Source organism: Humulus lupulus, chromosome 2, assembly GCF_963169125.1.
Source record: "Humulus lupulus chromosome 2, drHumLupu1.1, whole genome shotgun sequence".
NCBI lineage: Eukaryota > Viridiplantae > Streptophyta > Magnoliopsida > Rosales > Cannabaceae > Humulus > Humulus lupulus.
The window spans coordinates 43,331,046-43,403,134 of record NC_084794.1 but is presented as its reverse complement, the minus strand read 5'-3'; the positions used below and the strand labels follow the sequence as shown (position 1 = coordinate 43,403,134).

Below are 72,089 nucleotides of genomic sequence, written 5' to 3'. Positions count from 1 at the left end.
GAAATTGATGGTTTCGTGGTCAAGTCTTGACCTTGTTATAGCAAGTCGCGACTTGGATGAAGCCAGAAGCCAAGAGGAGGAAACCTGGGGGCGCGCCATGACCCAAGGTAAGGGGCTCTCTGACTTGGGGTAAGTCGCAACTCACTAGGTCAAGTCGCGACCGGCTTGTGCATTTTTGCCTAGATTTGGTTTTTAATTGTGGGAATTTATTTCTAATGGCCTGGGATTGATCCTACTACCCAGTTGAGTAGGATTCGATGTCCTGGAGGCTTGGATTGGGTCTGGAAGTATTTATTTACCCACTTTTTATGAGGTTTTATATTATGGTTGTGACTAGGTTATCTCTAGGGGCTTGGAATCAGGATCGTTTATTGGTAACCTGTGCTTGGACCAAAGGTAAGAAAACTGCACCCAGTATGTGATGCATATGATGCATAAGATACATGTGATTAGGGCATGGCATGAATGTTGAATATGAGATTGATAAGAGGTGGAGTCTTTGTAAATGTGCATGATCATAATTACGCTAGTGAATGTTGAGTAGTATGTTAAATGCCTTATATTTGGATATTTGACATATGATATGTGCCTGGGTGCATTGCTTATTTGTGAGTGGTACTGACTTATTAGTTGGAAATGGCACGAGTCGTATGGAATTGACCTATGAGTCAAGAGCAACATAAGCATATTGAACGCAAAGCCGAAATGATTAGATCTAATCAACATAAGCATTAAATGCTTGACCGGCTCCAAGTTTGATGAAAACTAAAAGCGCTTGTCTAGTCTAAAGGCTAGTTACTTAGAGACAGGGTCAAAAGGCCCAGGTGACTGTAACGTCACATGGCTTAGGGTGCAAAGCCCAAGTGTGTGACTCATTTGTCACTTATATGATTCGGGTGCGGACCCCAAGTGCGTGACTCATTTGTCACTTATCTGATTAGGGTGCAGAGCCCAAGTGCGTGACTTAATTGTCACTTATCTTATTAGGGTGTAGAGCCCAAGTGTGTGACTCATTATTCACCTATTCAAAGATGTACACATTAGCCATCTATTCCCCGATTAACTTGATTGTCATCTATACAGGGGCAGGGCCCATAATCATTTATTTAGACTTGTCTGCATGCATGAATAGGGCTATTATTGCTAGGCATGCTATTATGATTTGGTGACATGTTATTACCTGTTCATGAGCACATTGAGTTTTCTTGTTGAGCCTTGACTCACGAGTGTTATATGGTGCAGGTAAAGGCCAAATAAAGTTGGACCACCCTTGAGTTGGAGAGCTTAGGTGACGACGTGTACATATGCGTCTGCTCAACCACCACGACCAAGGGTTTAAAGAGGAACTAGGGTTAAACCCTATTTTGTCACTTAGGTCGACTGGTTGTAAATATTTTATTGTAATTAACCTTTAAAATATATTTTGGGATCCCAATGTATACAATAAATGTTTTAGTGAAACATTGTATCTTAAACCAAAATTTTTAACCCTAAACCGTTAATCACATTTAGTTACACGATTATGGCCAAATGTCTCGGTTAGTGAATCAGCACTGTTTAAAATACACAACGTAACGGTCCCTGGGTAGTAGGGTGTTACAATGAAGATGTGAAATTTGAGCTTCAATTGTAGGCACTTTTAAAATGTGTTTTTGGGTCCAAAGTGATGCATGAAGGTGTCTAAGGGTTCCCAAAAAGCTTGGTAGCATTTAGAGCATTTTTAGGACCTTTGGAAGTATCCAAAAATAGAGATGGTGATGATATGTCACCACCCAATAGACGTAGCATCGCCTAAAGCTTAGGGTTTCAAAAAATCCTAACAATCGATGCATTGCCTACATGTAGGCGACGTATCGCCTAGCAGGTGACGCATCACCTACTGTAGTACGTACAAGTTACGTGAAATGCTCTTAATGACGTGTTTTACAAGTCTAATCCTATTGGTTAGACCTAATGACAATGCCTGCTCTATATAAGGGACAAAATAGTTTTATGGAAGACTTGACCACTCTCTCCAATCTCTCTCTACCCTCTCCCCCTCTCTCTAGCTTCAAGATTCTCTAGTTTTCTCCAAGAACTCTCAAAGAAAGTGCTTAACTTTGAGAGTTTATGGCTTGTTCAATCCCAATCCTCATTTCCTCTTATAAAAGGCCTCAAGCATCCATGGTGGCTAGGAAATAGAGTAATAGGACAGGGTTTTGCAACGTGTATAAGCCTTGGATTTGTGATTTTGCTTTGTTCAAAAGGATTGCTCAAAGTGGTGGTTTTTTCCTAGGGTTTTGAAGCTTCATCGAGGTTGAAGAAGACCATTCATCTACTTAGGTTAGCAAGTTCTTTCTTAATTCTTTTTTAGTATCTGACAATTCAAATTTTGAGGTGGTGTTATCTCACTCTCCCCCAACACAATATAGCATAGGTTTAGTTTCTCCTTAAACCAAAACTTACCATTAATTTTCTATAAACCTTACTAGGCGCCACTTAAACCTTAAACATGTCCAATTATGTCCTAGGAACCTTAGCTTAAGATCCCCTAACGATACCCATCGAAAACAATCAAAATTGAACCTGAAATCCCCGAAATAGCTCTGGTCGGTTGACTGATTTCCCTATGTTGGTCGACTGACTTTAAAAATATGTCACTCTACCAAAAAGGAGCTCAATCGACCGTTCCACATAGGTCAGTCGACCGACCCAAGTCAAAGCCCAAAATCTACGTTTTTGCAGATTTCTCAACTTCTCCAATCCTACCCCAAACCTATTTCAATCAGTTCTAGGTACAATATTGACTCCCAAACAAGTATACATCCTCAAATAAATCATTTAATCATCATAGAAACATGAATTTCATGTTCTAATCAAGAATTGAAATTCTAGGGTTCTAAGATCCATTTTTCCCTAAATCTGAAATTCGACCATTTCAATGGTTTTCAATTGAATTATAAACCTAAAATACATTCCTAAACATGTTTTTATCATCAATATGCATAACCCAACAACCTAGAATCATCAATTTAAGAAAATTAAGCAAAATCCCAAAATTTTCATTAAGAACACATGAAGAACAAAAGTATAAATTATCTTACCTTTCTCTGAGATTCGGATCCTAGATGATGGTGAAGTGATTGGTAGCAATCTAACCCTTTAAGAATCTCAAATTTCCCTTGGTATCTTAGAGGAAATCAAATAATAATTCATTCCCGACCCAAGTTGAACTTTTTCATTTGTGACATTCCGCTATTATCGCTTGAAAGAATCCACTATTGTCGAAAATCAATAAAATGTAATAATCATGTACATCAAATAAATGCATGTTCTCACAATGACAGGTGTTAAACACATACAAGTCATATAAACATTCACATATGAAATCACATAATTCTCAAAATGACCAATATACCCTTGGTCCGACCAAATTACCAAAATGACATTTCTTTAAGAAAATGGATATTACAACTATCCCTCCCAAGAATTTCGTTCCCAAAATTTACTTCAACAATTCCAAATATTTCTCTCTCATGTCCTACTTCAATTCCCAAGTCGCTTCTTCCATCGTATAGCTCTTCCACGGATCCTTAACCAATGGAATTGTCTTGTTTTTCAACACCTTTTCCTTCCTATCCAATATATGTACTGGCTTTTCCTCATATGAAAGATCTTCCTGTAAGCACAAGGTCTCATAGCTAAGCACATGAGACGAATCTGACACGTATTTTCTCAACATAGATTAGTGAAATTCATTTTGCACTCCTGAGAGTGCCGGTTGCAATACTAATCGATAAGCCACTTGCCCAATTATTTCCATAATCTAATACGGGCCTACAAATCTGGGACTTAACTTCCCTTTCTTTCTGAATCTTTCAACTCCATTCATTGGTAATACTCCAAGGAAGACGTAATCACCAACCGAAAACTCTATATCCCTTCTTTTGAGATCTGCATAACTCTTCTGTCGATCTTGAGATGCAATCATCCATGCTCTAATCCGAGCAATAGCTTCATTCGCTTCTCGAACTGATTCCGATCCAAGAAACCTACTTTCTCTCATCTCATCCACTGTATTCAGGATCTACACTTACGACCATATAACATTTCATATGGTGCTACTCCAATAGTCGTCCGATAACTGTTGTTGTAGGAGAACTCGATCAATGGGAGATACATACTCCATGATCCACTAAAATCCAAGACACATGCTCTTAGCATATCTTCTAGAATTTGAATCGTTCTTTCATTCTGTCTGTTTTTCTGTGGATGAAAACCAGTACTAAACTTCAATTTAGTACACATAGCTCTCTGTAGACTTCCCCAAAACTTCAACGTAAAGGTTGGGTCTCTGTCCGACACTATAGACTTCGGTGGCCCATGAAGTCTAACTATCTCATATACATACAATTGGTTATACTGGTTAGTTGTATACAATATTCTAACAGGTAGAAAGTGCACTGACTTTGTGTATCTATCCACAATCACCCAAATCGAATCATGTTGTTTCATGGTTGTCGACAATCACACCACGAAATCCATTGCTATATGTTCCCATTTCCAATCCGGAATGGACAATGGTTGTAACAACCCGTCTGGTTATTGATGTTCTGTCTTCACTTGCTGACAAGTAAGACATCTAGCCACATAATCCACCACATCCCTTCTCGTACCAGACCACCAATACAATGTCTTGAAATCCTTATACATTTTGGTCGTACCTGGTGCAATGAGTAAGGTGTGGTGTGAGCTTCCTCAAGAATCTCTTTCTTCAGCTATTCATTACCAGGCACATAGATCCTATTCAAGTATCTCAGTATATCGTTCTCAGAAATCGAAATCTGAGCATTGTTCCAATTTTGAACCTCTTGTTTGTTTTCAAAAATTGTGGATCATCATCATGTTGTTCTTTAATCCTTTCCTAAAGTGTGGACTATAAAGTTATATTGGCCAATCCACCAGTTATCAACTCTATACTAGCCTGCTTTATTTCCTTCATCAACGTGGGTGTGACTTGTCTCAATTCAAACATTTTTCTAGGACCTTAGCGACTCAAGGCATCTGCCACTACATTCGCTCTTCCCAGCTGATACAAGATATCGCAGTCGTAGTCTTTTATCAACTCTAACCAGCGTCTTTGTCTCATAATCAAATCCTTTTGCGTAAAGAAGTACTTGAGACTCTTATGATCTGTATAGATCTCACATTTCTCACCATAAAAGTATTGCCTCCAAATCTTCAAGGCAAACACCACTGCCGCCAACTCTAAGTCATGAAGGGGATAGCGTTTTTCATAATCCTTTAACTGTTGAAATGCATACACTATTACATGCCCAGCTTGCATTAGGACGCATCCTATTCCTTTTTTTGATGTGTCACAATATACCTCAAATCTTTCCTTATCAGAAGGAAGGCTTAACACTGGTGTTGAGATAAATTTCTCTTTCAACTCCTAGAAGTTAGTCTCACACTTGCCTGCCCAGCAAAACTTCATGTTTTTCTTTGTCAATTCAACCAATGGTGTCGCAATTTTAGAAAAACCTTCCACAAATCGTTGATAGTCACCAGCCAACCCAAGAAAGCTTCTCACTTCATATGCGTTCTTTGGTCTAGGCCAGTTCTTTACTGCTTCTATCTTGATTGGGATTACCATAACTCCATGCTTGCTCACTATATGACCCAAGAATGTCACATGGGGCAGCCAAAATTCACATTTCTTGTATTTGGCATATAACTTGTGTTCTCTTACTGTTGAAGAGTTAAGTATAAATGTTCCTCATGTTCTTCCTTCGAACTCGAGTATATAAGAATATCGTCAATGAATACCACGATGAACTTATCTAGAAAATCATTGAACACTCGTTTCATTATGTCCATAAATGTGGCAGGAGAATTAGTCAACCCAAACGACATCACCAAGAATTCATAGTGCCCGTATCTAGAACGGAAAGCCATCTTTGGTATGTCCTCCTCTCTAATTCTCAACTGGTGATACCCCGAACATAGATCTATCTTCGAGAATACCATTTTTCTTTAATTTGATCAAATAAGTGATCAATCCACGGTAGAGGATACTTGTTCTTGATCGTCATCTTGTTAAGTTCTCTGTAATCTATACACATTCTCATTAATCCATCCTTCTTTTTCACAAATAAAACTGGTGCTCCCCATGGAGAATAGCTCATTCTTATGAATCTCATGCCCAACAATTCCTGCAGTTGAATCTTCAATTCATTCGGTGCCATTCTGTATGGTGCTTGTGAGATCGACATTGTTTCTAATGCAAATTCAATGATAAATTTGATCTCCCGATGAGGTGGTAACCCTGGTAATACTTCAAGAAATGCATCCAAGAACTCTCTAACCATTATTGTTTATGTAGGATTTTGCATTACTACCTTGTTGGAGTCAATCACATTAGCCAGGAACCTAATGCATCTATTTTGTAACATTTTTCTTGCTTTGAGTGGTGTCACAATCGGTATTCTTTTTCCACTAGCAGCTCATATGAACAAAAATGGCTCTTGTCCCTCTGGTGTAAATCTTACCACTTTACTTTTGCAATCAATTGTAGCACCATACATTGCAAGCCAATCCATCCCAAGGATGATGTCAAAGTCTATCGCCTTAAGTTCTATAAAATCCATAAATAACTCCCTGCCATCTATCCACAAAGGCAAATCTTTGAGCCACCTCCTAGATAATACCACCTCCCTGGTTGGTAACATGGTCTTGAATCCTACCGCATATAATTCACATTTCCTATCAAACTTGTCCACTATTCTATCATTAACATAAGAATAAGTGGCACCAGAATCTATTAAGACATTGCAATTAATTCTAGTGATAGAGATCTGACATGTAACCACTGAAGTGCTCACATTGCATGTGCCTGTGTCAGGGTAAATATGTGTGCATGGGTTATTAAGATATCATTCTTCTTTGGTTCATTATCGGTTGCAGCTTGCTTTAGTTGTGGACAGTTCCTCTTGATGTGTCCTACTTCACCACACTAGTAGCAAGACTTGGCTTGGCATTCCCCAAAATGTCTCTTTTACAAGTAGGGCATTCAAGGTAACTCTTTCCAGATCTACTTCCACCCTTGTTGTCTTTGGCCTTTTTATCTGGTACAACTTACCCTATACTCTCGTTGTTCTTCCTTTTCTGATCTTGATTAATTTTGGAAGAATCCTTCTTAGCATCCCTTCTGGCAGCATTATCCTCCCAGATTCTATCTTCCATTCTCTCAATAGTAAGTGCTTGATCAAAAGCTTGAGCATAAGTAATAGTTCCCCCAACAGAAACTATTTCCACATCCCTTGCTATCAATGATTCCAACCCTCGAATAAACCAATTCTTCCTGACCCTATCGATCAAGACTAAATCTGCAACAAATTAGGCTAGCCTGTCAAACTTCTGAGCATACTCTACAACTATCATGTTTCCTTGCGCCAATACCATAAAATCGTCCACCTTAGTTGCTCGTACTGATTCTGTAATGCCCCAATTTCTTAAAGCGTTAACTAACTATTATAATAATTAATTTTGAAATAACAACACCCTTTTAATAGAAAATCCATTGCGAATAACAAACCAAATGTTTAAAAGAATGAAACTCCAAAGTTTTGTAGTTATCGTAAGTAAAGTAAAATGAAACAAACGTTAATCCCAACAATAAAACTAAAACATCATTCCAAAATACTTGATAAATTTCCTTGGTAGGCCCAATCCCTTATGGTCGTTATATCCTTGACATGTATGCCCTCCCCTAAAGTTCTCCAACTTATTGCGCTGTAACCACATCTTTGCCTTTACCTGCAGCATAGAGTACCAAGGAGCCAAACCCCAACAAGAAGAGTTGTGTAGGACACACCCCACAACCTTAACTAGGAATTTAAATCAATAACAATAAAAGACAAACATAACATAAAATGAAATATCGTAGCCCAAGTTGAGTTGGACAAGTGCAGTGAGTACATTATAACGTAAGCATGCAATTTCAACATATCATAAGTTTGCAGTTTCATAACGTAGACATGTATTTTCAAACATAAGAATACCACGCAGTTATCACATACACATTCAAAACACATAAAGGATAATTACATGTAAGCTATTAAAGAAAATCATACTCTAGCATATTCATTCATTAACATAATCATATCATATAAGACAATTCTACCATAAAAGTACATCAAGCATACTCCCTGTGTATAGGTGTCCACCCTTCTTACTCTTCTTACCTCAAAAGCAGCAGCGATCTACACACCGTAACATGTAACGCCCTGGATAGCCAAGACCTTTACACTGTGTGTTTATAAAGCTACAAGACTTGCTAATCAAGTCATTTAGTTAGAAACGTGTTACTGAAACTACAGTTGAACTAGGGTTAAAAGATTTTGGTCTCAAAAGTTACATTTCTTATAATCAAACATTTTCTATACATGGGATCCCAGAAGTAGTAAAGTTAAAATATAGTTTACAAAATTTCAGGATTAAAATACAGTTACTAGCCACTCTAAGGCAAAACGGACAATTAGGCTTTTCTCTTCCTATACAACTCCTCGGCCGTGGCGGCCGATCGACTGACTATGTACATTCAGCCCCAAAGCTCTCCTTCTCAAGACTGATCCACTTTTCCTTTGTCTTTACCTACCCCACGTAGCACCCGTGAGCCAAGGCCCAGCAAGAAAACACAATAGCAGACCATAATTATCTAACAAAATACCAGATAACTCATACAACATATTCATATACTCAATGATCCAAGTATTCAGCATACCAAGCACATCATTTCATACTAATAACCAATTCACATATGATAACCAGGGTTAACACCCTTAGGCCGCACCCTCTATTTATCCCACTGACTCCAGCCCGCTTAAACCGAGCTCAGTGAATATTAAGCTGTCCTCAGCTATCAGTGGCCGAGTCGCGCCCTGTGCAGAAGTATTATTTATGGCACCCTTAGGCCATTTATCACATGTCCCATGGAATAATACCATCTATGAAATCATACAAATATAGGGAGCTCTTAGTCCCATCTCAAACAAATAACCGGGTGCAATTTTCTTACCTTCAGATTTTTATAGCTTTGTTCAATTCGATCCTCAAGCATGATCCCGTCCGAGCCCTAGCGTACACCTAGTCACGGTCACAAGTTAGAACCAAATCCAAACCTTAATTCCAAAACCTAGCCTCGGGACCAATCTCGAGCCCTCGGGAAGCCCTAATTCCACCAAACGGGATGGTGGATTCAAACCCCGAGCCCCCGGGCAAAAACCCTAAGATATAACCCAAAAACCCCTTTCTGGGAACAGGGTAGCGCTACAGCGCCCTAAGGAGAGTGCTATAGCGCTACAACCAGAGCTAAAAAGCTCTGGAACTTCAGGGCCTAGCGCTGTAGCGCCCAATGACTAGCGCTACAGCGCTAGTCACAGCACAGCCTAACACAGATTTCCCTCCTTCGAATTTTCCCGAGCCAAACCTTTCCAAAACTCAACCAAACTTCAAAACAAGCCTCTCAACATCTTCAACTCATACCAAACAACCTATCCACCAATAATTCAATCGCATGCACCCCAAAACACAAAATTCACCATGGCTGAACCTAGAGCTCAAAACTCAACAAAAAAAACAACTGACACAACAAAATCCAAGTGACCAAATTCAGAACTTCTTACCTTCAATAGAGAAGTACACTGTCCTCCACTCTCCCTTAGATTTCACTCCTCAAAACTTCATCCTCAATTCCCTAGAATTACCACCAAAACTCAGCTCAAAATCCATATTAACACTATGAACCAGAAACTGAGTAACAACCTCAAAACCTTACCTTAATTGGATGCCTAGCCCTTGCTGAATTCTCAAACTTGATCAAGGTCTCAAGTGCAAAGCCTAAGCCAAGAGCTCCTCTGAATTTTTAGCTCCAAAAGACCCCAAGAATTGAAGAGTGAACCCCAAACCGTGAAAGAGAAAGCTTATATCTCATTCTTCCTTCTTTCCTTTTCTTTTCTTTCTTTTAGGCTTCAACAATTTTCTACATAATCCACTATGGCAATAAAGCCAAAACAGCACTTATCTGATTCCAAATACCAAAAGACCATATTGCCCTCCCACTTATAACTAAGCTTTTACACATCTTAAGGGCATTTTAGTCATTACACCCGATTCCTGCTAATTCCTCGAGTGTCTCTAATATTTACTGCTTACTTCCCAACACCTAACTAATCACCAGTTATATTCCTCAATATCAAAATAGGCTCCAATATATTTCCTAAATTCCCATAAATACCCCCAGGCTCGCCCCGAGCAGGGTATAAATCCCCGCCGTGACTTTTTCGCTAAACCGCTCACTAGGACTGCCTCGAGTCACAAGTTACAAATATATCACATAATAATGTGGTCTAAACAATTTATCACAGATATATACAGTTATGCCCTCAACGGGCCAAAATTACGAATATGCCCTTCTAACCTAATCAGGGCCTACATGCCTACTTATTCACATAGTCATGCATCACAAATATTCAAATAATCACATAACATGCTTTTAATCATTTAATTCACATATAATCTTGTTATGCCCTCCTGGCACACTAATCAAGGCCATTAAGCTTTATTAGTAAATTTGGGTTGTTACATAACCGGTCTCTTCAAGTATCCTTAGCGAGCCTAAACATGACACATAGCATCAACGTTTAAAACCTTAAACCAAAACAAACCATATTAAGATACACTGATATTATTTTTAAGGCTAATTCATCCCCACAATACCCTTAAGAAAGTCTTAAAACTCTATTGCATAAAGCTCCAAAAATGTACAAACTTATATCTAAAGGGTGCATTAAAATCCTCAAAATTCGTGTTTCTGGGCAACTAGCATGATCGCGCTCACAGAGCGCTAGGGCTAACCAGCCAAATAGCGCAGTCACGCTAGGTCCTTATTTTGGAAATCGCAAATACGATTTTTAAACCTAACCATCGACATAAATCACAAAATCTAACTTTGGACCACTACCAAATCAATAATAACATGTTTCTAGCCTTAATAACTCATAAAGATTCAACTCTAAACATGCAAACAACCTATAATTCCCATCTAACACCATTGATAACCCATTTTAATTCAAACCTAAATATGAGAAAAACTTAAACACTAAGGTTTGAACACTTATAGATAAAAATCTAGCCACAAGGCTTAGATCCTTGCTCCTTATGAGATCTCCTAGCCCTTCAAAACTCAGATTATTGTTCTCCTCCAAAATTTTAGCCTTCAAGACTCAGGTCAAGAATGAGAGGATTGTTCTTGGTCTGTTATCCTTTCGTATATCATAAAAAATACAGAAGTCTGAAAAATTCATACGACATCTAAACCTATTTTATTTAATCTGATTTTAATCGTATAAAAACCAAATTACATCACTATCCCCTACCATTACATTTTCTAACGTGACCTCCAAAGCCCTTACTTGTCTTTTACTTAAACTAATAGTTTTACTTTTTCTTAATTACATTTTCTACCACAAATACTTATATTTCTACTTTGAACCCCCATAACTCAACTTCTATCACACTTTGGCCTATAATACTTGAAAAAACATATGTGTGGATTGTCTAATGGAATACATAGAATAACATACACCATAATTCATGTATATTATAGTTCATATAATTAAACACATAAGAACATACAATTTACCATAATACCCTGACCCAAGCTTGATTACCATAATACCCTTACAAGTAGAAGCAGATATTACAGCCTCACTGTAAAACTTGTTGTTGAAGACCTCACAAATGTCTTCCCAAGTCATCAAGTTAACTTCTCTAGTCTGTTCAACTACCTCCCACCATACTCTGGCATCTTTTCTAAACATATGGGCAGCACATGCCACCCTGTCATTCCCTGTTACTCTCATGAAATCCAGAATGGACCACATTCTTCTCATCCAATCCTCAACAACTATGGGGTCTGTGCTTCCATCAAATTCAGAAGGAAGTTGTTTCTAAAACCTTTCATACAGTGGTTCTAGTCGATCTACCACCTCAGGATAGACTGGCAATGGTTCGAGTTGTAGCTGAACATTCTGTATGATTGCACTGGTACAGCTTGCTGTTGTCTGAATTGCCTCAATTCTTCTTCTTGTCATCTTATAGTTGCTTCCATTTCAACAAATCTAGTCTCATATTCATGGGGAACAGGTGGAGGGGCATTTCCTGCGCAACCACCTCTTCCTGCATGACCACCCTGCCTGACATTTCTCTCGGTAGCGGGAGGTTGCACATCTTCATTGGGAGCATTATCCCCACCAGTAATCCTCACTGATCTCCTAGGAAGCATGTTTCCTTGCTACTCTTGAGACCAAAAAGCATCATCTTAGTACCATCCTTTCAATCCAATTGATAGTTCCAATCAAAATCAAAATCGAACCAAAACTCAATCCATCATCTATATCAAAACATTATGCACTTGATACAAATCCAAACATTGTCATACATCATAATTCATCCAAAATCATAATTGTGTTTCATACCCAACAAAACTTTAAAGATAGCTTCCATAACTGAAACTCGTTCAAAAACCACATAGGAATTCACAATAGACCAAACAAACTCACTCACAACTCATACAAGCATGTATATTCCAAATTATATAATAGGGCATATAGGTATAAAAAAAATAACTACTTACAGCGCAATGAGTTAAGCTTGTTTTCGGTGGTGAGTGTACATGTTAAGATGATTCACAGGAAGTTTATAACAACCTTAAATCTCTGATACCAAATGTTACGCCCCAACATACCGAGGGTTACTTATGTGACATTAAAACACTTACTTTAAACCAAAAGACCATAAGTTTACTTTATTTGATTTAAAAGAAAGTAAAATACCATTCAACGATGTTATTCAATAGAAAATGGAGACTCTGGAATCTCATGGTTATTTCACAACAAAATACATGTTAAAGCATAACATAAGATATCCAGTGGCTTGACCCAAAGTTACATTGTCCCGAACATGTACCCATGCCACCGCAGCTCTCTAACTCACTGCATGCACTTATCTTTACCTGCATATAGAGTACCCGTGAGCCAAGGCCCAGTAAGAAGAGCATTGAAGGACACAACTCTCAAGCCCAATACATAACTAATTGACAAGTACATATATGCAAAAGCAATCATCAATACATATCATCATAATCATAATGCATATTTCAATGTAATACAATACAACATATGCAATTCATCATAATCTAACAATACCGCTCTTGCAATAGCACACTGCCCTTGCGACAACCCCTTGAGTCTGTTCACTCAAGTAACACCAACATGCATATCAATCACGTCTATATAGTTCATACATTCATAAATCATCATAATATAAAGACATATTCATGCTCATGCTTGTAATAGTCCATACATGCATATATCCAAACATGTACCATGACCAAAACCAAAGCATATCATTAACCATACTATCATAGTATGAATCACATCAAACATAGTTCAATAGGCAAGAACGAATACCAAACATACTCTCTACATATAGGTGTCCACTTTTCTTACCTTAATTCCATCAATTTATTGATAACAACCCAAATGAGATCTCCTTCGAGCGTCCTTAAACAGCCCTATGTCACAAACAATATAGCATAGGTTTAGTTTCTCCTTAAACCAAAACCTACCATTACTTTTCTATAAACCGTACTAGGCTCTAATTAATCCTTAAACATGTTCAATTAAGTCCTAGGAACCTTAGCTTAAGATCCCCTAAGGTTACCCATCAAAATTGGACCTAAAATCCCCAAAAAAGCTCAGGTCAGTCAACTAACTTTACAAATATGTCCCCTGCCAAAAAGGAGGTCGGTTAGCCGACCCAAGTCAAAGCCTGCCAAAATCTACGTTTTTGCATATTTCTCAACTTGTCCAATCCAACCCCAAACATGTTTCCAATCATTACTAGGTACAAAATTGACTCCCAAACAAGTATACAACCTCAAATACATCATTTAATCATCATAGAATCAATGAATTTCAAGTTCTAATCAAGAATTTAAATCTAGGGTCCTAAGACCCATTGAAACAAAAGTATAAATTCTCTTACCTTTCTCTGAGATTCGAATTCTAGATGATGGTGAAGTGATTGGCAGCAATCTAACCCTTTAAGAATTTCAAATTTCCCTTAGTATCTTAGAGGAAATCAAGAGCTTGCTAGAGAGAATATGAGGAGAAGAAGAACAACAACAAATGTTAAAAATGAAAGGGGGTTATTTTTTGAATAAACACGAGATTCATATAGAACTTCCTCAGCCATACTATTTCCTTAGCCGCCATAGATGCAGCTATGTACTCAGCCTCCAAGGTGGATTCTAAAATGGAAGATAGCCTAACGCTTCTCCAAATTATAGCTATTGAGATGGCAGACAACCTATCACTTCTCCAAATCATAGTTCCACCCTCAAGAGTAAACACATTTTTCAAAAGTAGACTTCCTATCATCAACATTAGTCTAAAATCTGAATAAGTGTAGCCTAACTGGTTCCAAGATCCACCTGAAAAGACTAACATATAGTCTTTAGTCCATCAAAGATACCGACCTCCATCTATTGTTCATTTCCAAGGCTTTACTGGCATTTGCTCACCACTCGCACTGCATAGCGGATCTCCAATTACAGTACACAACATATCATGCATTAGACTTCTCATTGCAAATGCATAAGGAATTCGTTACATGCTTTCTTTCTCTTGAGGAGTCTGTGGAGACTGCTGCTTAGAAAAATAAATTCCATGTCAAGACACTAAACATCCTTTCTCGGAATTTTTTATAGAGTAACACCCAAAGCACCTCACTTAAGTAGGTCGCTTGAGTTAGAGCCAAAATTCAGTTATTTCTATCTCTGATGATCTGGATACCAAGAACACGACTTGCTAAAATGAAATCTAGAATTTTTCATTTCCAGACAATTTTTTATGTCTGATAATTTCTTAACATTGAATCCAATTAGTAAGATATCATCTACATAAAGGATTAAGAACACCTCAATGTCTTTTTCCCTAAGCTGTTAAACACAAGGGTCAACTAAATTTTTTTGAAAACCATAGGTATTAATGTTTCCATTTAACCTTAAGTTTTAGGACCGCGAAGCTTGTTTAAGTCCATAGATTGACTTACTCATCTTGCCGACTTTCTTGTCCAACTACTTCAAATCCTTATGATTAATCCATTTTATGGTCTCATCAAGATAGCCATTAAAAATGCTTCTTTGATGTCAATTTTCCTTTTCTCTTAATTAAGAGTTGTGGCTGTGGATAAGAGTATACTAAATAAATTTTAACATGGCTACTGGAGAAAAAGTTTTCTCTAAGTCAACTTTCTCTCTCTGCCACGAGTCGAGCCTTAAATGTGTCAACCTTTCCATCAGCTCCCATCTTCTTCTTATAGATCCACTTGCACCCCATGGGCCTAAAGTCCAATGGCGCATCTACAAGATCTCAGACAAATTTAGAGTTCTTAGACTCAATTTCTTGGTACTTGGCTTCGAGTCAAATATCCCTTTCAGACCTACCCATTGCCTGTTTAAAGGCCAACGGATCCTTGTTACTTGTGTTCCCAACCAGCTTGTGTGTTCCCACTATGACAAGGCATCGTAACTTTATGACTTGGATTAATGGTTTTTAAATTTACATTGTTTTCATCAACTTGCATTGGTGAAGATGGAACAATAATTTATCATTTTTTCCAAATAACATTATTTCGCTATGAGGCTTGAAATTCATTATGTAGTCGTTATTCAGAAAAGTAGCGTTTGTAGAGCCAAACACTTTCTTGTCTACTAGACTATAAACCAAACCACCCTGAGTACCTTTAAGATAACCAACAAACAAGCAAACCTCAGTTTGTTGTTCTAGCTTTCCTACCTTTTTTCTCAGAACATAAGCAGGACATCCCCAAATTCCATAATGATGTAAACCAGGTTCATGGCCATTTCATAATTCTAGTGGTGTCTTGGAGACATCTTTGAGACAGTACAACATTTAAAAAATGTCACATTCGGTCTAAGTAGTATGTCTCCAGAAAATATCTAGGTAAGAAGTCGGTATAGTTGAATATCTTATCATAGAACACACATTTGCATTAACGCACGATTCACATCGCTCAGCAACATCGTTCTGTTGTGGAGTCCTTGGGGCAGTTGCTTTAGAGAATTCTCCAAGTTCAATCTAATGATCTTGATTCTGATTATCCAAATATTCTTCACCGCAATCAGATCACAAGATCTTTAACATTTTACCTAATTTGGTTTTAAAGCCATAGCAATGAATTCTTTGAACTTCTTAACAAGCTCTCAGAATTCATATGCTTTATGTACTTACATTAATCTCTAGAGAAATTGTCAATGAATGTGACCAAACACTCATAACCACCCCTCGCTTGAACATTCATTTGTCCCCGGACATCTGAATATACTAGCCCTAATGGTTCTTTGGACGTTTCTCTTATCACAAAGAATGGACGCTTCGTCATTTTGCCCTTTAGACTAGATTCATAAATAGGGAGGTCACCCTAGGTGAGATCCTTCAAAGGCCCGGCATTTGTTATTCTTTGAATCCTATCATAACAAAAATGACCAAAGCGAAGATGTCAAAGGTACGTCATTTCTAATGCTATTGACATTTTTTGTTTAATGGTCCTAGATTTAATTATCTTAAACAACTTATTATTTAGTACATAGGGTTCTTTTGGTTGCAATAGGTATATCCCATTTTCCATACATCCACCCCCATAATTCACATCCATTCAAAAAAACAGGAATTTATTACTTGTGAAAGTAATTACAAATTGTTGTTGATGTAATAAGGAAAATGAAATTAAAATTTCCACTGAAAATCAAAATAAAATAAACATTGTCTTAAAACAATATATTTATTTCCAAAATTCATTCAAGCTTTTTCTCTTGCCTTGTCTGATACGAACAACCCTTGTCGGATTCCAAGCTTTAGCTTTTCATCCTTCAAGGCTTTCATAATGCTAAAAAAATATATTAAAAGTACATGCAAGTTTAGTAGATCCTGATTCAACGATCTAAAGCTAAAGAATCATCCTCTAAAATCACATGCATCCAAGAAAAATTTCATTATCTTGGGTTCCATATGCCTTGAGTACCGAGCAATCTTGTGCCAATTCGCAGTCTCCTTGCAGTTGGAAACAGTCCCCTTTAGTGTACTTATAATCAGGTCTTGCTCCAAGATGCTTTGTAGCATTTGGTGCCTTGCCAATGGACTTCTTATTCTTTTTGTTTGAATTTCTTCCTCATTTTCTCTTCGAAGAAGAAGGTTAAGGCAACTTCTCCTTAAGCATGTTTGGTAGTATTAGCCTTCTTTCCTTTGCTCAGTCCACCCCCAACAATTCTCTTTGAAGGATTTGGTGATCATTACATAGGAAAAATAGGAATATCTTTGATTATCAGGAATTCAATGTTGTCCATAATCAACATCATATTGATGTTGGACAAACATTTCGTGAGGTTCTCACCATAGAGAAACTTTTTAGAGATTAGAGAGAATATGGGGTGGGAAGCCTAGAGTCACGAATATCGACTAAGTAGAAATTAATGCATTGCTTGTCAAACATTTATTCATCAAAATTTTAGAAATAGCATAACATACAAAATGTTTTGAGATAAATAAAATACTAAAACACTTATCTTCTATTTCTTAGGTACTTTAACTAGCCATGAACCCATGTGTCCCGGTAGGCGAGAGTCGCAAATATTCACTTAGTTAAATAGAGAAACATCTCAATTAATAAAATGTCCTAGACTTTTATTAACTACTTATCCATCCGATCAAAGTAACGAAAACCCATGTGTCCCGGTAGGCGAGAGTCACAAATATTTCTTGCTTTATGAGTTTGACCCACGGTTTTGATTATTACATACTTACTTCTTATAGTCATTGTAGGGATAAGTCTATAGAAGGTCCATCTATAACCATCTATCCTGATAAATTTAACAATGTCAAGAAGTCCAATGAACACATTTCGTAGGGAGACAAAATCAAAGCGCCATGAGGCCCCAATGAACTCTAACCTTATTAAATCAACGATGAAGATCGAATTCTAATTTAAAAAAAATTCATTATTAAATCTTTTAATATTGTATTCTTTTTTAAAAATATCAACATAGGTTTGCCAAATTATTAAAATAATTAATAAACCAACTTATGTTTGCCAAATTATAAAAATAATCAATAAACCAACTTAGGTTTGCCAAATTATTAAAATATTCAATAAACCAACTTAGGTTTTCCAAATTATTAAAATAATTAATAAAGCAACTCAGGTTTGCCAAATCATTAAAATAATCAATAAACCATATTTTATAATTTTCCCATTAATTCTAAAATTACCATTGAAAATTAAAAATAGAATTAATTTATTTCTAATCAACTATTAAGTCCAACTAAAAAGAATAACCTAATACAGTTAAGTCCAACTTAGGTAAATGGACCTTAAAAATTCAAGCATGCATGGAGGAGAGTTGAGTTCAGTATGTCGGACCCATTACTAAGGCTCCCTAACTTCCACACAAAGTCCAAAAAGACAGGAAATTGAACTTTCGTTTTATTGATTGTTATTCAACTGATTAAGCCCAATCTAGTAATGCAAAACAAATAAGCATTCACAAGTGGAACCACCCACAATAAAGGAATTTAAACTTTACATGTTCAATTGGAACCAAATAAAACCTAACATTTTACGAAAGTTTTATTTGAGTTTTCTCACATTTTTCAAAACAAAAATTGGGTCATCATTATACTTATATTTAAAGCCCAAATGCAAAAAATAACTTAATAATGGTGTTTGGTATGTTAATAATTGGATGGACCTAGCATCTTACTATATGAGCATGTATTATTAAATTGTGCAAATATACTACAATAATATACTATTGCGTAAAAAATTTATAATTAATTAACATACAATTCATCCGACAAAATTCAATATAATTAATTAAACAAGTTGCAAAATATAAAATTAATTAAAATAGAACTTATCAAAAAAAATTCAATTTTAAATAATCAATTTAAACTAAGTTGGTAAGTTGTTATGAATAACAAGAGAAAATATTTTAACTAATTTTAAAATATCAAAAAAAAAAATTTAACCAAATTTAAAATATTTAAAATATCCAGAATTATCAAATAATCAATTTTAAATATTTTAAACAATAAAAATATCTTGAATAATCAGGCAACCAATGTTAATATTTCAATGATAAAAAAATAAAAATAATATCTTGAAATAGCATGATTATTAGATAACCAATTCAAGATATTTAAAAATCCTAAAATAATCATACACTCAATTTTATGTTCAAAACATTAATATTCAAGTTTCAATCAACAAATCGATCTTTCAATCTAGATCATTATAATGGAAAAATCATTTCAATAACATTTACTTCATCAAAGGTTGAAGTATAAACTAGTTTAGTCTACATTGCAGATAATAGATCATGTCAAAGACCTCATAATCTCAGTCTACAACATAGACTGGGAATAATCAAGTGGTACAAAATTTTATAATCCAGTGTTGACAAGGAATAATCAAGTTGCCCAAAGGCCTCGTAGTCTCAATCTAATGATCAAGAGGACGGTGGTTTCATAATTTCTTAGTCCACAACATGTAGATTGAGAATAAACTAGTGGTTCAAGGCCTTATAATCTCCCAGTCTACAACATAAATTGAAAACTATTAAGATGCTCAAGGCCTCATAGTATCTCAATCTAAATTGTAGATGGGGAGTTTTTTTTCTTCATTTTTATGGGTTTTGCACTTATAGTTTGCAAATATATGGGAATTATAATTTTCCCAAGTTTCATGAGAATTTTTTTAAAAAAACTTAAGCTTTTATGGGAAAGAAACAAAAAGAAAAGAAATACATTATTAAGAAAATGATAAAACAACAAAGGTATAATCGGTAACATGATTCCTCTCCTATTGTGAAAAACATCTCCGATTATGAAAAACATCGGGTCCTCCTTATTCACTCTCAGATCTTGATCAAATCCAAAGTCGTCCGGCAACATGATTCCAATTATATTCTCCTCTGTTGTTGTTGCAGCTCCTTCCCATTAATCTCCAATTCCGATCATAGTCTCCTCCATCGTTACTGCAGCTCTTCCTCGGGAGTGGCTGAAGAACGCTCATCAACTCTGTGATTTCGACCTACAACAACGATCTTCGATCTTCACCAGCAATTTCAATCACCTACACCATTCATCACTAATCAAGAATCCAAGAAAAACAAAGGTATACACTAAATTGGCTCCAATCCTAAATTTCATCCAAATAAGGATAATCAACAACAATTCTCTTTGAATTTCATCAATTCTACTTTAGAGACTATATAATCAACTCTCTTTGAATTTCATCCAAATTAGGATGACTAGTAAGAATTCTTCATTTATATAATTAATTTGAATTTATGGAATTGAGATTAAATGAAATAAACAGCAATAAATGAAGCACATGTTCTTATAGAAGCAATTAGTAATGACAAGGTAACTAGTTACCCTGACACAGTAAACCAAAAACTTGAAAAGACATTGAAAAAGTAGCCTCTTACCTCTACTAATTTCTTTGTTATTGTCAAAATTTGCAGATATGGATAACACAACTACATCAATTTAATTTTTCGGCAAATGGAATGAAATCAATGAGTATCAAGGGTACACAATAGTTGGAATATTAATTCCACCAAATTGTTCACTTGACAACTTGGTACAATTCATAAAAAAAAAAAAAGATAAAGGAAACAATGCCCTAGAAGCTTGGTTAAAAAATGGGTTGGATCAAATCAAATAATGCAAACGGAACATTCACAAAAAGTCTCTAAATGAACAGAATATGAGTTGAGGAATGATATTGTTTAAAAAATGAAGTATCGATATGCAACTTAAGTTTTTCTTGTTGTTAGGTATTTTGTCAGCCAATGGCAACTAGGAACCTTTCATATCAACAACACAAAAAACATTTAGTTACATAGAACATAAATAGTTACCTTCAAGATTAAATTAAGTTAAAATATGTATTGTTTGATTTTATTCCATGACAATAAAGCAATTATGGAAATCATATTTTCACTTCTCATGCAGAAGTTATAAATTTCATATCTATGAATAATACTCCCACTCAATTACACTACTAAATCTTCAAGATGTAAGTATGGGCTAGACCGTAGGGTAAGCTGGTAACGAACAAGTCAAAAGATTTAAATAGTATTATTAGCAGAATATTAACACTCAAACTTAAGATCGACTTGGCCTATAGTCAACGTTTTGACATTGATTAGATTAGATAACAGAAATACTTATTTATCTATCAATAATCAATATCGGTCCTAGTCCGATGTAACCAAATACATATGATCCTATCTACTTGGTCAATGCATTGGGCAAGACATCACACCCCGAATGTGTAAGTAGATCATATCGTAGATTGCCTAATCAGTGAAAATTCAATGCATTGATCTAATCATAGGACACATTCATTTGAACATATAATTACAACTATAATCCACTGTGACCTAGTCACTATAATTGTAACTATCCATATGTTTAGGATTTTATAAATGTTTATATTATTCCAATAATCATGTAATAAAACAAACAAGCAACACGGTTGTCAAACTAAATGATTTCTACTACTTTTATAAACAATATAAAATTGTGTTACATGCCCGACATGGTTTGATAAGGGCATAAAACCAACCAGTAACCACTTACCAAAATTGAAAAGGAAACCTTTATGCCTGCCTAAGTGCACTTGACGGTTGCCGATAGTCCAAACCCCACGCCTAGGCACTACATTTCAGTAACCCAGTGCTCATGTGCACAGAATAACACCAATAAAAATTGGTTACTTTGCTTTTAAATAACTCACAATAAAAAAAATTATCATAGAAGAAAGTAACCAATTACCCTTGTATATCAAGAAAAAAATCATCTTGGGTAACTAGTTACCTTTTTACTTTTTTTTTTTTTAAAAAAAAAAACTATTTGGTGTAATTGGTGGCCTATCTTTAAGAAAACTCACCAAAAAAATATCAAAGAATAAAGTAACTAGCTACCCTGATATATGAAAAAAAAAATTGCAGTAGCTAGTTACCATGCTATTTAAAAAAAAAAATCTTAACTTGAATCAACAAAACATTATCTGAGGTATCTAGTTACCTTGTTTGAAAAACTCACAATATATATATATATTTATTAACACCCAAAACGTGCATCCACTAAGTGGTGGTTGTAGTATAGATCAGGTGGTCGATTCCACAAGGAGACAAAGAAATAAAGTTAAGAGATAAATATTATGAGAGAAAAAGAACAAGTCATATTTTTTTTTCGAGATTTAAATATTAGAAATAAACATAGAATAAAGTGTGATGTAACAAGTAGGAAGGACCAAGAGTCAACAATATGCATACTTATTTATTTGGATCTTTGATTCACAAAAATTACATAAATGAATAGTTCACATCCCAACTATTCATTTGGAAGATTTAACGTTGAAGAACAAATATATTTCACAAAAATGCATTCAAGTGATTAATATTCATTATCATCACTACACCAAATACCTCTTTCTATAATACATAATTATAAGCTAATTGGAAAAGTATTATAATAGGTAACCTAAAAAGTTAGAAAGCAAGTTAAAATGGAGGGAAGCAAAAAAAATGGTAGATCTTTTATATATTTAAAAAAGAAAAAGAAAACCCTATATTCCCTATCTCAACCCTCAATCTCTTCCGTTCTTTTTCTCTCTCTTTCTCCAGTCGCTGCCTTCCCTCTCTCTCTTTCTACCTCCCTTTCTGTCTTGCAGTGGCTAAAGGATGCTATGGGGCTTGCAGTGCGAGGTGGGACGGGGAGGCTAGCAACGCAAGATGGGATGGAGGGTTGGTTTCATGTTCGGCGAAGCTGGGTTCAACGATTATAATCAACTTTTTTTTTTATATCTCTTCCCTTAGAACACTAGGCAATATATATAATAATCACTTAGTATGCCTAGTACACTTCTTATAATCCTATTGGACATATATTCAGCCAATAATAATAGGCCTAATTAGTAACTAGTTCTTTTTATTTTTTCTGGAATAATTAAACCTCAAAGAAGGCCTAATATTCTTATCATCTGTCTTGTTTTGCTTTGACTCCATTGTGTCTCTTGTACTTGGGTTTTGTCATATCTCTTTGCTTATGGACAAAAAATGAGGATTTTCCCATGGCCATATTATATTTGTAATTTTGTACATATTATATGCTACAAGCTACAAGCTTGATAAGGTTATGTAATTATGTAAATAAATACATATATACATGTGATTGATATTAAAATTATGGATCTAGAAAGATTAATATTACTGAATTTTTTATTTTCTTGGTTATAAGAAAAGTGTGTTTAGTTCAATATTTTACTATCACCAAATATTATGCTTGGATTTCGCTGCAACTTTTCGTCATTGCTTGCGATCGTCACGATAAAACTTTGTTATTGCACTAGTTCTTTATCACTCACTGAATTAGCTTAAATAAGTAACTCTTGAACTCTCTTTAAACATTCTTCACAGTTGCTACTTTATCATGCCATTAATAGAAGATTTATTTAATTCTTCCTGCTAAAAATTACAATGTCCAATAATGCTTGAACTTTGAGAGAGTTAGAGATTTTCAACAAAAATCTCTGCTGTATGAACTTACTTATGTCAATATGATCTTCTGCTAATGTATCACAATTAGATATAGTTGGATTTAACAAGTTTGTTTGGCTTATGACAAAGGGGGATGTGGTTCTTAACCAAGTAGATCACACATATATGATTGTCTGAGAGGTTCATAATACACCTTTACCAAAGAGCCTCTTCCACAGCTTTAGTGGCAACTATGATTATGGTAGTGAAAACATTTGATGACTACTGAATTTAAATTAGATTTTTTTTTTGTCGATAATAGATACTTGTGACAGACTTTGAATTCTTTAGTTTGGACTATTAGGAACTGGTGTAGTGCTATGAATTTATAGAAATATACTCAATCAAGAAGACATGATTAAATGCATGCAGCCCTTATATATATGTCTGTGTGTTTATGGAAAAGGAAACAGGCTAGGACAGAATAAGATTCTCATAGTTATATTTTGTGATTATTGTTTTTGTTTAGCCATTTTTTAAACAACAAACTGCAGATTCTCATAGTTATGTGTGTGTGTTGCTTTAACTGATAGGATGTAAACTCATGATGAATTGGTGCATTGTAAATACATATACCTCAAATTTGCAATTCAATAAGTTGAAGTACCAAAAAGGAAAATTTATAAAATGCTAAAGCCATATAAGAATCTAACGATAACTATCCATAGTTTGGGATCTTGATTGACACTATATTCTTCACTATTGAGCATTGGACATTAGTCACACACTGACATTTTAGATTGCCAATTTCCTTAGGAGACACCATTTAATAAACAAGTTTTTCACTAGACTCTCAAATATTCATTTCATTATGATACACAGAACTTTAGCATTGTTAAACACAAAAACCTAATTTAGATCAGACTCTCACAATAGTAGCTAAATTTTGCAAAATAAAATGATTGAAACTTTATTTTTAGCTACCAAAAAATTAGTAGGTAAATGTTTTTTCTTTGCTACCAAAATAAAATGGTAATGCCCAAAATAATACATAAAGTTTTTAATTATATATTTAGGCAGAAATAGATTTGGATACCAAAACAAAATTGAGATGTGAGATGTGCTTCAGAACTAAAAAGTCAGTTTTTATTTTTTATAATACAGTATCAGAATTTCATATTTTTTTCTAGGCAAGTTATCGTATTATATGTACTTCATTGTTTTGATTTCTTTTTTATTGGAGTAGTTGGCTATATTTGGAAATGTGGTCAGATGCATATCAATGTTTGCTTTGCTTGGGAGATGACATACTTTTACTTTTCCTTGCATGCAGTAGTTTTTTTTTTTTTTTTTGATATGTTTTATCTAGATTATATGAGATGTGACAAGCGGTAGAATATTTTGATATTCCAAGAGGTACATTTTCATACTCAAAAAAGAACCAATGTCTTATAATTTAGTGTTTGGTTTCTTTGTTTGCTTTGGTGTAGTTGTGAACTCATTATTTTGTATGTGGTGTCCTCTCTTGGAAATAATTTCCATAGCATTTTTCTTGAAGTAATTTGTGATGCTAGATAATAACAATAAAATATTTCTTTGTTTATTTTGCAGATGTGACAAGCGAAATAGAAAAGGATACTTAATTTTGAAGGCTTTGTGTTGGGAAACTGTAGAATATTTTGTGCTGAAAGTAGTAACTTTTAAATATGTTGAATATTTAAGACTACTTGAATACTTAAAGAACATTTTATTTTTTATGACAGTGTTGAATGTTTTAAACTAATTTGTGGATTGTTAATACAATGTTGAATGTTTTTACTTTTTGTTATTTGAAAATCAAGTTCATTTATTGATGCTGGTATATATTAGAAAGTTAATTTTAATTATATAAATAAAAAATAAAAATATAATAGAATAAATTAGTGTTATATAAATGAATATATAATGCGAATTTAAACCTATCTAAATATTAAAATAATACGAAAAATGTGTTATAATATCTATTACAATAACACTTTTTATAAGTAAAGAATTTTCTTATGCAAACTTCATTATATAACACAAAAAATTGTGTTATACTAAAGTGTAGTATAACACAAATTTATAAGTATTGAAATGTGTTATATAATCGACTATAAATAATATAATTAAACACTTATCTAATTATTAAAATAACACATAAAGAGTGTTATTGTTGACAGTATAATAACACATCTGTATAACAATGATAAAGTGTTATGTAAAGTACCCTGACCTACGATAACATAGTCGGTCTTAACATGTCAAAAAGTGTTATGGTATGTTTTGTGTTTATCCAAAAAAAATAGTTGTTGATGACGTGGCAAGAATTTTTGACACGTGGCAGAGATGTTGCTCGCCTATCGACCAGAGATATTTCCATATGTGGAGTTCAAGTTTTATATACGACCAGCTTGGTCGTATACTCCGTATTTTTATGTAAATATCTGTACAGTTGTAATGATATCCGAGAATATCTCCTCGTTATAACCTGAAGATCCGTTTAATAAGAAAAGATATGACTAATTGACTCATGTAACCCTCCTTGAGCTTATAAATATACAAGAAATAGCTCAAGGGGGGATCTTTGGATCTTTTTCTAAGTTACATTACTATTATCCATCGTTTGTATTGTTTTCTCCTTCTAAGGTCTGTGAAACTTAGGAACCCTAGTTCTTTGATCACACCTTTGAAGCTCAATATTAATAATGATATCAAGTGGACGTAGGTCATTACCAATCACTGGGGCCGAACCACTATAATTCATTGTGTTCTTTACTTTCCATTAGATTGTTTGCTCAAACATCGTACTTTTTTCCTGTCGTTTACTTGACTCTGTGTCGTTGACCAAAACGAGGGTCAACATTCTGGTGCTTTCATTGAGATCTTGACAATAAATCTAATGGCGAAAACTACCAAGAAGACTGGACAGGCTGCCGCTGCACCACCCCAGCCTCCTCCCCCAAATGTAGCTAAACCTCATTTGGAGTTTGATGAGGAGGAGTTGGATTCTGAGACCCTGAAGACAACACTGGGGGTGTTGCAAGATGAGTTGGCCAATCTGAAAGCCAATCAAGAGAATGCTGCTGAGATAATGGCGTCGCAGCAAAGGGAGATAGAGCGCCAGCTCTAGGAGCTGAGCGAGCGGCAGGCGGAGATGGACCGTCGGTAGAGGGATGCCATGGAAACCCTTGAAGCAGCCATCCATCTGGCTAGGAATCAGGCTGCACCAGCCTCCCAACCAAATTAGCCACCAAACGGGCCACCTCAAAGGGGCCTCAATCCTAGTCCTCCACTCCAGCCAATAAGCCCTCAGAGGCTGGAGCAGCCACCTATGCCTCAGGATGATGTCCCACCTAGGGATCCTGTCGCAACCTCCATCTCAGGCTAGTCGAAGCAATCCCCCGCGCCCGAGGCAGAATAGGGCCGGGCAACAGCCCAACAGCCCTAGACGCCCAGGGGGTGAAGAGTCACATCCACCGAGCAAGGGGCAGCATCCTTCTGCCAACAGGAGGACCTCAAAGACAGGCTCTGCAGTCAGGGGCCCCCCACGGCATGACAATGCACGGAGACCCATCGACCAGTGCAGGCCTCCGCCTAACGCTCGAGAAATGCCAGCCCAAGGAGGCAACATAGGGAATACTCGGTCACACCATAGCCAGCCACAGTTCAGAGATGGCCACGGCTACAATGAAGCCGACTCAGGTAGAGGAAATGCTGGTCGGAGAAACGAAGAGAGTGGTGGAGGAGGGGCCCCCCACCTAGAGAAGACCGACCAGCAGGTCATAATGCTAGGGGGCAGCCCAGGCAAAATAACATCTTTACTTGGCTTGGAGCCAGCGAGCAGCGATGAAGAGATGATGATTTGAGGGATGTACTCAATGACCACAGAGAAAGGCCTGATGAGTACATTCCCCCGGCACCAGAGGCCCCAGCAATCCCAGAAGCTGTTCAGGCCCAAATCGATGCCCTGAACCAGGCTATGCAGCAGCTGGTCGGGGGCAAACATCACACATTGAGTACGATCAGAGGAGAGGCACCCCTTTTGTACAGAGGATTGTTGTGGCAGAAACCCCCAGTAAGTTCAAGATGCCGACATGTAGAGTCCAAGAACTTTACTTAGCTAAGTTAGATAGTAGTATAATGGTAATAATAGTATTATCTTTATGACTGTGGATTTTTGGTTCAGACCGGGATTTATTTGGACACTCGTAATAGTACTTGTAGATTTTCTAAGTTTAACCTATAGTTTAAGAATATTAATTTTAACCTAAGGTTTGATTAATATGACTGATACTGAGGGTAATATTTATTATATTATAAGGTTTAGATAAGAACCAATTAGATAATAGCACATGTTATGTATGGGTTATTAATGATTAAGTATTTTGAGGATTAAATTTATTAAGGGTAAAATTTGAATGCTCTAAGGTCAGTCAGCAGCTTTGAAAACGTAAAAGGGCTTATTCAAGGTTGTTTACTCAATTCAAATTAAGCTAAAAATGTGTAATTTCGTGTTTAAATAATCAGCGTATGCCGATATATCGTACCTATAGGGGCGATATATCGTAGCACGAAGATACGAAAAACACGAAACGATGCACGATTGCCTCGGGCATACTGGCCCAGGTGATATATCGCCTACAGGGGGTGATATATTGCCCCTCTCAGCATAATTTGAATGTTTTTGAAATCGTTTTCCATTCAAACTTTCAACCTCTTGATAAGTCCATCACCTTTCTGAACGAGTCTTCAGCCTCTGCTGAACGATAATTCAAATTATTTTCACTTAAAAAGCCATTATTTTTATTCAAGTTAAATGAGATCTTTTCATTCCTAAACTCTATAAATAGGACCTAGTACCCAGCCATTTATTCATCTATCACTCTAAGTTCAGAGGCTGCAAGTTGCTAGGTGAGTGTGAGAGTGTATTCACTTGGGTTGGGAATCATAAGCTTGATCATCATAAGCTTATCAAACACTTGGGAAGTAAGGTTTTATAGCATTTCGGTTCAAGGTTTAGATTGGTCTTACAAGTCTTCAAGGTATTCCCACACTCTAGTTCATTGGTATTATTTTATTTAAGTTCTCATAGTCTTCTACTCAGTCTTCTAACCTTATTCTTTATTTTGGTTAGGAAATCTAAGAACTTGCACATAAGTTTTTGGTAAGTATATTCTCAATGGTATAGTCCTTCCATTCTTTTCATCCCTTTTCTTCAATTTACTCACCCTGTTATAAATGGTTTTTAGGAGTGTTCCAAAGCCCAGCTCTGTCCTCATATCCCGGTATTTTGGTAAGGAAAATAGGATAGAATTTATATGTTATATGTTTTTTTTTTATATGTTATCTTACGATTTTTATGTTATGAAATATGTTATGTTAAGTATGCTTGTAGACTTGGGCATATGACCTATACAACTAACAAGCCCCAAATAGATTATGGGCATATGACTTGCTTAGCTAGCAAGACCCCACTAATCTAATGGGTATATGACTTGTTTAGTTTATGGGACCCCAAGTAATAATGGCCATTATAGTATGTATGTGATATAAGTGTTATGTTATGTTTTTATGTTTTTTATGAAATTTATGTATATGGACTATGTGTTAGATTTTCCTTGCTGGGCATTAGGCTCACTCCTTTTTGTTTATATGTGCAGGAAAATAGTCTTAGTGGCGGGAGAGGTTCTTGGAAGCTTGGAGAATGTGTATTGAGGCAGAATGGATTCAAGGAGTTGAGAGTTTCGGTTTCGAGGATGTAGTTTTTGTTTTCTTATGGTTTTTATATGTATCTTTCCGCATTTTGTTATGTAATCTCTTTTTAATTATCATTATGTCTTGTTTTGATTTTAAAACAATGGGATCCCATATCCTAACTTCAATTTTATATAAGTTTGACTTTTGTTATTTTTAAGTTTTAATAAAGTTATGATCTTGTCACTTTTAAGTGTTATTAAGAATTAGTGTTTATGTATAGTTTTCGTTAATGGTCCAAAAGTCTAGAGTAGTTGGGTCATTACATGACACTGCCAAATTTCGACGGGTATGGAGATCTAGTATCTCATGTCAACAAGTTTGAGATACAAATGGACATCCAGAAAGTCTCTGAACATGCTCACTGCAGGATCTTCCCAGCAACACTTTCTGATGCCGCCTAAGAGTGGTTCTTTAAGTTCCCTCTTGCGAGTATTGTCTCCTGGGAGATGTTCGTGAAGGAGTTTTACGGACAGTGTTATGCAGGTCATGTACACCCCACTGAGGCGAACCAACTGGTCGAGATACGCCAGAAAGAGGGGGAGCCCCTGAAGGAATACGTCCAACGCTTCATGCAAGCTACAGCTGGAGCCAAGACTGTAGGGGATGAAGGCAAGATGATGGCTCTCACTGCTGGGGTTAGGTGCCATTCTCCCCTCTGGAGTAGCCTCAGAAAGCATGGGGTTAAAAGTACCCAGGATTTTTTAGATCGAGCTGATCGGTACAACAAGCTTGAGGACGCGATTGCCAATGAAGGGAAATCTCCTGCAAAAGACAAGGGGCCCAAGGAAGAACCCGCCAAAGCCACTAACGGGTCGAAGCCTAATGGCAATGACAAAGGCGACGGGAATGGCAATGGTAAGAATGGTGGAAAGCGGGTGAACAACGAACCCTCGACCTCCGAGAGTAAGCGCCCCGAAGGTAATCGGTATGAACCGAGATTCACCAATTACACTTCCCTTGTTGAAAGCCGAGCCGAGGTTTACCAGGCGACCAGCTCGAGCGTGCCCTACAAACCACCCGCACCAATAAGGTAAGATATCTCCAAGAGAGATTCAACAAAATTCTGTCATTTTCATAACGACTACGGGCACGACACTAATGAGTGAAACCAGCTGAAGGATGAAATTGAGTTCCTGATAAGACAAGGACATTTAAGACGATATGTACGAGCCGCAGGAGTTTCTCAGCGAGAGGCTCAAGGTGGCAACGAGTCGACACCTGCACACCAACGTTCACCACCTTTACAGCCAGCTCTCGTGGCAAGTACCCTGCTCACCATCTGCGGAGGCCCACATCTTGCAGGAGACAGTGGGAAAGTGAGGGAACGGTATGCTCGAACCCTGCGCCACGACCAGGACATTGAGATGATGAGTGTCGAGGATCGAGCACCAAAAAAGGCTCGAACAGAGGAGGAACTGATCACCTTCTCTGACTACGAAGCCCAGCACATGCGATTCCCACACTCTGATCCGCTGGTCGTGGACGTACAAATCGCGAACATGATGGTGAAAAGGGTGTTGGTCGATACAGGAAGTTCGGTCAACATCCTATATAAGTCCTCACTGGAAAGGATGAAGTTGTCCGTGAAAGAACTGGAGCCATGCAACCAAACCATTTATGGATTTTTTGGAGAAGGGCTCACCCCAGTAGGGTCTATTAGACTCCCAGTCACAGCAGGCACTGCACTTGCTAATAGGACATTACTCACTACTTTTATAGTAGTTGATTGTCCTTCAGCGTACAACGCTGTGATAGGGAGACCAATTCTAGTCAACCTGCGAGCCGTCACTTCTATATGGCACCTCACAATGAAATTCCCAATGGACGCAAGGTAGGATGCGTGTTGGGAAACCAGAGGGAAGCGAGGGAGTGCTACAACGCCTCGATCACCAAGGCAATGAAGGGTGTATCAAGAGATGCCACCGGAAAGGAGTTGCAAATGGCAACTGATGTTCAAGCCCACTCAGGTAATAATCTCACCAAATAGGGCGTTGCCCAAAGTGAGGATAGAGACTTAGATCCTTGCTTTGGGGATTTTGAAGAAGAAGTGGGACCCATCGAGGACCTTGAAGAGGTCCAACTCGATGAGGAAAATCCGACCAGAGTTGTGAAAGTCGGCAAAAACTTAGAGACAACAACAAAACAAGCACTGGTGGAGTTCTTAAGAAGGAACCAGGATGTCTTTGCCTGGTCATATAAAGACATGGTCAGGATAGATCCTGCAGTCATCAGCCATGTCCTGAACATCGACAAAAGCTTTCCACCAGTGCAACAAAAAAAAAGGTTGCTTGACAAAGATAGATCAAAAGCCTTGAAAGAGGAAGTCAAGAAGCTGGAGGAGAATGGGTTCATCAGGGTGGCATTTTATCCATCGTGGGTCTCTAACCCCGTACTAGTGCTCAAGCCAAATGGCAAGTGGCGTACGTGCGTGGATTTTACAGACCTAAATAAAGCCTGCCCCAAAGACTGTTTCCCACTCCCGAGGATCGACCAGTTGGTCGATGCCACTGTGGGGCATGAGATCCTCTCATTCATGGATGCGTACTCCGGGTATAATCAAATCAGTATGCATCCCCCTGATGAGGATCACACTAGCTTTCAAACTGATACATGGCTCTACTGTTACAAGGTGATGCCCTTTGGTTTGAAAAACGCTGGTGCGACTTACCAGAGACTCGTCAACCACATGTTTAAGGAGCTGATCAGCACAAACATGGAGGTTTACATCGACGACATGCTGGTTAAGTCAAAGAAAGCAGAAGGGCATGTAAAGGATTCGCAGGAATGCTTCAACGTCCTGAATAAATATAGGATGAAGTTAAATCCCCTTAAATGCTCCTTCGGAGTAGGATCAGGGAAGTTCTTGGGATTTATAGTTAACTCGAGAGGAATTGAAGCTAATCCTAAGAAAATAAAGGCCCTGATCGAGATGAAGTCGCCAGTGAAGATTAAGGATGTCCAAAGCCTGACTGGGAGGATTGCTGCTCTCAGTAGATTCATTTCAAAATTGACAGACAAGTGCATTCCATTTTTCAATCTACTCAGAGGCAATAAAGAATTTGAATGGACAGAGGAGTGCGAAATGGCCTTTCAAGCACTAAAAACGCATATGGCGCAACCACCCATCCTGTCAAATCCAGTCGATAAAGAGACTTTGTTCATCTACCTGGCAATCATGAAATACGCTGCTAGTTCTGTTCTAGTAAGAGAAGAAGAAGGTGTGCAGAAGGTTGTCTATTATGTAAGCAAAAGGCTGATTGAAGCAGAGTTAAGGTATCCCCCCATCGAAAGGTTAGCCTATTGTTTGGTTTTGGCCTCTAGGAAGCTGTGGCCTTGCTTCCAAGCTCATCCAATTATGGTCTTGACCGAACAGCCTCTTCGACAAGTCCTGCAAAAGCCAGAGGCTGCAGGAAGATTACTAAAGTGGGCAGTCAAACTAGGGCAGTTCGCATATCTTACTTGCCGCGAGCAGCGATAAAAGGACAAGCCTTGGATGACTTCATTGCCGAATTCACAGAGCTCGCGGGTGGTGAGCAGACTGAAGAGCCCAACAAGCATAAGTGTCAAATCCAAGCACCTTCGTGGAAACTGTTTACAGACGGTTCATCCAACAAATCACACGCAGGAGCAAGAGTGATATTGATAACGCCGGAAGGGCATCAATTTCACTGTGCAATTAGATTTGACTTCACTGCTTCTAACAACGAAGTCGAATATGAAGCACTACTCGCTCGATTGCGGTTAGCCAAGGATATGAACATAAAAGTGCTTGACATCTATAGTGATTCTCAGCTGGTGGTGAATCAGGTCCGGGGAGAGTACCAGGCGCGAGGTTTGAAGATGGTCACCAATCTAAACAAAACGAAATATTTGTTAGCCCAGTTCGATAGATACAATCTCCAGCAAGTCCCTCGTGATCAGAATTCCAACGCGGACGCTTTGGCAAAGTTGGCAAGTGCAAAAGATGTTGATACTCTTAACATAGTGCTAGTCGAGCGGCTATCAGTACCAAGCATCCAAGCAGCAGAAACCACTCTGGTAATCCAGATGGCAGATACATGGATGGCACCATATGTAGAGTATATGTGAAGCGGCGTGCTACCAACAGACAGAAACAAAGCCAGGACCTTTCAGTGTCAATCTGGTAGGTATATCCTAGTCAATGGGATCCTATACCGAAGGGGATACTCCATGCCACTCCTCAGATGTATTACAAAGGAGAAATCCAAAGAGTTGATGAAAGATGTACACGAAGGTTTTTGCGGGGACCACGCTAGGGGGCAAAGTCTGTCAAAAAAGATCCTAAGGCACGGCTATTTCTGGCCAACCATGAATGAAGACTCAATGGAGTTCACGCGGAGGTGTGACAAGTGTCAGAGATTTTCTAAAATTCCACGAGCAGCTCCCAACGATTTAAAGAAAATGCAGAGTCCATGGCCCTTCGCAGTTTGGGAAATAGATCTAATCGGATCTTTGCCTACAGGAAAAGGTGGTGTAAAGTATGTAGTGGTTGCCATCGACTACTTCACCAAATGGGTCGAGGCTGAGCCACTCGCAACCATAACGACCAAGAAAGTGCTTGACTTCTTAGTCAAGAACATCATTTGTCGCTATGGATTACCAAGGAAGATAGTCTCGGATAACGGCACCCAGTTTGACAGTGATCTATTCACGGACTTCTGCAAACGACATGATATTATCAAAAGCTTTTATTCAGTCTCTCATCCCCAAGCGAATGGGCAAGTCGAAGTAGTTAACAAAACGCTGAAGGATACCCTGAAGAAAAGACTTGAAGAAGCTAAGGGAGCATGGCCAGAGCAGTTCCCTGAAGTTCTTTGGTCGTACAAAACTTCCCACCGAACAGCAACAGGTCATACCCCATTTTCCTTGGCGTACGGGTATGAAGCTATGTTGCCGTTTGAGTTAGATCCACCCTTGCACAACAGATTGACATACGACCAAGACTCTAACATCCAGCTATTGATGGAATCCCTGGACTCAATTGATGAGAAGCATGAACAAGCTCAGCTCCGAGTAGCTGCGTACCAGCAAAAGGTCGCCCAGTATTTCAACTCTAAAGTGCGAGAAAGAAAATTTAGTGTTGGAGACCTTGTACTCCGAAGAGTTTTTCTAAACACCCGCGACCAAGCTGCTGGAGTACTCGGGCCTAATTGGGAAGGGCCATACCAGATTGATGAGGTCCTTCACCCAGGCACTTATAAACTTGCAAGCTTAAACGGAGATCTCGTTCCTTGCTATTGGAATGGAGAACACCTGAACAAGTATTACCAATGAATAATTCTTCTTAAAGAATTGGATTGTATAAATTTTACTTTTTACAAGTTTTGAAAAAGTGTAAGATCTTATTGATCACTCGTACAGACATGTTTAGTCCATTTATTACGAGAAATAAAAGGGACTGTGCTCAGCCAGTCATTTCTTGCCAACTATTGTATTTATTACAAGTATTTGCTCATTACGTGTGTTATTTTGCCGTATTATAATGTTAATCATATTGCTACGAGCAGGTTCTGGTCAAGGCAAGTGACCAAGGACCTAAAGCTCCTCGATCACTTGGGGGGCATATAAGGTACAAGTAAGCAAAGCATATCGTTAAAAGGTATGTAAACACATGAGCAAAATAAGTGAAAGCATGCTAGGGAACTTGGAGTATTTTTCAAAATGTTGATATTTTGTTAAATGAAACAAAAGTGTTATGCTAAGTTCGGTCATGCGAACAGATGTTATAATAATATGCAAATATATTATAATGTCAAAACGAATCCTTTTACACTGCGAGTAGTCACTGCTTGGATGTTATAATAATATGCAAATATATTATAATGTCAAAACGAATCCTTTTACACCGCGAGCAGTCGCTGCTTGGATGTAATTGTTCAAATAAAAGTAAAAGTTTCCCATGCAGCAACAAAAAATATATTGTCTTTACATCATGACCCGTAGGTCGTGTAGTTAAAAAGATAAAATATAAATAGAAAAAGCTTAAGCAGCCAGAGGATCCTGAGGGGGGCCTTGATCGACGACGCCTGTAGCCTCCTTGTCTGCCCCATCCATCCCAGCGGCCAGCGAGATTTCAAGGGAAGCAGGAACCCTTGACCTTTCTTCCTCGGCCAGCTGAGCTGCGCAGCGAGCAAGCTTGGCGTCTCTCGCATTCTCGGGAAAGTAGTCGAAGTTGGCACCCTGGTTATGCTTCCAGAAATTATAGAACCATCGAAGAGTGGCACTCTTGTACCTTTCCAAGTTTCTGGCGTTGGCTTTCTCGAGCTCCTCGATCCGGCCCTCCAGGGTAGTATTCTCCTGCCTGCTCGCAACCAAGTCCACCTCTAGTTGTTGGGCCGCGCGGAAATTAAAGCGGTTGGACTCCTTAAATTGGTCTCTCTGCTCATGAGCTTTTTCCAGAGACCTCTGCTTCTCCTCCAACTCCTTAGCCAGTTTATCCTTTTCCTCAAGAACCACTGCCATCTGTTCAGCATATTTTTCCTCGGCAGCTTTAAGTTCATCCTGGTGTCGTTGCTCCAAAGTTCTGGCCTGCTCCGTGATAGCACCCGAGTGGATACGGCCGGCAGTGAGGGTCAGCATGGCCTGTAGTCGGAGTAAAAGTTAGACTAATTATAAAATAAAGAAGACTTGTTTCTGCAGAAAAAGATGACTTACACTGGTGAACTCGTTCAAGGCGCGGTTCAGGATCAGGTCAATATCCATCGTCTCTGTCGCAGCCATTGCCTCTCAGCAGCAGTCGTGCTTCACAATCTTAGCGACCCTCTCCTTGACCAATTTAAAGGCGCGATCAGTTATGTCGCCCCCAGTTGAAGCAGGATCGGCCTGTTGAGTTTGGTCAGTCGGGGCCGCTGGAGGTGGAGTTGATCTGGCTGGAGCAGGAGGAATCTGCTGCTCGCGGGGAGAGGATGGAGTTATGGTGGCGGAGGGACTATCCTCTGGAGGGCCAGCGTTGCGAGCCTTCTTCACCTGAGGTACTTTGCCACTTTCCCCGTTGTGCCTCTTGCTTGTCTTTTTTTTGCTCGGGGGAGCCGCGTCAGCCTCAGGAGTGCTGTAGATATCGAACACATTTACGGAGTCCATGTCTGAAAAAGAAGCAAAATATCGAGCAGTGAGATAACATAAATGACTAAGTATATAACATCAGGAAAAGAAATTAAGAAAGCTTGCAAAGTCAAATACCCAAGCTATTATTACTGGCCACTATCCTATAGACTCTACTAGTCTTATACTCACTCTTTGACATGAAGAAGTCTGGACCTAAATTTGGAGCATATTTAAAATTGTCGTTCCCGTTGAATAGGTGACAGGGAATTGGCAAGCTATCTAAAAGAGAAATAACTGTACCATTCTCGTCTGAGGACTCGTCCGAGTGTTCGACAGGCTCGGTGGCCTTCTTCTTTCCCTTCCCTAAGGGGATGGAGGGCCTCTCTGCTGGAGGGGCGCCAACAGGTTCCCTGATCGTGACCCCAGTCAGTCTCCTTCGTGGAGGCGATGCTGAAGGTTGCTACTTGGGTTCCTCCTCAGCTGTGGCACTCCCTACATTTGACTCCCTCATGTCCTGATGAGGGGCCAAGAGGCCAACCAACCTAAGGTTAGCCTCTGTAACTAGATGATTAACGCTCTTTTCTACGTCAGTCATGCTGGCTAGGAGCGCCGATCTCAACTCCATGTCCGGAGTTGGGTCTGGTCGTAGCCATGGGCCTAGAAGACATTAAAAGTTTAAGAGATGGTGAAGGAGGACACTAAATAAAGGATAGCAGCCAATGGTACGAAAGTTTTACCTCCTTGAGCGAAGGCCAGGTTGTCTGCGATCATGTCAGTTGTGAGGAAGTACTCCTGGTAGTACCTCCCACATTTGATATATGGGTGGTGTTAGTCAGGAAGGTGCGCCCGATTTCCTGATGACAGAAGTGAAAAAACCCCGTGCCTTCTTGGTTGGGGTTGGACTTGAGGTCGAACAGGTAGATGACCTCATGAGGCATTGGCACGGGCCATTTCTTGTTGCTGTACAGGATATAGAGTGCAGCGAGCATCCTATATCCGTTTGGGGTTATTTGAAAAGGGGCAACTCTGAAATAGTTGGCAACCCCTTGAAAGAATGAGTGAAGAGGCAAGGTAGCCCCTGCCTCGATGTGAAACCTCGACCAGGCGCTGAAGGCGCCTCTGGGCAGGTTCACCCTTTGGTCTTGGTTAGGTCTGACTAAGGTCACCCCCTTGAGACCGTACTTCCTGATCGTCACTCTGCTCTCAGGAACTAAATGCCACTCAACATCTGGCTGAATGGCATGTCAGGGTCGAGCGTGTCTTTGGATGTTGGGATCAGGAGCATTTTAAGCTCGACCACTAGTAGAGGGAGATTCAGCCCGAGGAGCAAGCTGATGTGAAGGAGTGAGGGGTTTCTTTTTCTAAGCTTTGGTTTTGGCACGAGCCATACTTTGAGCAAGGACAGGTGAAGTGTTTGGATTGACACGAGAGAATGGGATATCAGGAATCAGTGATGATGGTTGCTCTTCGTCCTCGAGCAGCTGAGCCAATAGGTCGTCGTCTATAGGTCTTTCTCCTCCCCACAGATCTTGCATGTAAACTGCGAACAGAGAAAGGAGGAGATAAAACGCACAGTCTGGGAGCTTATGTTGGAAGTTGGAATAACGTTGCTCGAGTCTATGACTAGCAGCATTCTAACGGAAACACTAAGTTCTATGCGAGCAGTTTGAAAATATATCAAAAAGCGGAAATAAAAAGTTTTTGGAAAAAAGCTTTTTCGACTCCAAAGGGGTGAAAAAAAGCCCAATTTTTCAGCTAGCCTAAAAAGAAAAATTTTACTTCGATTTTACGCCCTAAACTTATGATCTTGACTATTAAACTAGCTCCTAACTCCTACAGATCAAAACTACACTACCCTATCAAGCATCAATCAACATTCCCACAATCCTCATGCATTTTTACCCAAGAACACAAAAAAAAAATTCAGAACTCAAAACATTTGTATAGCAGCATGCATGGCATGTCAAAGGGCTTGAAAGTTGAAGAAATTTACCTAGATGAAGTTCAGAGGTTCTAAAATGAAGTGGCTTTGGACGTGCGAACGGAGGATCCTTAGAACAGCGACGAAAGGTCTTCAAAACTTTTGAGCTCTGAGATGGAGTTCTTGAGGGTTCTTGGCAAGAAAATGGCGAGTAAAAAGTTAAAAGGTAAATGTGAGGATTATTTATAAAGGCTGAGATATGTTGAAAATGGGTAATCATGAGTTACCTTTTTCAAGGCATGGGGGAGTGTAATAGCCGTCAGAGGGATTACTTGGAAACCGAAAAGGCGTGATTGGACGTGATTAGTTCACAGTTTTCGAGAGCGCACGAGGGACTCTGACAGATTTCGTGGGGCATACGAAAGGTTAGTTTCCTAAGTTTACTTATTGTCGGTCGCAATAAATAAACTTGGGGGGGGGGGGGCAAATGTTTATCCAAAAAATAGTTGTTGATGACGTGGCAAGAATTTTCGACACGTGGCAGAGATGCTGCTCACCTATCGACCAGAGATATTGCCATATGTGGAGTTCAAGTTTTATATACGACCAGCCTGGTCGTATACTCCGTATATTTATGTAAAAATCTGTACAGTTGTAATGATATCCGAGAATATCTCCTCATTATAACCTAAAGATCCATTTAATAAGAGAAGATATGACTAATTGACTCATGTAACCCTCCTTGAGCTTATAAATATACAAGAAATAGCTCAAGGGGGGATCTTTGGATCTTTTTCCGAATTACATTACTATTATCCATCGTTTGTATTGTTTTCTTCTTCTAAGGTCTGTGAAACTCAGGAACCCTAGTTCTTTGATCACACCTTTGAAGCTCAATATTAATAATAGTATCAAGCGGACGTAGGTCATTACCAATCACCAGGGCCGAACCACTATAAATCATTGTGTTCTGTACTTTCCATTAGACTGTTTGCCCAAGCATCGTACTTTTTTCCTGTCGTTTACTTGACTCTGTGTCGTTGACCAAAACGAGAGTCAACATTTTGATAACACATTTTTGGTCTTATTAAAAGCATTTTTCTGTAGTGCATGTAATGAGTAGATAAATCTTATGATAAATCTAAAAATGAAATTATACCATTAGAAATAATATAATAAAATATTTGACATAAAACCTAACACAAATATTACTTGTACTATTTATAAAATACATAGAAAGAGCATGACTAATTCTATATAGATTTAGTAAAAGTAAATATATATGAATGAGATGGAGAAAATGATAAAGATATTATCTATATTTTTACTTATTTGATAATACATAGAAAGTGATTGACAAAATCTATATGCTATTAGTAAACATAAATAAAGATAACAAGATGAATAAATAGAGATTAAAGAAAATAAATCACTCAAATATATAAACTTTAAGAACATGGTGAATCAAAAATATCAAACAAAGTCATAGTGCATATAGGATCATCCTAACCTTCCTAAGAAGGTTAACCTATTATGCTAGACATTCTCACTAAATTTTAGAGAGAAAATATGAGAAGTGAGACTAAAATTTAGTATAGTTTTGCTACCTAAAAATTACATACCAAATGTGAAAAGGGAGTACCTATTTATAGAAGAATAAAATGACTAAAAAGAAATTAAACTACGAATAGGGCTTACAAAATAAATTTGAAACATTAATAATAACGTATGATTTTGAAAAATCAAATCTTATTATTAATAGGTATTTTAGTGAATGGTCATCATGCAAATTTTTTTAAATTAATACAAAATGTGTGCTCTAAAGCTCAAAATGGAAAGGTCCAAGGCCCAAAGTGCACACAAAATGGGCTGGTGGGGGGCTGGTGACAGCTGGTGGCATTGACCAACTCGTAGCCAATGGAAGGAAGCCACGTGTTGCGATTGGAGGCTTAGCTGCATGAGGGAAACCAGGCAGGTGGCCCAGATCTGGCTGGGTCGTGGTGCGGGTCACATAGGCAGAGGCGCAGGTCGGGCGAGCGATGCAGGCAGGTCGCGGAGGTGGGCACACAAGTCAAGCATAAGGAGCAGGTGTCACCAAGTGTTTAGCACATAACTCACCACGTGGCACGCTGGGAGGCGGGCTCGATTAGGGAGCTGGGCCTAGGCCTGGTTTCATGGGCTTTAGTCTTCAAAAATACCACATTATCCTTCTTCTCTTCAATTTGAAATATTTATTTCTTCTTTCTTTTCATTAAATGCCCAAAAGCAATTTATTCCTGAAAATTTAACACAAATTAAATTAAAATTAATAATTTCAATTATAAAAATATATTATATAAAATTCATGAAAATATTAATTAAAACTTAATTTATTTTTGCATTTAATATCAATAAAATTACATTTTCAACTACTACTCACAACCCCCAACTAGCTTATTGCTAGTCCCTAGCAATTCGAGCGGATAAAAATTATAACCAAGAAGAATTAGTGAGCTAAACTATGAAAAATTACTTAACAAAAATGTTTAGCGAGAATTTAGAAAATGCTATTTAAAACTATCAAAATTGTAATTCAAGAGTTTTGTGTGTGTGCACCAAACCATATTGCTCTTTCCAAAATTCATAACACAAACAGAATTGAAAAATCACCAAAGAATAAAGTCTCAATTCCAAATCCTCATAAAGGTATTGAAAATATTTTTACGGGAGGTGGTTGACACTATTGGAGTTGGAAATTTACCAACTAACGCTCAAAAAGGGATGTAATTGTTTTAGGACAAACAATGTTAACGAATATTGATCAAAAGATAGGCTAATCAATTAATTGGAATCTAAGTGACATTAAAACCTTTGGGATTTTACAAAATGATATTAAGAGCCAAAATAAAAAAACAAAACAAAATTAGATAAATAAAATACACAAACTTTTTTTATGACATAAATTAAAAACAAATGTAGTAATGTTGAATTTTGTTTTCTTCAACAAAACTACAAAGATGGAGATGAAAAATGTTGCTCTTGTTCTTTCTTTTTTTTTTTCTTTTCCTTCTTTTCATTCATTTTTTTTAATATATTTCTTCTTTTTATTTTTTTTTCTATAATTTCTTTTTGACAAGAGACAACATTAAAATAAAGAGATAAAATACAAGAAATTAAAAAAGAAATTACAATTAAATACAACAAAGACTCTTTAAAACAAAAATTATCTCTCTAGTAAATGTTGTGTTTTAAAATCTCAAAAATTAATTTTACCAACTGAAATGATCAATAGAAGTTTTCAAAGTTGTTTTCTCATTCTCACAACTCACAAAATTAAAAGCTTTAAACTTTAGGATTTTTCTCAACTGAATGTTTTTAAAAAAAAATTCAATGTTTGGTTGTGCATAAAATTACTCTAAAAATTACTTCCTAATAGTAAAAAAAAAGCAAAAATTATCTCACAAAAATTTTGTTGTCATGAATTTTGCAAAAATTTAACTCAAAATTTCAAAATGGTAATCAAAATATATTTCTACGCATGAATATGCCCACTTCCCCCAACTTTAAATGAGATATTGTCCTCAATGTCCAACGTTATGCGTAATGCACATTGTGGGAGCAAATGAGAAAATGATAACCAACAAAAAACAACAGAATCCCAAAAAGTAAAATTTGCAACATAAAAAAAATGATACAAATTAAAATAAAGCACGCTAAAAAGAAAGATAAAACTTAATCAGTCTTTGATAGACAAAAGCATCATTCTCAAGTAAGTCTATCAACTGCATGTTTTCGTACTATTCTGTATCAAAAATGAGTTTTCTTTTATCCTACGTCTAAAATATCAAAGCGTTAGTAACATTGTCAGGATAAAGAAAATGTTTGGTTTCAAAATCATGGAGGAAATTGGGTGAATGTTTTATTGCAAATATGTTTATGATTTCCTCAATGATTAAGTCTATCACATCAATATGATAGCTCTTATTTTCCTTTTGAGGGGTTGGACGAATTTTTGTATGGGAAAGAGTTTCACTCCAAATGGTAATAGGATCATCCTCATCGGGTTTAGGAATGGGAGTAAATGATGGCGCTATGGTCTCAGGCTAAGATGGTAATTGTCTTAGATTGTGTGCATTAATAGCATTGGTCAATTTTGAAAGTTGAGTACTAGTTTCCCTAAAATCTTCCACAAATTGTCTATTTAACTCTCTTTGCTCCTCTATAAATGTGTGTAAAGTTACAAATTGTCTATTGAGGTTCATGGGGAAAGTTAGAAAAATCGTGCTCAAAATTCATGTAAGGCGGTGCATGGTAGTTGTACTCAGACTTCCAACTAAAATCGATGGGTCTATTCCAGCTAGCGTTATGATTCCTATGATCGACTATTTCAAAGTCACAATAATGTTCATCATAATATACATCGGGAACCTCGTAACTTCCTCTATCAAACTTAGCTTCTAAGGCCTCAAGTTCTCAGTACTCTCTTACACTAAGTTTGCATGCACCTCTAAAACGGCTAGTACACTCAATAACACTAGAATTATGATTGTTTCCAACTGAAGGATAATACATTGGAAAATACAGCTCGATACGTTTCTTCTCTTCTTCATTCATTTTTTGGTATTTTGTTTTTATGAATTTTTTTTTTTTTTTTTTTTTACTTGGTTCCAGGTCGATTTGAGGTTTTTAGAACGGTCCCACTTAAGATCCACACTTTATCTAGAACTCCCCGAGATTCATGGATAATTGTGGAGGGGTCACAATTCATAAAAACGGTCCTCTTACAACCAACACTTACTAGAACTCCCCGAGGTTACTAAGTAAGTATGGATAGAACTTTACTCAAATTGGCATTTAAGCAAAAAGTGCTTATGTTGACAAAACAAGCTTTGTTTTTTTTTTTTTTTTTTTTTTTTGTATTTTATGACTTTTTTTAAGATTTAAAACCTAAAATAAAACTAACAACAATAAAAAAAAAAGACAAATCAAACAAAAAAAAATTATCTAAACACAAGAAATAAGATAATCACAAAGACTAAAAAATAAATTATAGGAAAAAACAAATAGATAAAATGGTAAAAAACAATTTATAAGAAAGTAACACTTTTAATTATTATTTTCTTTCAAAGCTAGAGAAAAACTAACAAAGTAAACAAACAAACAAAAACTAAAATAATCCTACATACACATAAAAAAAAAAAAATAGCACCAAAGTAAGATATAGAAAAAATGTAACAAATCCTAAACACAAATAATTAAAATAAAAAAAACCAAAATAAATATACTAAAATTAAACTAACAAAATGTGAATGTGGGATAATTTCCCAAGAAATATTTAAAGTAGAGTTCATTCTTGAAGGCTTTGTGTATGGAGGCATCTCGCTATGCGAAAAGCTACTTGCTAAGACACTGCCAGGTGAGGTTAACGTTAAAAAGGGCATCGCTATGCAAGGCCCGACCTGCCTGAAATGCAAAGGCGCGAGGCTCGAGTACACTCGAACACCTGCACAAGGAGTCGCTTGCCAAGGATACCTTGCTGAGAAGACCCGATGGCAAGACCCTCATGAAGCTTCCCGTGCATCATGCGGAGAGGTCTTTTGACAAAGCCACCTCGACGAGCCTCCCGCACACGCCTAAGGACCCGCACACGGGTCTCCTGAAAAGTCACCCTCGCTATGCGAGGCCCACAGAGAGAAGGGTGTCATGTCGTGGCACTGTTGCGCGGGGCCAAGAGCCTCATTCAAGTTGGCGCAAGGTCTGCAAGGAGAATAGTCCCTCGCTGCGCGAGGGATCTCTGTGCGAGAGCCGTGGCGCGTGGTTCGCTGCGGGAGGACTGTGGCGCGAGGGGTCGCTCCGCGAGGGATTATGGCGCAAGGGTTGCGGTGCGAGGGTCGCTGCGCGAGGATCGTGGCGTGAGGGGCGCTGCACGAGGGCTTAGCGCGAGGGGCACTGCGCGAGGATCGTTGTGCAAGGCTTTGAGCCTCGCTTGACTTGCCATGAGGCCCGTAGGGAGGAAAAGGCTTCGAGTTGTGGGGGCTGAGTAAGTGAAGAAGCACCTCGCTATGAGAGGCGTTGCGTGCCCAAACGCTAAACTCCATCATTGTTGAAACCACATGCCTAGATGCCTCACTATACTAGGCTCTGTTCTCCACACCTCATGACGCGAGGTCGTTGCACCTCATGGCATTGACCAACTCACAGCCAATGGAAGGAAGTCACGTGTTGCGGCTGGAGGCTTGGTTGCAGGAGGGAAACCAGGCGGGTGGGTCAGATCTGGCTGGGCCGTGGTGTCACGCAGGCACAGGCGCGGGTCAGGCGCACAGTGTAGGCAGGTCGTGGAGGTGGGCATGCGAGTCACGCATCAGGAGCAGGTGCCACCAAGTGTTTAGCGCAGAACTCGCCATGTGACGCGTTGGGAGGCGGGCTGGATTAGGGAGCTGGGACTGGGCTTTGTTTCATGGGCTTTAGTCTTCAAAAATACCACTTTTTTCTTCTTCTCTTAAATTTCAAATATTTCTTTCTTCTTTCTTTTCATTAATGCCCAAATGCAATTTATTCATGAAAAATTAATACAAATTAAATTAAAATTAATATTTTCACTTATAAAAATATATCATATAAAATTCATGAAAATATTAATTAAAACTTAATTTATTTTTTACATTTAATCTTAATAAAATGACATTTTCAACTACTAATCATACATATATATATATATATATATCAAACACAAGAAAGTAAATAGTTATCCTGATATATTAAAAAAAATCATCTAGGAGAAGTGGTTATCCAACTATATATTTAAAAAAAAAAAAACACTATCTGCATAGAGTTTAAGTAAAATTATGGTTCACATTTAAATACAGTGATCAATTATACAAAATTAAAAATTCCTTTGAGACTATGGCCTGTTTGGCATTTTATTTGTTTTTTGTTTTCAAAGTTGTATTCTCATAAATGAGAACATCAAAATCGTGTTTGTAGTTTTCAAAAAACAAGAGGTGTTTGGTTAGTGTTTTCTAAAAACCATTTTTTAGTTTTATTTTTTTTAATCTTAAATAAAAAATTAACAAATATATTTACAAAGAGAAAAATCTTTTAAAAGTTTGTAATAAATAATGAGATAAAATAATTTGAAAGAAAAAATGATGAAAAATAAGGAGTGAGAAAGTAAGGAGAGAAAATTTGAAGAAATAGAAATTGAGAAAAGAGAAATTGATCCAAAAAAATATGAGAGAGAAGGTGATGAGAAAGAAAGTGAAGAGAGAGAAGTGGGTGGAGAAAAAGTGATGAGAGAGGAAATGGAGAGAGAGAAAAAATGATGAGAGAGAAAGTGATAATATAGTAAGTGATGAGAGAGAAAGTGATAATATAGTAAGTGATGAGAGAGAAAGTGATAATATAGTAAATGATGAAAAAGAAAATGATAATATAATTAGTCATGCAAGATAAAATAAGGAGATAGAAAATGATGAAAGAGAAAATGAAAAGTTAGAAAATGTGAAGAGAGAAAATAGTGAGAGAGAAAGTGAAGAGAGAAAAAGTAAGGAGAGAGAAAGTGATGAGAGAGAAAATAAGGAGATAGAAAGTGATGTGAGAGAAAGTGAAAAGAGAGAAAGTAATGAGAAAGAAAATGATGTGACAATAAATGATGTTAGATAATAATCATAATAATAAAAAAAAAGTGATGTGAGAAAAAAAATAGACAAATTTTTTTTGAGAATAACAGAAAACAATTTTTTGTTGTTCTCAAAATTTTCTATTTTTTGTAACTTTCTTTTTTTAAAACAACGTCAAACACCCCCAACTTATTTTCAAAAAACAAATTTTAACTTTTAAAAACAAAAAATAATTTTTTAGTTAACAGTCAACCACCCTCTAAATTTGTAAGTTTATTACTTGTTATTTCTATATGGCAACATCAACACATCATTGCAGTCAACATTACATATTATAATCAGGGTAACTGATTTCCCTAAAATCATTGCTATGATAAAGAAACTTTGTGAATCAATAAACACTATCTGGGGTATCTTGTTACCCTGCTTTAAAAAAATCTATCTAGAAAGGAAACTTCTCAATATTACAATTTTAATATTGTCTGTTGTATTATTAAAATTAAAAACACAAAGTTTGTGTCCATTAGGGCATATGACAAGCCTTCTTATGTAATAGTTAATGTATTAACATACTGCAACATTTAGTCTTGCAATAAACAATTGCTTTATTTAGTAAACTATACACTTCACATTCATAAATTACTGAAAAAAAAACCCAGTAAGTTTAGCCAAAAAACAATACAATCAACTTTCTTTAATAACTCAAGAATATCAACAGTACATAACATTAATTTTGACACTAAAATAGTCAACTTGTTTTATCAAAACAAAGCTTAACCAATTACACAAAGAAAAATGCAAGTAGCCATTGTTTATCAATTAATAACTAGTTTACCCGAATACTCAAAAAGAAAAAAAAAACAGAAAGTTAGTAAAGTCTATCTAGCTACAACTTTTCTTTTATTCCTTCTCATTTCCAATTCAACAACTGCTCCTCGAACTCGTCACATAACCCTCTAGTTCTCTCTTCTTTCCATGATAATACAAACCGACAACAATACTTTTACGAATGAGAACTTTATCAACTTTTGGGGCATCTGTTTTTCCTTGCCGAGAAGTAGTTGCTCAACAAACAGGGCAACAAAGATGACCCAATCACTGCATATTACAAAACAAATAAAGAGTAAGAAGAAAAGAAAAAACATGAAGAAAAAAAAAACTAAATCACAGACAAAAACTCACCAATCAGTTTGTTCCATTGAAACCTTGATTCCAAAACAAGATTATGGTTCTCGGGTATCCAATCAATTAATCCCGCAAACCGCCCCAAGAAGCATCAAACATTTCCGATGAAAAATATAAACCACCACCAAAACAGAAAATAAAATTACAAATAAAAAATATAATTAAAAAATCATGCACAACTAAGGTAACTAGTAGTGACCTTAGAAAGGTAAGCAGATACCTTAGAACCTAAACAACTTCATAAAAGAAAAAAAAATATACAAAGAAAAACAATGAACATCAAAGAGTAACTGGTTACTTAGCATCATCAGCAAAATACTATCAAAGTAACTAGTCAGCTTAAAATTTATGACTAAAAGATTTAGCTAAAGAGAGCAACAATTATGACTAAAAGATATTAAGTAAAAACTAAACATGGAATTTTTATACAAAGGAAAATGAGGAACTGATTACATCATCAACAACGGTTACTTTGACAATTAATCAACACACGGTAAAAGAAGGCTCCGCGGATAACTCAGAAGCACCAACATGAGCTGCCTTTTTAGCCATTTCAGCTAGACCTACAAAAATAAAAACCAAAATGCCTAGAAAAAATGACACACGAATCACCGGAGAGATAAAACAGATTGGGTTTTGTTAGGAACTGGAGAAAATGAAAGAAAGTAAGAGCGAAAACGAAAAGGTAAAGGTAAAGTTAAAAAAAATATGTGTGTTGAAAAGTAATAAATGTAAGTTAATGAAATAATTAAAATTAATGATATAATAAAAATATATATAAATAAAATCAGTTACTTTAAAATTGATAATCAAATTACAAAAAATATCCTTACAACTTAAAAAAACTTAATCATTAACAAAGCTATGACTTAAACTAATACATGGATTAAAAATTGGGACAATGAAACCCATAAACTTAATAATTTAACAAAAAAAAGCCAAAAATTAAGTTTTTTTTTCTGTTAAAAAAATCTATAATTTTGTAAATTTGTGAAAAAAAATCATAAAACATGTAATTTCCTCACAAAATAATCAAAAAGCCCAACCCCTCACAACACAACTTCACCTCAATCAACCCAAGGCCCAAGGCTTTAGCAATTTTTCTAACTGACCAAGAATCAGGGGACCCAAAGCCCTAACTTCCTCTATAGTCAGCATCATGTATGTCAAATTATAAACAAAATGCTTTTCAACTATTAATGCTTCAACGACCCAAGGCCCACACAATGCTTGTGGTTCCAAGGCCCTCCTCAACATGTTGAATCGATCCACTTGCCTACAATTGCTTCAAGAGCCCAAGGCCCTCACAATGTTCGCTGTGAACATTAGTAGACCTAACCCTTGATTTTTTATTTTAGTCTTTTTGTATAAATTTATATTTTGTCTATACAAATTTAAATGGGGATTTTTCAAAAATATGACTTTTTAGCCATCCCTGTACAAAAATATGGGAATTAATCTTTTTATAATATGTATGGACAAATTTAATTAAGAAAAACTTAGTTTATGGGACAACTCCTATCTCCGACGATTTCCTCAACATTCGATCAATACTAGCAAAGGTTCGACTTCAGCTTCTGCAAAAATACTTAACAAAAATCTGTTCACTGTGACAACAAAATTACTGATCCTTTTCTGCAGAAATCAAATAAATTCAACAATCTTCCAATCATACGAGCTGCAATCTTTGCAATTTCCGACGACCTGCATCTCCAGTACACAATCAAGAAATAAGGTTTGCAAGAAATCGTCTCCTCTGTCAATTCTATTCTATTGTCATTTTCTCTTATTTGAAAATTATATTAAATCTTCTACATAAAACTATATTATTTGCATACAAAATCTCAATTATAGATAAACTATTATCTTGATTAAAATGATAATGATCATGATCATGATGTGCTTTCTGAAAAACACAAATAATTTATAAACTAAAAAATTGAAAAATTTTATCTAAACCTACTAGTTTGTGTACATTGATTAACAAAAAATAGACAAGAAACAAGAACTCTGAAAATTTTAGATTCTAATTTGTCTATACAATAAAAAGAATCATTTCTTATTAGTGTAAAATTTAACTGCCAAAACATTCAGTAACATTAGGATAACCAGTTACCTTGAAAAACAATCAATATATTCAACTAAATGTTTCAGTACGGTATGTGATTATAGATTAAGGTAACCAGTTACCTTCCCATCAATATGATCTTTAGCCAACAATGACTGATGATGATCAACCCCTAAAAGTGAGGAAGAAATATAAGCACATTTTAAATGAAGAAAGATCTGTAAAATTTGAGAAAACTATTTCATGCATAATCATGCAGTGCAAAGATTACTTATATATACCTGCAATATTGGAAGATAATATTAATATGAAGAAAAAAAAGATGGAAATCGGAATATTTGGCCTCTTTACGTAGTTGCTTGATTGTGATGAGGCCATGAATTAGAGACTTTGTCTGAGACAATGAAAAGAAAATACCACAACAAGGTTTGCAAAGAAACTCTTTATGATTAAGGAATAGATATATCTAGGAGGTTCACTACTTAGTTACACTAGTTATATTAAACTACTATGTCCTGTTAATTAGCTATATGTCTATATATATAGTAAATCTTTTATTCTTCTTTCCTTTTTTGAGCAATTCAATGCTATATGTTTAACTGAGTAAAGGGTTATTCTCTACTCTTTCTCTGACTGATTTCAGAGTGATTAATAAAAGTTTTACTATTTTCTTCATATTTTTCTTGGTCGAATTGATTGTGTACATTGATTGACTAAAAATAGACAGAAAACAATAAATCTGAAAATTTTAAATCCTAATTTTTCTTTTCAATAAAAAAATTATTTGATGTTTGTATGGATTTTAACTGCAAAAACATTCAGTAACAATAGGGTAACCAGTTGCCCTGAAAAACATTCAATATATAAAACTAAATGTTTCATAAGGGTATGTTAAAGATTAAGGTAACCAGTTCCCTAGCCCATTTAGAACCAACTAATTGCTTAAAAAATTGCCAAATTTTGCAGGTATGGACAATACTACTTCTTTGGTTCAATTTGGAGGCAAGTGGAATGAAAACAATGAGTACCAAGAGTACACAATGACTGGAATATTAATACCACCAAATTGTTCTCTTGACAACTTGGTGAATTTGATAAAAAATGAGATAAAGGAAACAACGGCAACTATTGAAGTTTCATATCAAGTAGACAAAGGAACACCACCAATGAAGGTTGAAACAGAAAATTTAGTGTTGTTCTACATGGAAATAAGGAAAAAATTTGCTACAAATGTTTACCGAGTTTTTCGGAAACCTTAATAATAGAATATTAGAGAGCTTGGAAGAAAGGATTTATGGAATAAAGACAAGGTTTTTACGTGGTTGGGGTGTTAATGAGCCTTAGTCCACGAGACAATTGTATTAGAGCTTAGAGAATCTATACCAATGGATTTTTCTACAAGTTTCAGCAGAGTAACTATTTACAAGCCAGAGATCCCCCTTCCTCAATGCCCTTCTACCTGTATTTATAGGTTTACGGGTGCACCGGGCTTGGGCCGAGCTGACCCGGGCCCAATAAGGGAATAAATATCGCTGACTTCTCTAATGGAAGCCCAATACAAAAGATGAAGACATAGAAAATACACCAATCTGAGCCCACTAGGCCAGCCCAAACCACATATGTCATCCAAAAAATTGGAGCTTTGGTTTGGGCATCTCGGGTTATGAGGCAGATTCAGGGGACAAGATCGGTCAGAGTAGTGGTAGCGCAGTTCTGAACCAACGGCGTACAATCCTGAGGCAGCCTTTTCTGCAGGAGAGGCATGGGGACAACCCCCATGCTTCATGGTACGAAGTCACGGACGCTTTACCTTGCGAACCTCGGACAACCGACCCGGGTTCGTTTACCCACGTCCCCCTCCATTCGTCAAGGTCCCGTACCGTTTACCAGGGGCCCGAATCATTTACCAGGAGCCCAGACTGTTTACCAGGGGCACGGAATGTTTACTAGGTGCTCGGATTATTCCACCAGGATCCCGTACAGTTTACCAGGCCCTGGGATTATCCACTGCAATCTCGACTGTCATCCGGAAGCCACGCTCATACCATCTCCTGTATGACCTTCTCGGACTACACTCCCCGGATACCCTTTGGGTCTCATCTAGACTTGGGCTGCCAATGTCTATTTTACTCTTTGCCAAACGAGCCTGGTCTGGGCCCAAAATCATTCGGGCGGCCCGCGAGCTTGAAGCATGGACCCGGGCGCCCGGAAGGAAACGGGGATAACATTTACCCCCCAAGCCTTCATCTGGGCTTGCATGGTGGAGGCTTGTCTCAGTCCCGGATCTTCCCGACAATTCCCAGTTCGTTTCCAAAGTGACGGGTCCGCGGCGAGGGGCACTACGCGCTGGACGAGTGTGGAGCTACCGCCTGCTACGTTGACCTGGACTGCGTCCCACGAGCCCGGACTATTTACCAGGGTCCAGGTTCGTTTACCAAGGCCCCGGTTCTTTATGAGGGATACACGTGTCCCCTAGCAATTGTCGCATTAATGGCACTTGATCCTGAAAGGTCAACAAATACCTCAAGGGTCACTATGCTAGGGCTATTATGTCGGCTCGGTTCACGAAGCGTCCCATCCGCACGAGCGTGTCCCATTATTATTTCTGCGACAAGAAGGACTGTAGGATGGGGCGGCCTTTGAGGTGCTCCTCTTTCTGGGATGTTGGATCGGAGCGGCGCGAATCGCGTCTCGGGGGTACTGTGATCTAGTACTCGAGTGGATCCATTAATGTCCTTGCACGATCCTGTACCATCCGATAGGGGGGATCGATCCCAACCGTTAGATCAAAACCAGCACTTTGGCTCTTATAAATACCCCCCAGGCTTTCATTTGAAACCTTTACATTCTCGAGCCGGAAAAAGAAACTCGAAGGATTTGTTTATGACCGAGCTTGCCGACGACATCTTCCACCGCTTGCTCCGTCTTCGCCGTCGCCCATTCCCAACGATTTTGATATCTGCACACCAGCATGCCCTCTCGAAGAGCTCCTGAATTTCCCCCAATAGTTCAAGACTGAGATTCTACCGTCACTGTCGCCGAACAACCACCATTTTTCACGACCAGCAATTTACAGTAAGCTTTCCTGACTTTTGCCTTTACACACACATATATATATAGATCTTATGTTGTTTTGCTTATCTGCTTAGGCTGCTAGACCTTGCATGTGCTTAGAATTAGCGTGTTAGGGAAAGAAAACTTGGTAAAGGCTGCTCTGGACCCCTTCGAGTTCAGGTGGTTCCCGAACAAGTGGTGATGGGCCGGCTTATGAGTGTAGTCTTTATTTTTTGTTCCCGATTAGGATCTTACGGATCCCTGATGATCCCAGACCTGATCCGGAGGGGACTCTTCCAAGCAGTTCATAGGAGAGCCCCCGTACCTTAACCAACCTTCTTGGGTTTCAGTGCTAACTGCTTGGTTTGTTTGTTTTATTCTGTTATGCTCCTAGATCATTAGCCATGACCTCGGGCGTCACCCTTCACTCGGAGAAGCAAGATAACGCGACCCATATCACTCTGCTCGGGTCCAAGACTCCCAAAGGCAACAGGTGGGAGATGGATGTGGTGCCGAACCTGTTCCGGAACTATCGGATGCTATACACCCTAGAGAAGCGTTTGGGCGTGGAGTCGACTCCCGGACTGTTCCATAACTTCCTGGCCAAGAGAGGGGAGAAGGCCCACACCTCCGTGGGTGGATTCGGGGCCTGGAGCATAGGCCACATCAGTGCGGGAGCCACGCTCCCGCTCAATGACTATTTCGTGCGATTCCTGACGTTCGTGGGGATTGCTCCTTTCCAGCTTCTGCCCCAAGCATACCGACTGCTCGCGGGATGGCGTGTCTTCTATGTCACGACAGAGATCCCAGACCCGACCCTGGAAGAAGTCTTGTACTTCTACAAGCTGGAGCCGGAAGTCAACGTCAAGGGAAAAACCCTGGACGACTTCTACAGGCTTAAACCACAGGGCAACTATCCTGCTCCTACTAGCTCCTGGAAGTATCCCCCGGACGTCAGACATTACTGGTTCATGATGTCCGGGTTTCTTATAGAAAAGAACCCCACGCTGATGCTGAACTTCCAGCGAGTGGGTAAGTGGTTTCCCGTTCCTTATTTTTTTTTTCTTCTTATCTTTGTCCTCTTTCCCCCTATTTTTTATTCTCACCTCATTATCTTGGGTGGCAGGACCCTATGCCCAGACTCCTCTCACCCAATTCATCCTGGACAGGAAGAAATTTTACTCCGAGCTAAGCGCGGAGGATTTGGACGTGGGGGCTACGTCAACACTGACAACCTCCGAGTGATCGGGATGCTCACAGCCCACCAAACGATCAAGGTCCCAAGCCTCCGAGGGATACAATGCGAGAAAGACCCCGCACTGAGGAAGGAGCTGGCCCTGGAACACATCAGGGCTGTGGAGGCTGCGGCACTGGCAGATGCGGCCACACGAAAGAGGGACCAAGCTCAGCAGAGGGAGGTAGCCACCTCCGAGGAGCTGGAAGCCCTCTTCGACGATACACTTCCAAATACGGGGACCCTCGGAGCTAGTGTATCAGGGCGAGGTAACTCACCTTTGATTTTTACTTATGCTCCCCAAGTTGGGGACTTAGTTAGGGATAGGATAGCACACTGAGGCCCCGTGTTCGGGGCTGAAGGGGAAATGAAACCTTCGTCTCCAATTCCCGTAGGCTCGGAAATCCTCATGTACTCGTTCGGGTTCCTTCATTGTGGGAACTTTCTACACCCGGATGACATGGGGGACCGAGTCTACTCTTTTGCCTTAGGAGAATTAAGTCAGGTTCGGGGCCCAGATAAGGGTGCGTCCCGGATCACTTTTAGTCTTGATTTCCTTGTTCGCTCATTCATTTTACTAACTCTTTTTTGTTTGTGTATATTTCATAAGACTCTGACATGTCCAACCTGGTGGACAAGATGAAGCAGGCCCTCAAGATCCGGGCCGCCAAGGCGAGGGTCGCGGCCAGGAAAGCCGCTAGGAACGCGCCTAAGCAGACACCAGTGTCGGAGCTTCAAACCACCAAGGTGGCCCTGGTAGCGGTTTCGATCACGACAGTTGACCGGGCAACTGTCCCCGATCTTCCCACTCACCCTCTGGTGATTGACTTGGAGCGGGAACCAACGGCGAGCCAGAACTCCGGGAAACGAGCTGCAGACTTTGGCGCGGCTGAGGTGGAACCAAGAACAAAGATGGCCAAGATTAGACGCGCTGGTTTGGTCGGGGAGTCATCCGGGGAGAGTTGCCCTATCGCTAAGGAATTCCCGGTAGCACTGACTTTCCCTATCCATCCGGCCTTACCTGAGGAGGGGGAGGTAGTCCTACGGGATGAACAGTCCAAATTAATTTCCCGGACCTGGGAGAGTGGTCGGAAAAGAAGGCAGGAGATTTACAAGGCCCTGATTATTCGTTGTTAGGTCGAATTTGCTAAGCGTCCGGCAGCATTCAGTGCCCCCCAGCCAATCGTGGATCGGCTAGTCGCCGAGACGGAGACGGGTTTCCGCCCCAAACTGGGGCAGGACACGACCCCGTTTGCGGCGGACTTACTGGACAAGGTGGGGAATACCATGTTCAATCTCCAACTGAAGCGGTACGCCACCATCGCCAATCAGGGCATGTTGTTCATCTCCCAAGCTCTCCGCCACCAAGCCACCGCTGTAAGTTTGCTTTGCATCTTCTTTTTCTTCTTCTTATTTAGTTAGGACTCTTTCTAACTTTGCTTTGTTCCAGGATTCTCTACTGGCCCACCGGAATGCCGATCTGGTGGCTGAGGCTGCCATGAAGATGGAGACAATCAAGCTGGAGCTGAAGGCGGCTGTGAATCAGCGGGAAGCCGCCAAGGAGGCCCTAGCCAGGGAAGTAGCCCAGGCCAATGCGGCCCTGGCCAAAATGGTTTCTCAAGCTGAAGCAGACCGCGCAGAGTTCGCCCGGTTTAAGTCCCAACTTGAAGAGACTATGTCCCGGAAAGAAACTGAAACTGGTGAGTTGGTGGCTAATCTGGAGGCGGAGCTTCTTCGAGTAAAGGCTCTGCATGAGGCGGTTGTATCTCAATCCATCCAGGACCGGGAGAGGGTCAACGGTCTGGAGGTCCGGGTCCATGAGCTGGATGACTTGCTTCACAAGGAGGTGAAGGCACACGACGAGAACCGCCGTGCGAAAGAAAAGGCAGATGACTTGCTGGAAGTCACCTTCGATGAGGCCATCTACATGGCCTGGGTCCAGGACAAGAATATGAACCTCCTACTCTACCCTCACCCTGCTGCGAAGAGAGCCGAATTCGAGGCCAAGGAGAAGGCCGACGTGGAGCCTCTGGATGATGAAGAGGCGGATGGAGCCATCCCGGAGGCGTCAGGACCTGGCGAAACCTAGACCTGGGTCTTCTTTTTGTTTTTAACTGTCTAATATCTTTATGGAAACGGATGCGTCTAAGATGACTTTTTGTGTTTTTACCCACATTTTTTTTTTGCATATTGCTTTCCCATTCTCATTCGTTTAAGCTTTCAACGAGTGTTTTACCACTATGCCTGAATGAGCCGAGTGTTTGGTCCCGGTTCCAATGACCGGGAACTCTCATGGTGATCCGTCTTCGAACCTCCACGACCTGGGCTAGATTACTCCTGCTTTTAACCTATCAGCTTGCTTTAATCCTGCTGCTCAGGTTCCAACGGCCTGGGCCATTAGGGAGTTTATAATTATTCCTAAATTTATTTTCCTAGTTCCCCGTGTTGAAAGGTTGACGGTCTGGACCGTCAGAGATTAGTTGATTAGCTTATTTTGAACCCTAGGTTAGGTTCCCATGGCCCGGGCCATTTCTAAGACTAATTTTAGACAACTTATACCTGGGGGTCCGTGTTCTTATAATCTTATGTTGTTGTAGGAATGACGCGGATGGCTATTTACTTATTTGGGACTGCGTGCGGTCAACCAAGTTTTAGGTATTTTATATTCTTGGGACACGCATGTCCGGGCTGGGACCAGGCCTAAGCCTTTGGTCCTATATATTGTACGTCCAGGCCGGGACCAGCCTGAGCCTTAGGTCCTACTGGGTTTGTACCCCCCAGGCCTTGTCGGTCTGGGTCGAGACTAGGCCTGAGCCTTGGGTCCTACTAGGTTTGTACCCCCCAGATCTTGTCGGTCTGGGTCGGGACTAGGCCTAAGCCTTAGGTCCTACTGGGTCTGTACCCCCTAGACCTTGTCGGTCTGGGTCGGGACTAGGCCTGGGCCTTTAATTTCCTGCTTTGTTTCTATTCTCGTATTTGTTCATACCGGAGATACCCCCCCCCCCCCCAAGTGAGCGAAGACTGGTCTTGGGTCACTTGAATAGGGAAGCAGGTTGGGATTTTCATTGTTTGATAATATTTCTTTATGACGTTTTGTACACGCCATTTTTACTATTCAAGGAATCTCCCTAAGGCGTACATTGTTTACAACGAAAATATAAAACTGAAACATGCTCTCCTGACTACTAATAGTACTTACAGAGATGTTCTGCGTTCTAGGCCCTTGGGACATCCGTGCCATTGAGCTGTTTTAAATGGTATGTTTCTGGACATACTTCGTGTTGAATTTCGTATGGCTCTGCCCAATTCGGGCCCAGAACCCCCACTCCCAGATCTTGGGTTGTAGGGAAGACTCTTCGCAGGACCAGATCGCCGGTTTCGAACCTTCGGCTTTTTACCTTTGAGTTAAAATGACGCACGATCTTGCCTTGGTACATCTTTAACTGAACTTGTGACTCTTCCCGGATCTCCTCAATGAGATCAAGGGATTCCTGGAGTAAGGCATGGTTCTGGGCGGGATCGTACGTGTCTCTTCGGTGGGATGGGATGGTCGTTTCTACTGAGATGACGGCTTCGCACCCATACACCATGGAGTAAGGAGTGTGTCCGGTGGACGTTCTTTTGGTGGTCCGGTACGCCCACAGCACGCAAGGCAACTCTTCGGGCCACTTGCTCTTACAGGCTTGGAGATTTTGCTTCAATGTTCCTTTCTAGATTTTGTTGATGGCCTCTGCTTGCCCATTCGCTTGAGGCCTGGTGACTGCGGAGAAGCTTTTGACGATACCATGTCTTTCACATAAATCCGTGAAGTGGATGCTGTCGAACTGTTTTCCGTTGCCAGACACAATCTTGTAGGGGAGCCTGTACCGGCATACAATGTTGTTGATGACGAAATCTAAGGCCTTCTTCGAGGTGATTGTATTCATGGGCTCTGCTTCAACCCACTTGGTATAGTAGTCGACGGCCATGATGGCATACTTCACCCCTCCCTTCCCGGTCGGGAGCGATCCTACTAGGTCGATCCCCCATACCGTGAAAGGTCAGGGACTCATCATCAAGGTTATTTCTGTTGTAGGGGCTCGTGGGATCTTCGCGTACCTTTGGCACTGCTCACATTTTCGGACGTAATCGACACAGTCTTTCTTCATGGTTGGCCAGAAATATCCTTGTCGCAGGATCTTTTTAGACAAACTGAGTCCGGCTTTGTGATCTTCGCAAAAGCCTTCGTGCACTTCATGCACAATTGAGCTCAGTTCGGTCTCGGATACACATCTGAGGTATGGCATGGATAACCCTCTGCGGTAGAGATTTCCATCCATTATGACGTATCTGTGGACCTGGTACTGAAGCTTCCTGGCTGCGGCCCTGTCTGCTGGCAACTCTCTGGTTGTCAAGTAGTGGACAGTGGGTCCCATCCAGGACACGGAGTGGTCGATGGCGTTGATTGCAGAGGTTCGAATGCTAGGGATGGGGAGATGATTGATCGGGACCAGCCCAGACAGCTTCGCCTTTGCATCGGTGGCCAATCTTTCCAATGTGTCTGTGAACACGTTTTGCTCCCTGGGGATCTGGTTGATGGAGTGCCTCCAGAATGTCTGCAGCATTTCTCTCGTCTGAGTCACGTAAGTAGCCATATTTTCCCTTTTGGTTTAGTATTCTCCCGAGACTTGTTTGACAACCAGCTGGGAATCGCTATAAGTCTAGAGGTTCGCGGCCCCTACTTCTTGGGCCAGGTGCAATCTGGCCAGCATGGCCTCGTGCTCAGCCTCGTTGTACGACGCCTTGAAATGGAAACGCAAGGCATTTTGTAACTGGTGCCCTTTTGGTGACACTAGGAAGATTCCGGCCTCTACTCCATTTTCATTCGAGGCTCCGTCCACGAACACCTTCCACACGGGCGCCGCGGGGTCTGCAGGATCGTCCCCTTCGGTGATCCCGGAGCATTCCATAATGAAGTCGGCTAGGGCCTGTCCCTTGATCGATACTCTAGGTACATAAGCTATATCGAATTGACTCAATTCCATAGCCCACTTCAAGAGTCTTCTTGATGACTCCGACTTCTTCAGCACTTGCCACAAAGGATGGTTGGTCAGAACTTTTATGGCGTGGGCCTGAAAGTAAGACTGAAGCTTCCGACACGCCATTAGCAGAAAAAATGTCAACTTTTCAATGATTGGATACCATGACTCTGCCCCCAATAACCTCTTCCTGTTTTTGGACCAAGCGGTTCGTGACCTTTTTCAACGCGGGCAACTGCTCCATGAGCTACCTAGTCACACCATCTTCTAAGGGAACCCTCTCGTTCCTCCTGTCATTGAGGTCATTTCTAAGGTCACCATCTTGGGGGGCGAATCTTTTCCTTGCGGGCCCGCTCCTTTCGAGCATTCAGCCCGTCGCGCAGGTCTACCCGGGACGTATCGTCCCCAGAGCTGAGGGCGTGATGCTCGTCGTCACATGGGCGCTCCCGGTGGCTTTTGTTCACTGAAGCGCTGGGATGTAAAGATCGTTCCCGTTCGGCCTGCCCTGGGGCATACTGGGGCCTGGTACCCTGTGGCCGCGTCCCTTGCAGATTGGTTGGGTGGCCTTGTCTTGGAACGGGGCACACCTTCTTTTCCTAAGGAGGGTCGGGACGTGTCCTGACTTTCTAGACGGGAGGGTTTTTCCTCTTCTCTCGGTCCGGGTTTCCTGGGCCTTGCTTGGGAGCTTGTCCCTGAGGAGGGATCGAACTCGCGTCCTCAAGGGTGCCATTTCTGCCCTGGGGAGCGGGCGGTTGTGTTCCCGGAGGCGAGACAATTGGGGGATTAGCAGCCGAACCCTGGGCGGCTATGAAAGCTTGTAAGGCTTGGAGGGACTCTTGCATCCACTGAGTAGCCTCCTTCTGCTCAACAATCCTGGCTTCTTGGTCCAGAACTTGCTGCCTTAGTATAGTCACCTCCAGATCCTCCTGGTTAGGGTCCACTCCTTCTGGGATCTCGGGATCCTCAAGCTCTAGGTCGTGGTATTCCCCCTCATTTCCCTATTCCTCATAGTAGTCCTCCTCGTATTCTGCTCCACCTTCATAGTTCTGCAACTCGTCGGGCTGGGACATCTGATGGGGAGTGTCCTCAGATGGACTCCGAGGAAGAAGCTGGTTGGGCAGTGGCTCTCCATTGCCCGGTTCTTGGTTAGTAGGGTCGAAAGTGGTGTGTCTTGTGTTCACCACCGTTGCAGATGTTTGAGGTCAACTCTAGCTTTCTCAGGCTCTCAATGAAAGCACCAAAATGTTTACCGAGTTTTTCGGAAACCTTAATAATAGAAGATTAGAGAGCTCGGAAGAAAGGATTTATGGAATAATGACAAGGTTTTCACGTGGTTGGGGCGTTAATGAGCTTTAGTCCATGAGACAATTGTAGTAGAGCTTAGAGAATCTATAACAATGGAGTTTTCTACAAGTTTCAGCACAGTAACTATTTACAAGCCAGAGATCCCCCTTCCTCAATACCCTTCTACCTGTATTTATAGGTTTACGGGTGCACTAGGCTTGGGCCGAGCTGACCCGGGCCCAATAAGGGTATAAATACCGCTGACTTCTCTAATGGAATCCCAATACAAAAGATGAAGACATAGAAAATACATCAATCTGAGCCCACTGGAACAGCCCAAACCACATCTGTGATCAGACAAATTGGAGCTTTGGTCTGGGCATCTCGGGTTACGAGGTAGATTCAGGGGACAAGATCGGTCAGAGTAGTGGCGGCGCAAGTCTGAACCAACGATGTACAATCCCAAGGCAGCCTTTTCTGTAGGTAAGGCGTGGGGACAACCCCCATGCATCATGGGACGAAGTCAGGGTCACAGACGCTTTACCTTGCCAACCTCGGACAACCGACCCGGGTTCGTTTACCCACGTCCCCCTCCTTTCGTCAAGGTCCCGTACTGTTTACCAGGGGCCCGGATCATTTACCAGGAGCCCGAACCGTTTACCAGGAGCACGAAACGTTTACTAGGTGCTCGGATTATTCCACCAGGATCCCGTACAGTTTACCAGGCCCCGGGATTATCCACTTCAATCCTGACTGTCATCCGAAAGCCACGCTCATACCATCTCCCGTACGACCTTCCTGGACGACACTCCCCGGATTCCCTTTGGGCCTCATCTAGACATGGGCTGCCAACGTCTATTTTACTCTTTGCCAAAAGGGCTCGGTCTGGGCCCAAAATCATTCGGGCGGCCCGCTGGCTTGAAGCATGGACCCGAGCGCTCGGAAGGAAACGGGGATAACAGCAAAAATAACAGACTTACCATGTGTGTCACTATAGTTCAAGATCAAGCAATGAAAATAACCTTCTTCTACTAGCAAATAAAAAAGCTACAACTGAAGAAATGAAGGTGGGGACATTATTAATGCAAGCAAACCAAGCTTCCATCAATGAACAAATGTTACCTGAAGAAGGAATGTCAAGCACAACAAATGAGGGCATAAATGTGTCATACATACCTCATTTTGCTAAAGAAGTACCTGATTTCATAATTGAAGACAATACAAAAAGAAAAAAGAAGTTGGATGAAATCCAAATAGTAATATCTGATTATAGAGTCAACACAATTGAGCAAGAACAAATTTACAAGGATAAGAACACAATCAAATCAGCTCTTAGCTACTATGCAATGCTGCATAACTTCCAGTTCAAAACAAAAAGATCAGAACCTAGAGAGTACCTAGTTACCTATGCAGATGACACATGCAACTGGTTTGTGAGAGCATCTAAGTACAAAAATCAAGATTTATTCAAGGTACGAAAATCCATTCCAAATCACACTTGCTCTGTTGAAATTGTTATGGAAGACCATAGGCAAGAAAAAAGCATCGTAATTGGTGAATTAATAAAGAATAATTCAATCAAAAGAAATTACACTCCAAATGACATCATGAATGATATGAATGATGACTTCAGAGTAACCATGGGATACACAAAAGCATGGAGATCAAGAGAGAAAGCTTTGTGTCTAGCAAGAGGGAACCCCGATGATTCATATCAAAAGTTTCCAATGTATCTTTACATGTTGAAGCAAGAAAATCTGGGAAAAATAACACACCTACTCACAGACAAAGAAGATAGATTCAAATACCTATACATAGCTTTCTCTAACTCAATCAAGGGTTGGACATACTTGAGGCCTATAATTGTTGTTGATGGAACTTTCAGCATCAACGTTGGATTCAAACAACAACATTTTTGTGTTGGCTTTTGGAATAGCAGACTCTGAAAATGATAACTCATGGCTTTGGTTATTCTCCAAACTGAGAGACACCTATGGAGAACCCGAACGTATGATAGCTTCAATTATATATTCTTGTTTAAAAATACAAAGGAACTGGTTACCAAAACCAAATACACACATACATGCTATTTCTTTCAGTATCTAAATAAAGTAACTGGTTACCTTCACCAAAAATATAAATAAAAAATAATATTACCTAATTTTTGTTTTTTATTTTACAATATTTATAATCCACATGATTGGCTATAGTTTTCGACAGACACAAGAGCATAGACAATGCAGTACATATGGTGTACCCAAATGCTTTCCATGGAGCTTGCATGTTTCACTTGCTCAATAATTTGAAAAGCAAGTATGGAAGCCATGGAGAAGAGCTACAATTGAATTTCATTGCAGCAGCAAAAGCATACACAGAAACAGAATGTGAACACTGCATGAGAGGCCTTGATAGACTTGACAGACGCATTAGACCCTATTTAGAGAAAGCCAAGTATAAAACTTAGGCAAGATCATACTCGCCAACAAAAAGATACTCCATGATGACATCCAACATTTCAGAATCACTCAACGTTGCACTAAAAACTGTGAGAAATCTCCCCATTGATATCTTGGTTGAATGCCTTAGAAGTTTGGTTCAAAAGTGGGTTTGGAACAACTCAAATAATGCAAATGGAACATTCACAAAAGTCTCTATAGCAACAGAGAATGAGTTGAGACATGACATTGTTTCAAAAATGAAGTATGAGGTATGCAACTAAACTTATTCTTAAGATTCTTTATTCTTTCAATATATGGTAACCAGTTACCTTCCATAACAAAACAAAAAAAAAACATTTACACAGAAGGATAACTAGTTCCTTTCAATGTCAATTTTAGTTAAAAAGTTTATTATTTGATTCTATTTCATGACAAAACTATTTTTAGGTCTTGCCTTTCAACACAATAGAATACCAAGTTCGTGATCAAAAGGGGATAAATTTCACAATAAATATACATAATAGAACATGTACTTGCAGTAGGTTTCAAGAAGATGAAATGTCTTGTGGGCATGTAGTAGTTGTCATTGCAAAGAGAAAGTTGAGAGTGTATGATTATTGTGCAAAGTTCTACAAAACAGAAACGTTGAAAGCATTGTATCAAGAAAATGTTCATCCTTTGCCCCATAAAGATGAATGGAATCTCCCACAACACTTGGACATAGTGGTGCTGCCTCCAAAGGCAACAATCCCTGCAGGAAGACCAAGAAAGAAAAGAATAAGATCCAGAGGGGAACCTAAAGTAATAATCACCTGCGGGAAATGTGGGCAACTAGGACATAACAGGAAGACTTGCAGGAATCCTCCAATTAAGAAGCCAAAAAAATAGAAAAAGCCAAAGACATAGATTCGTATTTTACATCAAAATAACCCTTTAATAGCTTTATTCATTGAAAGAGTGACTTTCATATTCATCAAGTATCATTCAGTATTTTAATAAAATTGTTTCAAATTTAAACACATTGATTGATTATGTAAACTTATAAAATCGTTTCAAACTAATTTCTACATGAACGTAACCAGTTGCCCAAAAATAACAACAAAACAACGATATAGGTATCTGGTTACCCTGATATAACAATACAAGATAAATTACCCACTATAACAATCTAAAAGCCAAAAAAAATTAAAACCTTTACTTTCTTCTATCACAAACTCCTTTATATATAATATTAAAGTTACTTTAATATTAACTTAATAAAATGGTTGCATTACTGCAATAAGACAAACTTAGTGGAAAAATCTAAAAAATACTTAAGTAACCAGTTACCCTCGGTATATTAGCAAAGAAACAGTCTAAGTACCTGGTTACCATCAAAATCATTCTTGCCCCAATAACACCAGGAAAATTAGTTAAACAACCCAACTGGGAACTAGTTGCCCTCAAATAATTCCATAAAACAATGTAAAAAAATACAAAAACAAATAGAAACTAGCTACTTGCTTTAATGTGTTATATAACATATATATTAATAATTGAAATAAAAAGCAACAAACCAATGGGGAAAAATAAAAAAATAAACACTTAAGTAACAAGTTACCCTCGGTACGTTAGCAAAGAAACAATGTGGGTACTTGGTTACCCTCTAAATCATTCTTCTCACCACTTACACCTGGAAAATTAGCTAAATATCCCATCTGGGAACTGATTACCCTCAAATAATTCCATAAAACAAAGAAAAAAAAACAAAAAAAATGGAACACTAACTACCTACTTTAAAGTGTTATATACAATATATATAAATAATTGAATTAAAAAAAAATGAACAAAAAAATAAAAATAAAACAACAAATGAATTAACAAAAGGCTATACCGATATATATATATAATGACATTAAGAATCTCAATGTTTTACATAAGCAAAATTTTAAAATAACTAACTGTAAAACTAGAAATTGATCCATCATTTAATAACTGTTACAGCAAAACAAAAAAGCAAAAGAAACATAATATCACTAAAAGCCTATGAAATAATTTTCATTCTCTTCTGTCTCCTCTCCAAAAGCCTTTCATTGAACTCGTCGCTAGTTAAGTATCCCTCAAGTTCTTTGTTCTTTCCATGATAGTACAAGCTAACAGCAATGTCTTCGCGAAGGAGACAAACATCAATATGTTTAGGCATCTCATTCTTTTTCCCAACTATTATTTGCTTAGCAAAATAAGTAGAAAACACCCCACAATCGCTGCATAATGGAAACAGGTAAAAAAAAACAACTAAGAACATATAAACAAAAAGGACACAAAGAAAAAAAAAATTAAAATCAAATAAACAAACTAACCAATCAAGTTGTTGAGGAATTCCTCTAGCAATGCTCAACTTCAAAGCATCATTCTCTGCCACATCATACAGACTAACATCAATATTAATATCTTGACTATCATAGAAACCAATCTTCTCCAATAGAAGAGGAATCAAAATAGCAAATGCCTCAACAACAGGTAAAGTTTGATTTTCATGCTTTGCACCAGACATTAAATCATACACCATAAGTGATCTCTGCTGTATATTGTTTATTAAAGTGCAACACAATCCAGTGCATAAGAGCCTTCACATTAACAGGCATGACAACATCATCAAGCAAATTCCAATGAGTTGCACAAAACATGGATTCCCCCTTCATTATCTTCAAAGCAATGCAGCTCTCATCTACTTTAAATGTACCACTACCATTTTTCTTAAAATTTTCATACATAAACACTATGTTTTTCCCAATACAAATGTCAGTCGTAGATACTCTCCTCTTCAAATCTTTAGAAAATTTAACATTTCTCCTCAAGTAATACATCATCACATAAGTATGCTGCAAAATAAAAAAATACATGCTTATAAGATAATATATATAGAAACCAATCAACTATAACAGACAAGAAAACTATTACTCAAGGGTAACTGGTTACCATCATCAACACAAAACAGTTACACAGCTTGGGTAACCAGTTACCCAATAAACTACAACAAAGCAAACAGTAAGGGAATTGGTTACCCAATAACATCAAAATATATAGCAGCACTAGATCACTAGACTTATTACCTTTTAAAACCAAAAAATAAGTCAAACATGAAAAAATAGATAAAATAAAAGGAAGAATCTCACTGATGAATCAACGAATTTCCCAGGGAAATAAAGGCTATGAAACCAAGTCTTCTTAGAAATAAGGAGAAATGTGAAGTTAATTGGTGGGTCCACTACATTATCATCATATTTCTTGAACTTGAACAATACATTAAAACACAAAATAAAAAAAGTTAACAAATTAAACAGACATATTACGCATAAAAAAGTTAAAAATAATTAATGGTTATACATACTTGTTCCTTTTCTTCAAATCATGTTTAATCCAAGAGTAAAACTCAGACAGTTGTTCTTTAGTGTGATTATGACCAAGTTCATTGGAAAATGGACAAATATTATCCAATATTGTCCTCTTTCTTTTTTGTTTCACTCTGTCTTCAGAAGATCCAAATTTTGTTAAGAAATGAGACATTACTACAGCGCTCGGCTTCACTTGCCTTTTCTTTCCCAAAATCAATCCATTATCAACAACTTGTGCATCATCATACAACACAATCGACTACTTACTTTTATCCTCCAAACAACTACTCTCTTTAAGTGGCCTCTCAACCGATTCATTAATAACTCTCCATATTACATTAGAGACATGAAATGTGGGAGTTTGAGGACTTGAGCATACAGTTGAGTCAACTTTAATTGGCTCCTAAAAAAGAAATAGATATGTATAACCAATACTTCATTACAAACAAGAAAACAAGGGGAAAAAACCAATTGCTTAAACAAATAAAAGGAAAGGAAAATTTACTTTATTAGTACTAATAAATTGTGAAGCAATCTGAATAGAATGCTCCAAATCAGCCCCCAACTCCTCACTAATATCAACATTTTGGTAACCCCCAGAAGAATGGTCATAAAAAATTCCTAAAAATACAAAATCCATCAATTTTTACAAAAATTAGACATAATAAAAGGAAACACACAAACAATAGTAACCAATTACCTCAGAAGAAACCTTAGCATGCATATGATCTTCAAACTCTCCACCAACATTATCGTTACCAGCAGCCATAGATGTCTTAATACCACCAAACAAAGATATAACAGAAGCAAAATCAGCTGCGAAAGATTTCTTTAATTCATAAATTGCAAGCAATATACACTTCTGGAAATCTTTCACTTCAGCCAATTTTGATTCAATGGCAATAAGATCCTCATGCATATCTGATGGACTATCATCATCATCAGGTGGATCCGTTGGCAAAAACTTACTCTCAAAAGACAACCCTCTCAGTATAGGCAGTTTCATTTCATCATTGGTAGGGATTATGACATTAACATCATACTGCAAGAATCAATTTTTATTTTTTTAAACAAACTACAAAAATAGCTGTAATAAGTAACTAGTTACCAAAATATAAAACGAACATAATAAAAATAGAATTGAATGACAAAAAAACCAACAACAAAAAAAAACAAAATCATCACCTCTTCCTCCAAAAGAACATTATCAACCAAATACTGGTATGACACACTTCCCTTGCTTGTCCAATTCAGAATCCTTGGAAACAAAAAAATTTAACCCTTCTACACAACGCTTGAGAACAAGAAGGAATGGTCTCATAAATCCATATAAGGAAAGCAATAAGGAAACCATAACACTTATAACTGTGGTTATCAAGTGATCCATCTGCTTTCCTAGCAACATAATCATACATGGCGTTCCTATCTTTCAATACTGCTCCCATGACACACCTAGTTCTTTGCCACAAAACTTTCCCAAAAGTAAACTTCTTCGTCTCAGCAAAATCAGTATCAACCATGGCAAAAAAGGATTTTTCAACGCGAGTCTCAGGTTGTGTCCCGAACAAAAAATTGGCTAACAAATGAACAATAGCCAACTTAACGACAACCTCATCACCTTTCTTCTTCAATTCTTTATCATTGAACGCACATGCAACCTCATCATTCCTAAGTTTTTCTTCCTTCCTGGGTTTACCTTCGTACAATGGAAAAAGAGATTTCCTAAGCCCTAAATCAGCCTCTTTGAACATGCTAAAGTCAACACTGCCCACACATTTCAAACCAGTAATGAGGGCAAACTCATTGATTGAGAACCTAACTAATTTTCCACCCAATTTAACCCAAAACTCAAAATCTTCATTTTTTTCGATGAACCTTCGTAAGCAAAACACTATGAAATAACTGCGCCTGAAATGTAATATCATGCATATCCAAAAAGTGACCAAATGGGGTTCTTTGAAACATCGCTTTTTGTTTCGAACTTAAAACTGCCTTAATCTCACTAATAATAGAAGGCTTATTCCATTGTTGGACTTTACTACCAAAACCCCTCTCGGGTTTAATTCTGAAATGTGCATCATACAAAAAAACATGGCAACTTGTTAGACACTGGTTAGTTAACATTGAAAAAGCATACGAAAAACAACAAAAACCATTTCAAAGTAACTACAAACCTAAAAAAATACACTAAACATTATTAAGTAACTACATGCCTACGAAGATAAAAAATAAATACAAAAAACTAAATAGGGGACAACACAAAGAAAATGGTTACTTATTATTGAAATAACACGTACAATAAAAGCAAAGAAATTAACCAGGGACCACATGAGAACGCACTACAAAACACTAAACATAAAAGAGTAACTATGAAATATAAAGGCAGAAAATATGAAAATACGACAAAGTAACTAGGAACCTATAAAAAAATAGTATACATCATCAACTAACTGTGTACCTATAAAAGCCATAAAACAAATACAAAAAAAAAAAAGTGGACAACATTCAGTACTTGGTTACTTAACATTAAAAAAACAAAAAATAATAAAAGCAGAGAAAATAAAGGTAGTCAGGGACCGCACGAGAACACATTACAAACCTAAAAAAAACAGTAAACATTATTAAGTAAATATATACCTATGAAGATAAAAAATAAATACAACAAAGTAAACAATGGACAACACAAAGTAAGTTACTTGATATTGAAATAGGACGTACAATAAACGCAAAACAATTCAAGGTAACCAAGGGACCACATGAGAATAGACTACAAAACACTAAACATAATAAAGTAACTGTGAAAAATATAAAGGCAAAAAAAAAAAGTAAAACAAAGTAACTAGGTACCTAAAAAAACACTAAACATCATCAACTAACTCGGTACCTATAAAAGCCAAAAAAAAATATAAAAAAAAAAAAAGAAAAAGAAAAAGTGGACAACATACATAATTAGGTTACTTAACATTAAAATAACAAAAAATAATAAAAGCAAATCAATTAAAAAGAAACTAGGGACCACATGAGAACACATTACAAAACACTAAACATAATAAACATAATCATATGCTTAAACCATATAAAGTAACCAGGGACCACATAAGAAAGCAATACCAAACACATAGAAACTTGGAACTTATAAAAACAAATATAATAAAAACATACATATAAACATGGAAAACAATATCAAAGTAACTAGGTACCTTAACTCTACTCTCATGATCTTTCTTTGTCCCAGCAGTTGTGCTCTTGATCCTTGATTAATCTTTACCTCGAGGGGAAGAACGCAAACCACCATCAACACTTGTTGATGAAGAACCAACATTACCTCCCTAATAAACATAAACATAAAATAAAAATAACGAATACAATAGAAAAAAAATACTTGAGAACAACTCTAATTAACAAAAAACAAACTAATAACCAAACCAAAATATAGAAAAAATATATATAAATCAAAATTAAAACCAATCAAAATACCTTAATGTTAGGTGCTGCATTGTTAACAGGTACTGTTGGACTTCGAGGAGAACGACGTAAACTTAAAGAAGGCACAATATCATAAGGACTTTTCGAAGGACCAACATTATCTCCCTTTCTAATCATTTCTAGTACACAAAAAACCAAACAAAACTAATAAATATATCAAAAATAAATTTATAAGAACTAAATACTAAAAATGAAGATAATCATGACAAACTCTATAACAAAGATAGATCAAGACTTGCACACTACAAAAATATCTAGATGACCATTAAAAATGCCAATAATGAATTTGGAACAATATGCTCATGACAATACTACGGGACTAATGAATATCACTTAATTATTTTACACCCTTACCAACCTTAAAATAATAAATACATTACAAGAAAATTAATACATCTGATTAAAAACACAACACATTAAAAGTGCTTAAGACATTACTACGGGACTAATGAATATCTCTTAATTATTTTACACCCTTACCAACCTTAAAATAGTAAATACCTTACAAGCAAATTAAGATTGCCAATATACATTAACAGTTAACAGTTAAAATCGCCAAAATACATAACACATAACACATTAACAGTTAATATCGCAAAAATACAAAATCAAATAAACACAAAAACATGCCGACAACAGAAAATGAATGCCCAAAACAGAACAAAAAATGCATACCTCAACAATCAGCCGTTCGCAAAATAAAACCCTTGTTAAACACAACACATTAACAATTAATATCGCCAAAATACAAAATCAAAGAAAACAAACACATGCCGACATGAGAAAACAAATGCCCAAAACAGAACAAAAAACACATACCTCCGCCGTAGATACGCCGAACAGTCATCCCAGTCCATTTGCCGAGACCTTCCGAAAGTCTTCTACTCCTTCACGTCCGTTCGTCAAGCTTCTAATCTTCCCCTCTGTTCACCGAGCTTCTATTCGACCACTCCAATCACCCAACTTCTTGACCGCTCCGATCACCGAATATGCAGAACATGCAAACACAAAAACCGGCTTGAAGGAGGAGAAGAAGAACAGTCAGATATGGAAAAAAGTGAATGGTAAAGTTAGAAAAAGTAATATAAAAATGTTAAAATAAAATAATATAAAAATATAAAAACTACCCTTTATAATAACTGAAAAGGTAAGTTATTTTCCATGAAAACATAGAATAGAAAAGTTAAAAAAAATTAAATAAAATGAAATTACAAAACTACCCTTCTACTTGGAAAAAAGTTCAATAGCAATAAAGATATGGCATAATCAGAAATTTTGGGAAAAATATGGAAAAAAAACCATAAAAATGATAAAAAAAGTATAAAAAGCCATAAAAAAAATTATGTTGAAAAAAAAACCATATTTTTTTAAAACTTCAATAAAAAGTCCATGTAAAATGTAATTTTCACAATTTAATATTTATTCATATATTTATACTATTATGTCTTAATTATTTTTTACTAATACATATATATTATATATCTAATAAAATTAATTAAAGGGATATTGATGACATAAATACCTAAATTTATGCTTTTGTTGCAGTTAAATACGTAACTTATTTTTTTGACGGCATAAATATCTAACATTAATTTTTTTTTTTTTTGCAATCGTTACTTTTTTTTTTTTCATTAATAGGAAAATACCAAACTTTATAATTAGGGATATTGGTGGTATAAATACATAAGTTTATGTAATTGTTGCACTTAAATACCTAACTTTTAATATTTGTAGCATAAATAATAAATATTTTCTTTTTTAAAACTATTTTTTTATTATTTATGCTAAAAAAATTAAAAGTTAGGTATCTAAGTGCAACAAATATAAAAACTTAGGTATTTATGCCGTCAATATCCATATTTAAAAAGTTTGGTATTTTCCACTTAATAGGAAAACGGCTGCAGCAAAAAATAAACGTTATGTATTTATGCTGTCAAAAAAATAAGTCAAGTATTTAAGTGCAACAAAAGCATGAATCTTAATTAAATTTATTATATTATGTGTTAATATTTTTTCACTAATAAATATTTTATGTATTCAATAAAAGAGGAGTACTAGCAATAACCTTCTATTTTAATCTTTTAGTCCACATCCCTCCCTAAAAACACAAGTCAAAGTACTTTTTTTCATGGTGATGTTCGTTGTAGTTATGACATTCTTTCTGTAAATTTTAATTTTTTTTTGAATAATTTAAAATGCCGAAAACAGAATTCCTGATATTCTGGTTTACAACGCGTGTTCGAAAAAAAATAAACTGTTTAGAATTTTTCAAAAAACTTGCAGGAAGGATGACATAACTACAATGAACACCGCCATAAAAAAATTAGAAAAAAAATAATCCGACATGTGTTTTTGGGAGCGAAGGTTGGCTAAAAATTTGAAATAAGAGATTGGCACTCATCTTCAATACAATTATACATTGAGTGCATTTAAGACCAAGGCTTTCAACATATCTTCCAGTCGCCGCATTTTGAACAACTAATGCTTTAAAAGCCTAAAGCCTTCAAATCTTACTGTCTGCAAGCTCTATCGACTGCCTAAAGTCCTACATGAAGGGTATGTGTAGAGACTGATTCTAAATGGACCAAAACCTCAAAGTAGAAATTGCAGGCCCAATACTTAAATGGTTGATTCAATATCTTTTCAACTTCGAAGTCAACAAGTGCTCAGCTCCACTCCTAAAATTCCTTTGAAAATCTGCAGTCGACCGTTGCATCTATCTCACATTTTAGGATGACTTGAAAGCATTGTTGTTGTTGACAAAACTATTAACTACAATCGACAATCTGATATACATTGCGACCCACAAACTATGTCAGCTTAAAATCAACATCCAACGCGTATTTACAATTGTAGTCGACACTTAATCGGCTTCTGAGATTGAATGTACTTGGCCCAATAACTTTTCGAAT

At 38.0% G+C, this 72,089-nt stretch overlaps 1 protein-coding gene and 1 long non-coding RNA gene across 2 annotated transcripts; one reads left to right on the top strand and one right to left on the bottom strand.

Moving 5' to 3' along the window:
• Positions 1-46,822: 46,822 nt before the first annotated feature.
• On the bottom strand, positions 46,823-47,857 carry LOC133815997 (uncharacterized). Its single transcript, XR_009884940.1, has 2 exons — positions 47,219-47,857; positions 46,823-47,134 (listed from the first exon to the last, which is right to left on the bottom strand). It is a non-coding gene; the product is annotated as an uncharacterized LOC133815997 (long non-coding RNA).
• Positions 47,858-62,379: 14,522 nt separating this feature from the next.
• On the top strand, positions 62,380-63,205 carry LOC133814191 (uncharacterized). The gene is made up of 2 exons (XM_062247186.1): positions 62,380-62,586; positions 62,765-63,205. The coding sequence occupies exons 1-2, from the start codon at positions 62,380-62,382 to the stop codon at positions 63,203-63,205; spliced, it is 648 nt and encodes a 215-aa protein (XP_062103170.1).
• Positions 63,206-72,089: the final 8,884 nt, after the last annotated feature.

Coding starts and splice junctions, on each gene's coding strand:
- LOC133814191 (XM_062247186.1), top strand. CDS start 62,380: ATGACATCCAACATTTCAGAATCACTCAACGTTGCACTAAAAACTGTG. Junction 62,587..62,764: donor TTTCAAAAATGAAGTATGAG/GTATGCAACTAA, acceptor AACTATTTTTAG/GTCTTGCCTTTCAACACAAT.